This window comes from Myxocyprinus asiaticus, chromosome 31 (assembly GCF_019703515.2).
Source record: "Myxocyprinus asiaticus isolate MX2 ecotype Aquarium Trade chromosome 31, UBuf_Myxa_2, whole genome shotgun sequence".
Taxonomy (NCBI): domain Eukaryota; kingdom Metazoa; phylum Chordata; class Actinopteri; order Cypriniformes; family Catostomidae; genus Myxocyprinus; species Myxocyprinus asiaticus.
Genome location: NC_059374.1, coordinates 14424361 through 14496449, shown reverse-complemented (window position 1 = coordinate 14496449; position 72089 = coordinate 14424361). Strand labels below are relative to the sequence as shown.

General features: G+C 40.7%; 2 protein-coding genes across 2 annotated transcripts; both read right to left on the bottom strand.

The window, feature by feature from the left end:
• Positions 1-36617: 36617 nt before the first annotated feature.
• Positions 36618-44506, bottom strand: LOC127421907 (rho-related GTP-binding protein RhoU-like). Its single transcript, XM_051665120.1, has 3 exons — positions 44098-44506; positions 42403-42461; positions 36618-38930 (listed from the first exon to the last, which is right to left on the bottom strand). Exons 1-3 carry the CDS (start codon positions 44294-44296, stop codon positions 38475-38477), a joined length of 714 nt encoding a protein of 237 aa, XP_051521080.1. The 5' UTR covers positions 44297-44506; the 3' UTR covers positions 36618-38474.
• A 4337-nt stretch (positions 44507-48843) lies between these two features.
• On the bottom strand, positions 48844-70392 carry LOC127421896 (reticulon-2-like). Its single transcript, XM_051665103.1, has 10 exons — positions 70179-70392; positions 66942-66995; positions 65048-65527; positions 63888-64073; positions 57402-57609; positions 54964-55102; positions 53350-53419; positions 52077-52123; positions 51558-51616; positions 48844-51321 (listed from the first exon to the last, which is right to left on the bottom strand). The coding sequence occupies exons 1-10, from the start codon at positions 70207-70209 to the stop codon at positions 51246-51248; spliced, it is 1350 nt and encodes a 449-aa protein (XP_051521063.1). The 5' UTR covers positions 70210-70392; the 3' UTR covers positions 48844-51245.
• Between the last annotated feature and the right edge of the window lie 1697 nt (positions 70393-72089).

Below are 72089 nucleotides of genomic sequence, written 5' to 3'. Positions count from 1 at the left end.
CCCAAAATTCTTCGCTCTCAACTCACTTCTGTTCTGAAATCCGAAGCCTCATCCCTCTCCTCCCATCATTCTCTGCACGAGGGAGGTGCGTGAGGTCAGGATATAGAGCAAGGAGAGTTTGACGATGATTTATTGTGGGATTGGGTCTTGCATCACTCCTCTTCTCCATCTAAAGTGGCTTTGTCTGTCCAATACTGCCGTGATGATCTGCGCTCTGGTGCGCATGATACAGTAATGTTTGGCAGAGATTATGAGAAGGGGAATATATATTTTACAGGCACGCAGTGCAAGTTGAGATTGATTGTGTCCATTGCGAGCGAATGGTCTCTGGGAAACCTTACGCCGGTTCCCTCTCCTCCCTATATCTAGCAAGGACGGGATACAGAGCGTGGAGACTTTGAGGATGAATGTCGCTGGCTTGAGCGTGTTTGACCGGCCATCATCATTTACATATAAATTATGTTGTGGAGGTGAGGGCGTGGTCGAGCGCCCATCTGGGGAGAGAGAAAGCAGTAAGGACGTCCACCTGAGATGAATTGTAACTAATTACCATCTCTATGTTCACAGTGAGAGTCGGGTGAGATAAAAAGACAGCCAGTTTACAGAGAGAGGAGAGAGACAGACAGACCAGAGTCTTCGTGTCTGTTCCCTGAGGGAGAGTCTTGTGTTGGGTGAAGGTGAAAAGCGGACTGTTTATTTGAGTGACGCTGAAAAGTGGACTGTTTATTTGAGTGACACTGAAAAGCCGTCTTATGTTTTAAGTGAATCTGTACAGTGATTGCTGATTATTTGTGAATAAAATGGACTCATATGAACTGTGGAAACTGGTTCCCGCTTCCTCCTTTATCTGCCCAACCTGAACCTTTGTTACATATGTAAATAAGTTGCTTCAAACTATAAGTCACAGCAACTTTCAGATGATGAAAACATTTTGAATTATATTCTGGAAAATACAATACATGCTGGTTAAACCCTCCACATTCTCATTACAGTGATCTCGTGTTCCCCGCCATTGTATGCCAGGAACGAGTATGCGATTCCAGTCTTGAAACTGTTGTAGTGCTATCGACAGCATGCCAGAGGACTGCCATGCCCCAGCAGAAAAACAGACCTTGTTGCATCTGCACAAGGCCCACCAGCTCTTATTGACAAAGTTGTGGCAAGCGCCCCTGGGGGTTGGTGGCACACCTGTGTTGATAGTCACAGAAGAACCCCTGTGCCCAATTTTTTTCAGCTGTGTACTGAGCAGTCGAGCGGCTATGTGCTTCAGGTCACCAGGTGGCTGCCATGCTTAACAGTGTTTGATTCTCCTTTGTACGAAGCAGGACTTGTTTTTTTTTATTTTTACGCTCATAGGTACGATGTTTCTTTGCTAAGACGCAATGGACACAATACCAGTTTGCGAAGCACAGAAAGGCTTCTACAGCCTTTATTTTCTGGGTGCCAAAAAAGACTGTGGGATGTGGCCCATTCTAGACTTGAGACATTTAAGCCAGACACTCACAAGGTCTCCATCTAAGATGGTTACTCAGAGAGAGATTTTGTCTTATGTCTGTCCTCTGGACTGGTTTCTGTCAATCGACCTGAAAGACGTATAATTCCATGTGCAAATAGCCCCTCATCACAGGCCATTCTTGAGATTCGCCTTCAAGGGAACTGTACTTCAACCATGAAGAAACCATTTAAAAATCCTGCTCTTCGGCTTTTCCCCAGCTCCATGGCATTCACGAATTTGTCGATGTGGCACTCACACTGCTAAATGGGGCTCATCTGACACAGATGGACTGTTGCAGCCAGTGCAGGCCAGAGCACCCTAAACAAGGTGAGGACCTATCATATTGCCCGGTGCACACAATGCTTCACTTTTTGCAAGAGCGTTTAGATGCAGGACTCACTCCATCCACCCTCAAATTGTATGTCGCTGCTATAGTGGTGGGCCATGTCCCTTTGGGTGGTTTGTCTGTGGGAAAACACCCATTGGTCGTTTTCAACGTCTTTCAACTACCCTAATAGTTAGTAGGTGTTGCCTTGTGTGTGTAAATCGGTAGCATGGCGCGATGGTACACATTTTCCCTTAGCGTCAGCTTCTGCCGCAGCATTGAAGTGACTACTTGAAAGTGAATGATCTGGTTACGACTGTACGCATGTTGCCACGCATGCCGCACTACTGATTTCTGGCTGTTAAGGAATTGAGAGATGCGCTCTCTTCCCTTCAGTCAAAAAATCTTGATGAAATGGTGCTGTGGTCTGGGACATATGCCCGCAATGATGCGTGCATCAAGGGCGGAGCATTAAGCATCATCTGCAAATTGATTGGCATGATTCTAAAGGGCTTCAGAGATCATCTTTTAGAAGGAGTTTCCCATAGTTCCAGCTACTGACGCAGCATCTCATTCCCTTCTTTCAGGGAAACAGGGTTACAGTCAAAACCAGAAACATTATAATTAAATGAGCTCTAAAAGTGCTTGTACACAGAGACAGGTAGAGCATTTGCTTGGGTTAGGTTAATATAATGTGTTTTCAGATGGAGGGGAATTTAAAGAGTGAAAGAAAGAGTGTCTTCAGAAGGAAGAAGGTTATTTGTACAGATGTCTGGGGGTCTAAATTTGGGGTGTAATGTGAGTGATTTGTGATATTTATGAATGTCAGCAAGGCTTTGTTTGTTTGTTTATCCAAGTGTCTATTCCTATGTGCAGTCTATTTTTCTGTCTGGACTTGCTTCTTGCCCATTAGGGTCAGCTGCATGTCCTCTCATTTCTACCTGTTAGCACATGTGGGTATGTTCACTTGCATACAGTGGCCCTAAATATTGCAGTATTTGGACACTTAAGTCACACTTAAAAATGTATGAATTTTATTGCATTTTATATCAGACTGTCAAATAAAGTGGCAAAGAAAACTAGACCTTTTTTTCAGAACTAACTTCACACAGATGTCCTTGAAAGTCATACGGTTTTGGAACAACATGAGGGTAAGTACATTATGACAGAATTTTCATTTTTGGTGAACTATTCCTTTCACTGAGAAACTGTGGCATCAGAACTGCACAGTACTGTATACTGAACGGGTCAGTGCTGAGAACTGAGAAATATCAAATAAATAGAATATTAAATATAAGTTGTCAAATCTACAGTGGCATCTCACAAGTGCTTTTATTGTAAGGTAATCTATTCTGAGACATAGATACAGCCATGTCAAAAGAAAGAAAAGAGGTTTAAATATAGGCTGTTCCTGATATCAGCACAAGTTAGGCCTATAAACAGTTACTGGGCAAGATCTCTATCTAAATTACACACAAGAGACAAAAGCGGGTCATTGCGTCTTGTCGTATGCAGAATGGAGAAGCGTAAAATATGTTTAAAGGTGTAAAATGTTCTGTTTAGATGTCTTGCGTAATGTTCTGTGCACATAATATTGGGCGTATCATTGATCATAACTTCATATTCTGCAGGTAGATTTGTGTTATGCAACTTTTTATTTTGAAAGAACACCGGGCTTGGATTTGGTAAGACTGCTACACAGGCTGTAACATGCACATGGAAACAAAAAGAGTTATGAGACAATTCACTAGACAGATACAATCCACCAATTACCTACTTCACAAAGTCTTTTTTTTTCTCCATTTTTTTTTTTTCTCATTTGTATTTACTAGCCAAAGAAATAAATCCTTAGATCCAATAAATATTCTGGGATCAAAACAAGTTAATGCAGAAATGTGTCATTTTTGTATCATTAGCACCATCAAACAGAATAAACATTTCTGAATATACCCTTTATCTGCCAATGATTGAGATGACAGATAGTCCCGCCCCAAAGTCACGCCATTGGTTGAGCCAATGTTGCCATGTTGGGCTGGATGGGTCACTTTAAACAAACAGAAGAATGCTGAAAGTGCCACAGAGCTGCAGTGTTGACACATTTCAGGGAAATTAACCTACAGTACAAATTGCTTATTTATTTATTTTTTTATTTTTATTATATCCCCTTTTCTCCCCAATTTGGAATGCCCAATTCCCACAACTTAGTAGGTTCTCGTGGTGGCGTGGTTACAAGTCTCTGTTGCCTCTGTTTCTGAGACAGTCAATCTGTCCATCTTATCATGTGGCTCGCTGTGCATGACACTGCAGAGACTCACAGCATGTGGAGGCTCATGCTACTCTCCGTGATCCACGCACAACTTACCACGCGCCCCATTGAGAGCAAGAACCCCTAATCATGTCCACAAGGATGTTACCCCATGTGACTCCACCCTCCCTAGCAACTGGGCCAATTTTATTGCTTAGGAGACCTGGCTGGGGTCACTCAGCACGCCCAGCATTCGAACTCACGACTCCAGGGGTGGTAGTCGGCGTCAATACTCGATAAGCTACCCAGGCCCCCAAATTGCTTATTTATAATTGTTTCTGCATTTGAAAGGAAAATTTTGGATTCAATACAAGTTAAGCTTAATCGACAGCATTTGTGGCATAATTTGGATTACCACACACAAAAAATGTTACTCTCCCTCCTTTAATTTAAAAAAAGCCAAATTCAAAGTTACAGTGAGGCACTTACAATGGAAGTGAATGGGGCCAATATTTGGAGGGTTTAAAGGCAGAAATGTGAAGCATTTAATTTTTATAAAAGCACTTACATTAATTCTTCTGTTAAAACATATTATTTAAGCTGTAAAGTTGTTTAAATCATAATTTATACAATCATTTTAGGGTTTTAGGGTTTGAAAATACATCATCATGGCAACAAAGCTGTAAAATTGGCTATAACTTTACACAGAAAAGGTTAGTAAGTGATTTTATCACACTAAAATCATGTTAACACACATATTGTTTATGTCTTGTGTCTATACTTTTGAAACAGTGAGTATTTTCATGTTTATGGATTGGCCCCATTCACTTCCATTGTAAGTGCTTCACTGGAACCCAAATGTTTGCTTTTTTAAAGGAAAAGGAGGGGCAAGTCAAAATTTATTTTTGTGGTAATCAATATTATGCCTTAAATGCTGTCAATTGAGCTTAACTTGTATTGAACTCGGAATATTCCTTTAAGCTGCGATAGGTAAATTTCCCATATAAAATACTTGTGACTCTTCCCTTAGTTTGAATACATTTACAGACATGCAGTTTCTTAAAATAAAGTGTTGTATAAGAGGCTAGCTATAATTTGATGCCTGTTTGTTGATTAGTCAAGTCTATGGGAATAAAAGTCGTACAATCTTATGATTTTGCCATCTTGTAAGAATTATTACAAGTTGTCAAGAGACAGAAAAATCTTCCTCCATCCATGATTTTAGCTGATTTAGTTGGCAGAAAGACACAAAGCAGAAGAAAGTGGAAGCGAGAATGGAAGGCGGGGAGCGAATGAAGGACAAAAGTTGGAGCTCTGTTTGTGTATGTCTGGCAGGTCTGTAATCTAAAGAAAAACTAACAGACAGCCACGGACAGCTGGGTGTCTCAACAGCACCAAGAGGAGAAAACAGGCTGCCCTGAATCATTTGAACAGCAGCTGCTGAAGTGACACTGCCATTTTCATTTGCCTTAACGCTGTGTACTTGAAATTTAAAAAGCTCAGATCTCAAAACAGCATGCTGAGTGTCAAATCAATTGTGCTTGGTGGTGACCTGGGATTTTACACTTTTAGGAGGGTGATGAGGTGGACACTTAGGGGCAAATTCACAAAATAGTTGCACCACGCTGTATTTCAACTCAAAACCCGTGTCTAATTCACTAACAACCCGCAATCCAGTTAAACCAGGTGCTAAATGCCCTGAAATAGTGCTGCGCTATATATAAATTAAGTCATCATCATTTGCATTTTATAGCACATTACATGCCCAACCAGAGACAGAAATATACTGGATCACTGCTACACAACAATAAAGGATGCATATCGCTCTGTCCCTAGAGCAGCTTTGGGACTATCTGATCACTGTCTAGTTCAATTTCTTCCAACCTACAGACAGAAATTAAAATCAGCTAAGCCTGTATTAAGGACTGTAAAGAGATGGACCACGAAGCAGAGCTGGAACTACAAGCCTGCTTTGACTTACTGATTGGAGTGTTTTTGAGGCTGCAGACACCAATCTGGACGAGCTCACAGATACTGTTACATCATATATCAGTTTTTGTGAGGATATGTGCATTCCTAAGAGGATGCTTACAGATTTGGGGATAAAGTCTTGTACAATCAGGCCAGGAACACACTAAATAAGGGAATCAGAGTGGCTAAAAAAAGATACTCTGAGAAGCTGAAAAACAAGTTTTCAAGCATGAAACAACTTACGAATTACAGGACTCCTGCCCCCAACCCTGTGGTGGACCAACAACTGGCTGACGACCTGAATGTGTTCTACTGTAGATTTGAAAGGCCCAATCTCACACCCCACACCGACCTTCACGTCACACAAACACCAACACCTCCTGCAACCCCCCTCCTCCTCCCTCCTGCTACTCAACCTGCACTTAAGATCTGTGAAGAAGATGTGAGCTGCGTCTTTCAACAACAAAGGATAAGGAAAGCACAGGGCCCAGATGTTTCACCTGCATGTCTTAGATCCTGTGCTAACCAGCTGGCCCCCATCTTCACACAGATCTTCAATAGATCACTGGAGCAGTGTGAAATCCCATGCTGCGTCAAACGTTCCACTATCATCCCCATCCCAAAGAAACCAAAAATCACAGGACTTAATGACTACAGACCTGTCGCCCTGATGTCTGTGGTCATGAAATCATTTGAGAGACTGGTGTTGGCCCACCTGAAGAACATCACTGGACCCTTTCTAGATCCCCTTAAATTTGCTTATCGAGCAAACAGGTCTGTGGATGATGCAGTCAACATGGGATTGCATCATATCCTGCAACATCTGGACAGACCAGGGACATATGCAAGGATTCTTTTTGTGGACTTCAGTTCAGCTTTCAACACCATCATCCCAGCTATACTCCAGAATAAATTACACCAACTCTCTGTTCCCATGTCTATCTGTCAGTGGATTACCAGCTTTCTGACGGACAGGCAGCAGCTTGTGAGACAGGGGAAACTCACTTCCAGCACCTGTACAATCAGCACTGGTGCCCCCCAGGGATGTGTGCTCTCCCCACTACTCTTCTCCCTCTACACCAATGACTGCATCGCCAAGGACCCCTCTGTCAAGCTCCTGAAGTTTGCAGATGACACCACTGTCATCAGCCTCATCCGAGATGACGATGAGTCTGCATACAAAAGGGGGGTTAAACAGCTGGCTGTCTGGTGCAGTCAAAACAACCTTGAGCTGAACACGCTCAAAACGGTGGAGATGATTGTGGACTTTAGGAAGAACACCCCAACACTGACCCCCCTCACCATTCTAAACAGCACCGTGACAGCAGTGGAGTCATTCAGGTTCCTGGGCACTACCATCTCACAAGACCTGAAGTGGGAGACCCACATTGACTCCATTGTGAAAAAGGCCCAACAGAGGTTGTACTTCCTCGTCAGCTGAGGAAATTCAACCTGCCACAGGTGCTGCTGATACAGTTCTACTCAGCAGTTGAGTCTCTCCTCTGCACTTCAATAACTGTCTGGTTTGGTTCAGCTACAAAATCAGACATCAGAAGACTACAAAGAACAGTTCGGACTGCTGAGAGGATTGCCCCCTGCCCCCCCCCTTCAAGGACTATACACTTCCAGAGTGAGGAAAAAGGCTGGAAAAATCACTCTGGACCCCACTCACCCTGCCAACTACCTTTTTGAACTGTTGCCTTCTGGCCGACGCTTCAGAGCTCTGAGCACCAGAACAGTCAGGCACAGGAACAGTTTATTCCCTCAGACTATCCATCTCATGAACAGTTAAATTGCTCCATTGAGCAATAACTATGTGCAATACACAGTTCCCTATCTGTCACTCACTCGAAGTTGGTGTCGATGTAGTGACACTAGGGGTCACTCTTGGGAGCCCGAGACACCTCTGGTCTTTGATAAAAGGCCAATGAAAATTGGCGAGTGGTATTTGCATGCCACTCCCCCGAACATACGGGTATAAAAGGAGCTGGTATGCAACCACTCATTCAGATTTTCTCTTCGGAGCCGAACGGTCATGCTCATTGAGCTGAATACTACTGTTCATTCACCTGCTGGATCTGACGGCGCATTTCAGCGGCTTCTCCCTCCTCTGCACTGGTGCACTGCAGAGAATGCCCCTGGGCGCTTCGGCAGAAAAACTAGAGAGTATATTTTCTGAAAGAGCATTTTTCCCCTCTAAAAGAGTATATATTTCTCTAAAAGAGCGCACACACGGAACGTCTTTTTAAAGACGCGTCTTTTTAAAGATGCTTTTCCGATTGTGTGTTATTCCTGGTTGTGCTCGTTATCTCTCGCCGTCTAACGGTCACGATCACTGTCTTTCGTGTCTGGGCACTGCTCACGCGGAGACAGCGTTCGTGGATGGTCACATTCTCATTGCGAGAATGTGTCCATGGCAACGTTGCGGTCGCGGCTCGCCTTCGTAAGGAAGCGAGCCACCCCAGAGGCTCCCGCCTCGGTCCTTTTACCCACGGGTTTGAGGCCAGCGCGGCTAGCACTGGGGGCGATTTGGGGACCCCAATGGGACCGCCTCCACCGGGTATCCCCCCGCGGAACTCCCATTCCCCAGCACGCTCGTCTGCCCCGATCGGGCTTCCGGGTGAGTCCGCCGGCTCGTCTCACGGCGAGTTCGACCTCTTATTCGGAGCCCGCGAAAGTGATGAGCTCTCGAGCGCAGCATCGGAGAGCGGGCTCGTCCAGTCGGAAGCCTCGGCTGGGCTCCTCCCTTCGGGGTCGATCGCCCAGTCACAGGCTGACGCGGAGATGACGACATGCTTTCCCGGACAGCCGCGAGCGTCGGTTAGAGTGGATTTCACCGCTCTTCCCTGAACCCTCGCGGCTCTGTGATTGGTTCCTGGGCTCGCGGCGCCGCTCAAAGCCACGCCCCGCCCCGTTCCTTTCTTCCCGGAAGTGCATGAAGAGCTGACAAGATCGCGGGAGGCACCTTTTACTGCCCGGTCCCGATCTTTTCAGCTTCCCCGCTCTCACTACCCTCGATGGTGGGGCGGCCAAGGGTTATTCGGCAATCCCCCGGTGGATAAAGGCGCTCGCGGTGCACCTATGCCCGCAGAGCGCCGCCACCTGGCGTGGGTGCCCAAAGCCCCCGTCCAAGGCCTGTAGGTTTACGTCGTCTCTGACGGTCAAAGCCTACGGCGCTGCTGGACAAGCCGCCTCCGCCCTGCACGCCATGGCTCTCCTGTAAGTCTGCCAAGGCGCTAAAGGAACTGCACGAGGGTAGTTCCGCCCCGGGATTGATGCAGGAACTGCGCTCGACGACCGACCTCGCTCTCCGAGCGACGGAGGTCACGGCACGGTCTCCCGGGCGGACGATGGCCACACTAGTGGTCCAGGAGCGCCACCTTTGGCTCAACCTGGTCGAGATGGGTGAGGCCAACAGGACACGATCCCTTGCTGCCCCCATTTTCCAGGCGGGCCTATTCGGCGACACTGTCGAGGACTTTGCCCAGCAGTTCTCGATGGTAGAGCAGTAGATGGATGCTAGCCGGCTTGTCCTGCCCCGGCATGGCTCAAGATCCCCCCATCTACTCATCGCCGAGGGCGTCCCCCTGCGGTGACTGCACCGGCTCCGCCGCAGCCCGCCCCTCCGGCCCGGCCCCGGCGTGGAGCCCACCGCAGGAAGCCGACGCCACCCGTCTCGCAGCCGGCACCGAAGAACCCACGGAGGTCTTCGAAGCGCCCCTGAGACGGGCGACCCAGGGACAACGAAACCCGCTGCTCTGGAGCTGGTAAGCAGATCTTCTTTTTGTTACCTTTTGCATTTAATTGCGCTGCATGCCCAAGTGGCTGCAGTACTCAAGAGCTCCGCAAGAGTGGTTTCCTTGTTCCCTGGGTCACATATTCGGTGTGTACGGCTGGCATCACGACCACCATCCACCACTCCATTTGGCAGGTTGGCGCTCCAGCGGCGGTCTCCCGCCCTGAGCGCCCAGCTGTGGCACAAATCCGCCCCCGATGTGACAGTCTCCACGGGTCATGAGGACAGGCCTCTTCCTCCCCCGTCCCAGGCTGTTCCGGGGGTGGTCACAAGGAGCCAGGTAAGTGCTTCGATGTCCTCGGACTCAGCACGGCCACGATGGGGTGTGGCACCTCAAGCTCCGCCCCGCCGCGAGGCCCCACCCGCCGGTACATCCGATGACGTTGTCCCTTTGGTCCCCCTTGCGCGGAACTCGGGTGCATGGCTTGCGCTTTCCAGTCCGTCGCGAGGGCTGGTCTGGACCGTCCGACTCGGCTGCACGATTCACTTCGCTGGGCATCCGCCCAGGTCCAGCGGTGTCCACTTCACCTTGGTGAAAGATGGAAACGCTGCTACCTTGCGCGGAGATCGCTACCCTCCTACGGAAGGACGCGATAGAACCTGTCCCTCCAGCCGAGATGAAGAGGGGGTTTTACAGCCCCTACTTCATTGTACCGAAAAAAGGCGGTGGGTTGCGGCCAATCTTGGACCTGCGAGTACTGAACCGGGCCTTACACAGACTCCCGTTCAAGATGCTGACGCAAAGACGCATTCTAGCGAGCGTCCGGCATCAAGATTGGTTCGCGGCGGTAGACCCGAAGGATGCGTACTTTCACGTCTCGATCCTTCCTCGACACAGACCCTTCCTGCGGTTTGCGTTTGAGGGTCAGGCGTATCGGTACAAGTCCTCCCTTTCGGCCTGTCCCTGTCTCCTCGCATCTTTACGAAGATCGCAGAGGCTGCCCTTGCCCCGTTAAGGGAGGTGGGCATTCGCATTCTCAACTATCTCGACGACTGGCTAATCCTAGCTCACTCTCGAGACGGGTTATGCGCACACAGGGACCTGGTGCTCTCACACCTCAGCCGACTAGGGCTTCGGGTCAGCTGGGAAAAGAGCAAGCTCCTCCCGGTTCAGAGCATCTCTTTTCTCGGTTTGGAGTTGGACTCAGTCTCCTTGACGGCGCACCTTATGAACGAGCGCGCCCAGTCGGTGCTGGCCTGTTTGAAGGCGTTCAAACAGAAAACAGCGGTTCCACTGAAACATTTTCAGAGGCTCCTGGGGCATATGGCGTCCTCGGCGGTGGCCACCCCGCTCGGGTTGATGCATATGAGGCCGCTTCAGCACTGGCTCCAGACTCGAGTCCCGAGACGGGCATGGCGCCACGGGACACACCGCGTGGCCATTACGTCGGTCTGTCACCGTCTTTTCAGCCCTTGGACCGACCTCTCATTTCCACGAGCAGGTGTTCCGCTAGAACTGGTCTCCAGGCGAGTCGTGGTCACGACAGACGCCTCCAAAATGGGCTGGGGCGCTGTTGGCAATGGGCACGCAGCTGCCGGCCTCTAGACGGGTCCGCAGCTGCGTTGGCACATCAACTGCCTCGAGTTACTGGCAATTCTGCTCGCCCTGCGGAGGTTCCGGCCGTTGATCCAGGGCAAGCACGTGCTAGTTCGGACAGACAGCACGGCAGCGGTAGCATATGTCAACCGCCAAGGCGGTCTGCGCTCCCGCTGTATGTCATAACTCGCCCGCCGTCTCCTCCAACGGAGTTAGCAGCACCAAGTCGCTGCAAGCCACTCACATCCCGGGCAACCTCAACACTTCAGCGGACGCGCCGTAACAACAGGTTACCCTCAAGGGAGAGTGGAGACTCCACCTTCAGGTGGTCCAGCTGATTTGGAGTCGATTCAGTCAGGCACAGGTGCACCTGTTCGCCTCCCAAGAATCCTCCCACTGCCCGCTCTGGTACGCCCTCACCGAGGCCTTCCTCGGCATAGACGCGCTGGCACAGCTGGTCCCCTGGCATTCGCAAATATGCGTTTTCCCCAGTGAGCCTGCTCGCACAGACCCTGTGCAAGGTCAGGGAGGACGAGGAGAAGGTCGTCCTGGTAAGCACCCTACTGGCCCGCCCAGACGTGGTGCTCGGACCTCACGCTCCTCGTGACAGCTCCCCCCGGGCAAATTCCCCTGAGAAAGGCCCTTCTTTCTCAGGGAAGGGGTACCATCCGGCGCCCGCGCCCAGACCTCTGGAATCTCCATGTCTGGCCCCTGGACGGGACGCGGAAGACCTAAGCCGTCTCCCACCTGCGGTGGTAGACACATTCACTCAGGCTAGGGCTCCCTCTACGAGGCGCCTGTATGCCTTTAAGTGGTGTCTGTTCGCTAAGTGGTGTTCTCCCCATCAGGAAGACCCCCAGAGGTGCGCAGTCAGATCAGTGCTTTCCTTCCTGCAGAGAGGTTGGAAGGGAGGCTGTCCCCTTCCACCTTGAAGGTGTACGTTGCTGCCATAGCAGCACACCATGACGCAGTCGACGGTGAGTCCTTAGGGAAGCATGATCTGATCATCAGGTTCCTAAGAGGCGCCAGGAGGCTGAATCCCTCCAGGCCACGCCTTGTTCCCTCATCGGACCTCTGTAGTTTTTCAGGGTCTACAGAGAGCCCCCTTTGAGTTTTGCAGTCAGCCGGGCTTAAGGCACTCTCCTTGAAGACTGCCCTCCTGACTGCGCTCACTTCCATCAAGAGGGTAGGTGACCTGCAAGCGTTCTCTGTCAGCGAAATGTGCCTGGAGTTCGGTCCGGGCTATTCTCACGTGATCCTGAGACCCCCGACCGGGCTATGTGCCCAAGGTTCCCACCACTCCTTTTAGAGACCAGGTGGTGAACCTGCAAGCGCTGCCCCAGGAGGAGGCAGACCCAGCCCTGGCGTTGCTGTGTCCGGTGCGCGCTTTGCGCATCTATTTGGATCGCACGCAGAGCTTTAGACTCTCTGAGCAGCTCTTTGTCTGCTTCGGTGCACAGCGGAAAGGAAGTGCTGTCTCCAAGCAGAGGATCGCCCACTGGCTCATTGACGCCATAACTATGGCATGTCTCGCCCAAAACATGCCGCCCCCGGTAGGGCTACGAGCCCATTCTACTCGTGGTGTAGCGGCTTCTTGGGCCCTGGCCAGAGGTGCCTCTCTAACAGACATTGCAGAGCAGCGGGCTGGGCAACACCCAACACCTTTGCAAGGTTCTACAACCTCCGGGTGGAACCGGTTTCGTCCCAGGTAGTGGCACGCAACACAAGTGGATAAGCCCGGGATAGCCGGCCGGGTGTATCGCTTGCACATAGCGCCTTCCACCTCCTTTTGAGCTGAAGACGTGCGCTGTTAATTCCCAGTAGTGTTCACAAAGGTTGTTCCCTGGTTGACTTCCTCCGAGCCCTGTGGCAGTCGAGTTTTCGGAGAGACTCGCTGCCGGCCCAGTACACGCGCTAACTAAGAGCCCGGTTCTGGGGTAGGTGCTCCGCATGTGGCGGTTCCCTGTAAGGCTAACCCCATGCGATCTATATCTTCCGCTAGTTCGTTTCCCTACTGACAAACTGCGTCTTCCTTGGGCAGAGCCCCTTAGTCTCCATGTTGTAGTAACTCCTCCCCCATTGGGTAGGATCTACCTTGAAGGCTCTCCACATGGTTGGAAAGACCATGTGATGTATTCTTCCACTTAAATATCCCCCCCTCTCTTGGGGCGAGGTGTGGTCTCCGCGGTGTCCTCCCCTTGGGAGGGACACCCCCCGACTAGACCTGGCGGCCCAGTCGGATAATCCCCCTTCTTTTTTAGGGAGTGGAAAAAGAGAAGGGGAAAGAGGCCATGACTGGGTTAAGCCTGTCTCTATCTCTGGGTAGTCGACTTGTCCCCAAAAAGGGCCGTTCGACACTCATAACTGTGTTGGGGGAGGTTACGTGTCGACCTGGTGTGCTGGCTATGAGGCACACAGCAAGTCTGCCCACCACACACCGCCAGTTCATGTAACACAGTTCAGCCTTGTGGCGTTTTGTATAGGGACCCCTAGTGTCACTACATCGACACCAACGTCGAGTGAGTGACAGATAGGGAACGTCATGGTTACTGGTGTAACCTCCGTTCCCTGATGGAGGGAACGAGACGTTGGTCCCTCCTGCCACAACGCTGAACTACCCGCTGAAATGGCCGGACCTTATATCGGCTCCTCAGCGTAAAACCTGAATGAGTGGTTGCATACCAGCTCCTTTTATACCCGTATGTTCGGGGGAGTGGCATGCAAATACCACTCGCCAATTTTCATTGGCCTTTTATCAAAGACCAGAGGTGTCTCGGGCTCCCAAGAGTGACCCCTAGTGTCACTACATCGACACCAACGTCTCGTTCCCTCCATCAGGGAACGGAGGTTACACTAGTAACCATGACGTTTAGTCTTTCTTATATTTATCCAACACATCCAACCTCTTCTGCCATTTCACTCCTCTGGGGGGGAAAAAAAACATTTGCACTGTACATAACAGATTTGTATTTACACTGTACATAACAGATTGTATTAGATTTGCACTACCCATGTGTATGTGTGTATGTATGTACTGTATGTGTGTGTCTGTACGAATGTGTATAATTATTTTTTATTTTTTATTTTTTATTATTATCTATGTCTTGCTGCTGTTTTTGTATTGTTTTTATATGGTTGTACACTGGAAGCTCCTGTCACCAAGACAAATTCCTTGTATGTGTAAGCATACTTAGCAATAAAGCTCATTCTGATTCTGATTCTAATTTTAACACTGTGCTATTACCACCCACTGCAAGCAGGCGGTAAATAGAATTTTGTTTAAAAGATATGTTTGTGTACATTTTCTATAGATCATAGCAGCAGTAATTCATCATATAATTATCAAATGATGGAGAAGAGTGTTAAAACCAGGAATATATCCATTTGTGCGGTGTAGTCGAGCACACTTTCTGTATTTTAAAGAGTCCATTCTGGTGTCTAGATTGCAAGAGTTTCACCAGGAATTGCGCCATGCAAATTGCATTCAGCATGAAAGTTTCTAAAACAATGCAGACAGCACATGAATTCCCCTCCTAGTAATTGTTTGGTTTGACGTCAGATGAAGTATCAGTGAACCCACATGCATACATCAATTTACGTACAGATACACTCAAGCACACGTGTCGTGAAAGGGGCCAGTTGGTCATCAGAGTGCTCTGGTCGACATTTCAGAGGCCAAGGTCAGTAGACGTGCTTGTATGAGGAAGTTCCACACTAATTAGCGTGATTATCAAGCTGAATGAAGGGATGTGATGAGGAGGAGAGCAGGGCTGGGCCATGAGGACACACGGCCGGCCCTGAATTGGGCTAATCAGCCAGGAAGGAGATAAAGACGAGCTGGAGGCGCCAGTTCGAGAGAGAGAGACGCACGCGGCCACGTTGTGTGTGTCTTTATGTTTTATGTTGTTTTAAGTTCATAAATATCATTAAACTTTATGTTGACTGTCCAGCCGGTTCTCACCTCTTCCTTACCCATCCCTTACCCCATTACAAGGGAGAATATTCCTCTTATGTTCAAGTCTTTTATGTCATGATTTTGTTTCTCCTTCTCCTAAGCATGTTTTAAATACCGCCTGGAAGAGCTCATTAGAAACATTAAACACAAAATGTGTGTTTCTTGTTATTAAACTTGTGTGTTTTGTGCCCAATTTAGAGGCTTTGATGTTAACTTTCAAAATTACTATTATAATCATACATTTTGTGCTTGGATTATATTTTGGGGCGAGAGTTCAAACAAAACATAATTTGGTTTTACAAAGACTTCAAACATCATTATTTGTCATTATCTGCAAGAATCACAATATAAGGTTTTCTTTGAATTTAAGGAATTTAAAGGGATAGTTCTCCCCAAAATGAAAATGATGTCATTATTTACTCACCCTCATATTCCAAAACTGTATGACTTTCTTTCTTCTGTGGAACACAAAAGAAGTTTAGCAGACTGTTGCTGCTGCTCTTTTCCATACAGTGGAAGTGAATGGTGACAGACTTTATAGCTCCAGAAAGCACCACAAAAGTACCATAGAAGTAGTCCATTTCACTTGTGCACTATATTACAACTCTTCAAAAGCCTTATGATAGCTTTTTGTGAGAAACGGTGAAGAGCTTCAAACTTCTGCCGAACATTGGCAGCAAATGGCAAGCTCGTTTGCATGTAAAAATAATCAGAATCAGAATCAGAATGAGCTTTATTGTCAAGTATGCTTACGCACATAAGGAATTGTGTCATGGTGACAGAAGCTTCCAGTGCAAAGAGAATGCAACCATATGTACATACATACAAACATATACATTTAAACATATATACATATAGTGATATATAAATACAAAAAATAAGATATAACTGATAAAAAAAAGAGAAATATACAATGGAGCAATAATGTTGTTGAATATTTTAAATACAGATATACAGTTATGTGCAGGTGATGTAATGTATTGAAGAAGAGGTAGGATATGTTAAAGAATATAAATGAAATATGGATATAAGTAGTAATGGATGGATTGAATATTGCACATGGTTGTACTGACAAAAGGAAAGTTTTTGGGGGCAGTTTTAACTGTTCGTGAGGTAGATGGCCTAAGGGAAAAAAATGTTCCTGTGCCTGGCTGTTCTGGTGCACAGTGCTCTGTAGCGCCAGCCAGAGGGCAACAGTTTGAAAAGGAAGTGTGCTGGGTGAATGGGGTCAAGAGTGATTTTACCAGCCCTTTTCGTCACTCTGGATGTGTACAGTTTAACATGGTGGGTAGGGGAGTGTCAATAATCCTCTCAGCAGTCCGAATTATCCTTTGAAGTCTTCTGATGTCTGACTTGGTAGCTGAACCAAACCAGACAGTTATAGAAGTGCAGAAGACAGACTCAATGACTGCTGAGTAGAACTGTATCAGCAGCGCCTGTGGCAGGTTGAACTTCCTCAGCTGGCGAAGCAAGTACAACCTCTGCTGGGCCTTTTTCAAAATTGAGTCTATGTGGGTCTCCCACTTCAGGTCCTGTGAGATGGTAGTGCCCAGGAACCTGAATGACTCCACTGCTGCCACAGTGCTGTTCAGAATGGTGAGTGGGGTCAGTGTTGGGGTGTTCCTCCTAAAGTCCACTCTCATCTCCACTGTTCTGAGCGTGTTCAGCTCCAGGTTGTTTTGACTGCACCAGATGGCCAGCTGTTCAACCTCCCTTCTGTATGCAGGGTTGATAGTGTTAAAAGCCGATCTGAAGTCTGTCTAGATGTTGAAGTATGTAATGCAGTCCCATATTGACACCAGTCTCTCAAATGACTTCATGACCACAGATGTCAGAGTGATGGGTCTGTAGTCATTAAGTCATGTGATTTTGGGTTTCTTTGGGATGTGGATGATTGTGGAGCATTTGAAGCAGCAGAAAACTTCACACTGCTCCAATGATCTGTTGAAGATCTGTGTGAAGATGGGGGCCAGCTGGTCAACACAGGATTTTAGACAAATGGGTGAAACACCATCTGGGCCCTGTGCTTTTCTTGTCTTCTGTTTATGGAAGACTTGGCACACACCCTCTTCACAGATTTTAAGTGCAGGTTGAATAGCAGGAGAGGGGAGGAGGGTGGTTGTAGGAGGTGTAAATGTTTGTGTGCGTTAAGGTCGGAGTGGGTGTGTGACTGGGCTTTTCAAATCTACAGTAAAACACATTCAGGCCGTCAGTCAGTTGTTGATTCCCTACAGTTCTTGGGGATGGTGTTTTGTAGTTGGTAAAGTCTTTCAGGCCTCTCCACACTGATGCAGGGTTGTTAGCTGAAAACTGGTATTTCAGCTTTTCAGAATAGTTTCTTTTAGCCACTCTAATCTCTTTTGTCAGACTGTTTTTGGCCTGATTGTACAAGGTTTTATCCCCAATTCAGTAAGCATCCTCTTTGGCCTGACGAAGCTGCCTCAGTTCTGCTGTAAACCATTGTTGTATGTTAAATAAGTCCTAGTAGGAATACACATATCCTCACAGAAACTTATATATGATGTCACAGTATCTGTGAGCTCATCCAGGTCTGTGGCTGCAGCCTCAAAAACACTCCAATCTGTGCAGTCAAAACAGGCTTGTATTTCCAGCTCTGCTTCATTGGTCCATCTCTTTACAGTCCTTACAACAGGTTTAGCTGATTTTAGTGTCTGCCTGTAGATCAGAAGAAGATGAACCAGACAGTGATCAGAGAGTCTCAAGGCTGCACGAGGGACAGAGCGATATGCATCCTTTATTGTTGTGTAGCAACTATCAGTGTATTTCTATCTCTGGTGGGGCATGTAATGTGCTGTCTGTATTTTGGCAGTTCACAAGTGAGGTTGGCTCTGTTAAAATCTCCAAGAATAATAATAAGTGAGTCCGGGTATTGTTGTTCTGTGTCTGTGATGTGATCAGCCAGCTGTTGCAGCGCTGGGTTCACACACGCTTGTGGAGGAATATAAACACTCACCAGAATAAACGAGGAAAACTCCCACAACGAGTAGAAAGGCTTACAGTCGATAAAGAGCACTTCCAAATTAGGACAGCACACCTTCTTCAGCGTTGTTACATCTGTACACCAACATTTGTTGATGTAAAAACACGTTCCACTGCCTCTCATTTCCCTGTTAACTCTGCGGTGCGATCCACTCTAAACAGCTGGAAGCCTGGTAGATGTAATGCACTGTCCAGAATCGCTTCACTCATCCAGGTTTCCGTGAAGCACAATGCAGCAGAATTGGCAAAGTATTTATTTTTGCGGGTGAGGAGAAGTAATTTGTCCGTTTTGTTAGGAAGAGGGCAGAGATTCGCTAGATGGATCCTTGGCAGCATGGTTCGAAAGCCGCATTGTCAGAGCTTGACCAGTGTGCCGGCTCACTTCCCACGTTTGTGTCTTTTAACGCGCTTGTACGTCTGAATAATAAAAAAACGGTAAAAGATTGTCTGGTGTGTGCTGCCGAATATTCAGCAACTCGTCTCTGGTAAAACTGATTGGAAATAAATTACTAAACACAGGACATACAAACAAAAACAGCAAAAGAACTGTAGAGCTCCATACCGAGGCGGCCATCCATGGCACAATCTTAGTAATGTAGTAATGAGAGAACTCTAGATTTTTTGTAAGGTTGGACTACTTTTATGGTACTTTTTGTGATTTTTGGAGGTCGACAGCCTCTGTCCCCATTCACTTTCATTTTATCGAGAAGAGCAGCGTGAACAGTCTGCCTAAAAACTCCTTTTGATTTCACAGCAGAAAGAAAGTCATGGAAGGACATGAGGGTAAGAACATGATGACACAATTTAAATTTTTGGGTGAACTATTCCAAGTAAGATACCTCAGAAAGAGTAAAGCATTACTCTGCTGCAAATATTGGCTTTTCTATGCTTCACTGGCTGAACTCTGTCTCCCTCCCCCTCTACCTCTCTGTAGTGCTTATCCTCTTCTGACCCCAGGCATGACCTGTGTGACCCCCTGATCGTTATTCTGTGCATAAAGTAGACAGGAGGGTAATCCTCCAAAAGAGACCAGCCTAACACCATTAGTTAGGCTAATGCTTAGAGAGAAACTCTACTCCAAATTGACAAAACAACAACAGAATCTTAAAATCTTGAAGTAAATGGCCTCCTTTGTGTATTTTGTCTGATTTGTAGTGAATTTGTCCTCTTTTTGATTAACTCTTGATCATTTGTTACTGCTCAATGGATTCATCAATGACACATAGTTATGATGTTTATTGATTGCAAGTTTAATCATTATATTTCTTATTTTTATTTAATTACATTTAAGTTAATTACATTTAAAACTAAGTTGCAAAAATGGCACATTTTAAAATCCTTGGAAAAGTCCTCTAAACACAAAAGTCAAGGTGTTTCTTCAATTCTGGCACTTTTAGCACTGTGGACTTCTAGAAAGTAAAGCCTTGTAAAAAAAATAAAAATAAATAAAACAAATACTTTCAAGTCCAGATCAATATTTAAGTCCTATTTTTACTATCAATCTCCACTTTCACTTTCACTTTCATATTCTTCTCCTTTTTTCTGTAATTCGTATTCGTTGTGCACATCGCCACCTACTGGGTATAGAGGAGAATTTATAGTAAAAAAGGCCTTAAATATTGATCTGTTTCTCATTCACACCTATCATATTGCTTCTGAAGATTTGGATTTAACCACTGGAGTCATCTGCATACTTTTATACTGCCTTTTTGGAGCTTCAAAGTTGTGGCCACAATTCACCTGCATTGTATGGACCTACAAAGCTGAAATATTCTTCTAAAAATCTTTGTTTGTGTTCTGCAGAAGAAAGAAAGTCAAACACATCTTAGATTGAGTGTGAGTAAATGATGAGGGAATTTTTATTTTTGGGTGAACTATCCCTTTAAAGAATGCTCTTTGTGCAAAATAGCATACAAATTGAACATATAATAAAACAAAAAGAACATTTAAAGCACTGAATACAAAGACGTTTAGAGCTCTTTGATGTAAATACACATGCCCACTCTTTGAATGGAAAAGCTCTCTCTCTCTGTTCTAATTTCCCTGTCAACAGTCAGAGAAGAGAGCAGTTAAAAGCAAATGAATTATATGGATTCAGATCGACCAGTTACATAATGGACAAACAAATAGAACAAGGGATTTTGTTCATACGCTCAGTACTGACAATGACTAGCAGCATTCAAAGACCGAAACTGAACGTGGGAGGGTCAAGGAGTTGGGAGGACATTGAGTGTGTTTAGTGGGACTAGGAACAGTAGCACAATAATACAAACTTTGTTCATCTGCTTTGCGCACACTGAACAGAAACTAACAGACATCAGGGACCAACAAGCGTCAGTCAGAGTGTCAATGTGAAAAATTACTGCAGTTATATTATATTTAATCAAATGTGCTGTACTGTCATTGTCCTAAAATAAATCTTATTAGCCGATGTGCTAGTTTTTAATGCAGAGATGTGATTGTTGACAAAACCTCCCTTAATCATAAAGGGATAGTTCACCCAAAAATGAAAATTCTGTCATCATTTACTCACCCTTATGTTGTTCCAAACCCATAATATTTCCTTTCTTATGCAGAAAACAAAAAAGATGTTTTGAAAAATGTCTAAGTAGCCTTTTTCCATACCATGAAAGTTAACTGAGACTGTTTTACCTCTAAAATCTCATTTGCGTTCACGTACATTCAGTGCAAAAAATGTATTACGTAAATATTTGTCTTTATCGGTGCTAAGGTTGCATTTGTTAACATTAGTTAACAACAGTAGTTAACATGAACTATCAATGAACAATACTGTGGTGATGTGGGCGTGGCCGAGCAACGTCTGTGGAGAGCGAGGCCGGGAGAGGAACGGCAAGGATTGACACCTGTGGGAAATTATCTCTAACATCTGTTCTGTGTTACAGTGAGAGCTGAAGAGGGATAAGAGGCCAGTCCAGACTGCCGGAAGTGGGGAGAGAGAGCAACACACAAAGCTGTGTGTGTGCACGTGTTTATGTTGAGCTGAAAAACTAACAGTTTGTGTTATACTGAAAAGTACTGTGAATAAAGAGATTTACGTTGGATTATTTATCTGGCTCCCAGTTCCTCCTTTGAAGAGAGTTAGTGATCTGTCACAAATACTTTTATAGCATTATTAATATTGATTAATGTGAATTTCAACACATAGTAATACATTTTTAAAATCAAAAGTTGTAAATGTTAACATTAGGTAATGCACTATGAACTAACATTCAGATAAAGTACAACAGTTTAATTAATTATATTTAGTTATTTGAACTAAACAGGTCAAGTCCACATTACTTAAATCAAATGGTTTTGTCAACTGTTTGATCTGTTGTCTCAACAAGACTTTAAGTTGAAAAACTGATATTTATATATCAATGTAACTTGAGTCAAAGCAGAAAGATAACACAACTAATTTAAGTTGAGTCAACGCAAATTCTTTACCTCAGAAAACTTTTTTAGGACAACGAGTTTCCACAAAATTAAAGTTAAATGAACTTGTTAGGGCTTACAGTGCATGAACTAATAATGAACAACTGAACAAGATTAATAAATGCTGTAAAAATATATATCTTTCATTGTTAGTTCATAATACCAAATGCATTAACTAATGTTAATGAATGGAAACTTATTTTAAAGTGTTACTGTGTTTTTTTTATTATTATTTTTTTATTTATGTTTTTGACAGCCCTTGTTCTCATTCACTTTAATTGTATGGAAAACAGAACCTGCCTAACATTTCTTTTTGCATTCCACAAAAGAAAGAAAAACATACAGGTTTGAAACAAAATAATGGTTAGTATATTACAATAGAATGAGACCCTACCCTCCTGAAACATGAATACTAGTAGACTAGGGGTGGGAGAAAAAATCAATTCTCCAATGCATCGTGATTCTTTCTCCATCGATTCTGAATTTATTCTCAAAACTTCAGAATCGATTCTGAGTTAAATTTTAAATCAGGCAGTGTAGTGGCGCTTATGTGCGCACCAGACACAGTTAGGGTGCTTACACACTCGGGAAATTTGACACATGGGAATGGGAAAGACATGTACCCAAGGGAAGAGATGGTACAGTTTGAAAACAAGCAGCAATCCACTGGTGATCACTGATAGAGATGGCTATCTAAAATATATAATTTCAACAATGTACCAGTAAACATTTCTCCAACAAAATTTTCCAGACTCTCTCTCTCTGCAATTACTATCTTTTTAGCCTGGTAGGAAAAATTAATAAAGGACAGGAAATGAACACACCGCATGTATGAAATTGTTGGCCATGCTTTTTTTCAATTTCACAGTGCGGCTAGTCCTGTCTTTCCGAGATTCTCATTGGTCAACGCATGCCTATTTCAGAGTGTGTTGTAGAAAAGGTTGAAATGCTCTCAACTTTTGAGTGTCCCCATTGCAAACCCTTGTGTTTTTCCTCTCCATCGCACCATCCCCATTGAAATCTATGCATTCGCAGCGTTCTCTGAAGCAGCGTAAACTCTAGTGTGTAAGCGCCCTGAGATGCTAGAAACAAATGGTCAGACACGCATATACTAAAGCCAAGCACACATTACAGAACTGATCGAAAACTGGATGTATCAACCACACAACCATCGTCCCCGAATAAAACTATGATCCTGTCATTCATTCAAGCACATAGCAACGGGAGAGTTTATTCAACAAACATTATGAAAGCCGGGCTCGCACCCATTGTTGAACTGATTTGCACAGAGTGGGGGAAAAAAAGCTGAAGATGATGTGGATGATGTTTTTATTTTGGAATTATTTTTGTCTCCTGCTTCCCAATGCCTTTCTCTCCTCTTGCGTTCTCTATTTCGACCCTTTGAATCGTAATCGAATCTTGAGGCAAGTGAAGATTCACACCTCAATGGTGGACCCCCTTTAACCTCACACTGTCTTATCTTCATCCTAGCAGGTTTATGAATCTAAACATAAACACCTTTTCTAAACTCCAAACTGTCCCTTTTCCTCACAGTTTTTGTGCTTAAAGCAGAAATGTCTGGTCTGGACAGTGTCTCCGTCCAAGGGCCTCTAACCTCGCTACCGGTGAGGGCACATCCTGTCCAGGAGCAGGGAGGTGGGAGGTGAGGCAGGCAGGTCAAAGGTTTGCACCCCTCTCTCTTAAATTTTTAAAGGCAAGGACACTAGTTATAGTCCTCGGTCACTTACTGTTGTCTCCTAGTGAGGGCTGCAGAGCCTCAAGCAGACAGGCCTAATGGTTTCCACAGTTATAAAGGACTCAAAGTGGAAACGATTAGCTAGCTCATTTGAAGGGGGCCAGTGTGTGCTGTGGTAATCATAACAATCAGGATTGCCAACAGTCCTGTATAATATGGAAACCTGTATTTAAAGGAATAGTTGACCCAAAAAAATGAAAATTCTGTCATTATTTACAAACCCTCACGTCATTCTACATGACTTTCTTTCTTATGCGGGACACAAAAAAGAAATGTTTTAATGAATATCACAATCTTTTTCAATCCAATGGCAGTTGATAAAGACTCACTTTTAAGCTTAAAAAAGTACATAAAAGTATAAAAAAAACTTTAACTCATATTCTCAGTCTTCTGAAGGTATTCAATAGGTTTTGGCGAGAAACAACCTGATATACGTAATTTTACAGTGAAAATCTTGAGGTAAATTTCATGTTCATGAGCACTACGAGAGAAGTTTGTTTTCAGTGGCTTGTTTTTAGCCCCTAAACAATGCAAGTTCCCGTTTTTATTTTTTATTTTAAAAATAATTTTACTCTGCTGCAGTTGGCAACCTGAATAACAACATTATGGGCAGCAGTATCAAGGATGGTTATTGAGAAGATTAAAGACATCACACACACACACACACACACACACACACACACATATTAGAAGCACAATTGGACTTCCATTGGTTGGGCACTTAATCGATCACCACCACAGTTCACCTATATGAGTAAACAAGGCATTTGTGTGAGTTTACTACATACCTGAGCTCCAGGCTACAGAAAATTAGTCCTTACAGAGTGATATGCCCTTTAGCATAAAAAGTGAGGATGAGACAAGAAAGGAGCTTTGTATAAGGTTTGTTTACTTGATTGTTTTTATTATAATGTGTGATTTATTACAAGTAGAATTCAAAAGTTACTGTGACAGGGTTGAAATAATGTAGCGCTTTATGGTTAGACATAAAGGTGCACTCATTACAGTATCAGATAAACTTTTAAAGAGGAAGACATACTAATAGTAGAAGAATATTTTTGGAAACAAAATATGTTTAAATTGATTACATGAGTACATGTACATGAGATGAAGACTCTATTTGTGTCAAATAATACTTTAATCATGGCTGACTGCGAATAGCGTTTTTCTACAATGACATCGGTGACTATGAACTGTTCTTGTGTGATCTTTTGTTGCATCTATGCCGCTAGGTGTCAGTGCAACAGTTGTTAGATAAATAACTATTGGTACTTGGCAAGGCTAGGCTGTACAACATATTTTGGATTGGGGTTATAGTTTAAAGATCGTCCATTCAAAAATGGACATCCTAAGATATTGCTGCTGCACAATTAGACATACATTGCCTGAAAGCAGATCTAGACCAGTGGTGCTGGGGAGGAGGAGGAGGGTTTTTGTGAGAAAACTATAGTAGTGTGCTGCAGTGAAACCAGCTTGCCTGCAAAGATCTGATGCAAATTAAATGCTAGACAAAAACAAAGTACACTAGTTGATAGCCTAACAGAATACACAAAAATGCAACAGTAATCTTGTCAAATAAATATTTTCTAAAAAAATTAAAAGAAAACAAAAGTTACATTTTCCTTAACATTTTGGGCACAAATGGCACAGTTTCCTGAGAATGAACTATAATGTTATTGTTATAAATAAAGAATATGTTGCTAAGCTGCTGTGTGGTTTAATTCACAAATACGCTAGAACACATTTACAAAGTAGTGAGCATAAATGGCAAGGAGCTCACTAGGGAATGACCTCCAAAAGTTACAAGTTGGTACTCGTTGTTGGTACCAACAATTTTCTTGTTGCGATGTGTAGTGTTAAGACAAGAAGTTCTACAGGTGTTATCTCAGACAAAGATAAAACCCAGTTACTCAAAACAGCAGGAAGAGCCACACATGGGGTGAGAGACACACTTACAGTTATGTAACTTAAAGTCCATAAGAGCTACTCTAGTCTATATTTGTCATAAATATATACATTTTACGATTAATAGCGACCTTCATTTGAACGATCCAGGTATTGATTCCTAAAATCCCAAGATCACCCTTACAAAAAATCTAGAGTGGCAAACTAGCCAAAAACTTGCCATAAATTTGCCACTCATTATTTCCACATGCAAATGGGCTTATGATTCGCCGCAAATGTTTGCCAGAGGTTTGCAGCTCTTCACCGGTAGTGGTGAACCTGCAGCAAAACTTTGGCAACAATGGATAATTTGCTGCAAAGCTAATTTGCATGTGAAAATGATTAGTGTTGAATTTGCGGCAAGTTTGCAGAAAATTTGCCATGAACTTTTACTTTAAAGTTTCCTAAAGTTTTGGTTGTGTTCATTGTTATATCTGTAAAATAAATAGCAATTGATCTGCATAGTTTGGGCCCTGTTATTAATTTAAAAAATATTATATTTTTGCAATTTACCAAGTTAGAAGGTTCCCTGTATAATTTACAGCATCAGTCGCGAGAGAAAATCTTTCATATGTAAACAAAATGAACATTATAACTGAAATATCCTCAAATGAATCAGAAATTAATCAAATCACATCAAAATCTAAATTTAAACAAATCAGTAAATCTTTATCAATACCCAAAGCTAATTTATTTAATATCTCAAAGACAGCAATGAGATTAAATGGAGAGCAAATGGAGACTTTTGGGTGGCTGTCAGGGTGTTGCTATGTGGTTGCTAAGGTATTCTGAGTGTTTTAGTGCATTGCTATTGTAGGGCTTTACTGGTTGTTTAGATCAGTGTTACTATCAGAAATAATTAATAATTATTTCTTTAGTTATTAATTAATATTTAAATTAATTAATTGAATCTAACTCATTAAAACCTCATATGGGGCTCCAGTAAATGTAGTGCGCTACGTTTAGGAGCAGGTTTGGTTATTAGCAATAACTAATAGTTATCAAAGATAATTATTAATTATTAAAATCAATAGAACATTAATGAGAATCAATGTTAGCTTTTTTAATCCTTTAAGATAATCGTTAATTGTTAACATCGATGAAACATTAATTAAAATTAACACTAGCTTATTGATCATTCAAATTCAACAATCATCAAAGATAATTATCAATTATCAAAAATCAACAGAATATTAATAAGGATTAACATTGACGGGGCACCACCCTGGAATCAGGGACTAATAACCAGATAAGTCTCAATATTAGATTGTTTTCTTAGGAAAATCGACATCCGAAGAATATCGATTTTTGGAAAAAAAAAAAAAAGAATGAAGGCTTGAATCCGAGCACTGACATCCCGTCAGCATGACACAGGCATATGTAAAACAAACAAAACACTTCTCTTTGTAATATAAACAAAGTTTATTTGTGCAGTAATATCAATTAATAATTAATACAATGCAGTCAATAAACTTCCGAATTACAACTACAAACTAAACAGTGATATGATTAGATATGGAAATCAAAATAATCCTATAACACATGAGGGTGTGTGTGTGAGAGCGAGTGTGTGTGTGTGTGTGTGTGTGTGTAAGGAGGGACGTGCACAAAATGGTGGACGTGACTCTCGTGGAGAGTATGTCACGTGAGACTTCCGGCCAGGGAATATGGCCGCGAATGTGGGCGGAGAGAAACCAGTCAATGGCATCTACCAGTTACCACGTGTATCTGCTTGTATAATAGCTTAGGGACAAAGCTGAGCTTTAGCACGAAGCTATCTACGAGCCAAAAATGTGTGCCAGAATGTTTGTGAGGGGTCGCGCGTGTGTGTGTGTGTGTGTGTGTGTGTGTGTGTGGTTAGTACGAGAGAGAGAGAGAGAATTAAGTGACGGCCCCAAAGGCGATTTCATGATCGTGGGAGAGAAAGCAGCTGTTAGTTTATCACTCAGAGGCACGGTGGATGGCTCGTAAACAGTCCCGCGGACTTTGATTCTTTAATGGATAAACTCAGTTTGCCGGTCTCACCCGCGATGGCGGAAATGCACAACAACCCACTGTGGTTGGACCACAATACAGCATATCAAATTCGTGATAATTAATACCCTGAGTATTAATAATGAGCGGACATGGTGGTCCATAAACTGTACAAGCAAAAACCTTGAAACACAAGAATAACACACTATAATATTCTATCTCTGCCCAGACGTAAACCTCTTACTTGAATCGCATGAGGATGCAGAATGTGTGTTCATCCGTCCTTCAACTCAGACTCGGTTCCTCGAGGCTCGGGTGATGACGGGAGGCCGTTTCCTCGCTCTGTCGGCGGGCGGTACAGCTGCTGATTCTCGGCGGGCTGGCGGAGAAATCAGAAATGTCGACTTGATTGAAGATGGAAGAGAAATCTTTAATCTCTTCACTTCTGCAGGCAAACGGATGAAGATGCGGATTGCTCGGCGGTCTCCTTTGGATCCGTTAAAGTGTTCAGTTGAACACAGAGTAATCTCAACTCGTCCAGCGAGATGGAGATTGTATGGCCACAGTTTCAAGTCGGACGTTACTTCCTTGTGCCACGAGGCTGCACCTGAGAGCAGCGATGAGCCGCGTCTACACACGGCAAGCAAAGTTGCTGGAAGCAAATTCCAGAAGCATTTCAGAGGTATTTCTACTCCTGATGATGTCATGGTTGAGGGATGTTCTGTTGTGTGCCTCATCCAATAGGAATTGAGAGTTCGATCCTTTAGTGAGCAAGGCTTCATGGGATTTGTAGTCTGTTTTGGACTCCCTTTGTTTGATTTTGGCGCGGTTTTTATCAATAAGATTTATGACTTGGTATGTGGGGGCTGAGTTAGGTTTTATGACTGTGTTAGGCCTGCCTTTGTCTTCTATCTGAATACATGAAGCCCAACACTATGCGGTTGCAAGGGTGTTCTGTGTGGTTGCTAAGGTGTTGCTATGTGGCTGCTTGCATGTTCTGGATGGTTAGGATGTTCTGGGACAGTAAGTAATAATGAGTAGTTTCGTTCAAACCTTTGAATTTCCCTGCTAAAAAAACAGATACACCATCGTGCAATTCCCATGCTGGTCTAGGCTGGTCATGTTGGTTAGTGCTTGTTTTGTTGCTGGTCTAGCTGTAAGACCAGCATTACCATTCTTTTCACCAGCAAAACCTAGCTGGTAAAGCTGGTTGACTAGCATGGTCTTTTACTGATGAAGCTGGTTAAGCTAGTTTAAAAGCCTGGTCGAGACACTAGCACACCAGCATCCAATGTTGGGGAACCAGCACCCAAAACACACCATAAGCCGGTGACCAGCAATGCTGGTCTTTTCAGCAGGGAAGTAGTGTATGTTTAAGATTATGCTTGGCAATCAACTTGCAGTGTATTTGTTCTGTTAAGTATAGAGCTTTCAACATTTATTCATTCAAAACCTGGATGATCCCCAATGATTCATTGAAGCCACAAATCCTGAGTAACTCTTTCAACAGGTTTGCTTGGCACATATGTTTTTGTGAATGAACCAGCACAGCACACTTTGGGTGAAAGGGGCATGATAAAGAATTGACTACTGGCTGACCAATGTTTAGCTTGTGTGTTTTAGAATACACCAACCCATGATCAATGCTTTGGTTTGTGCAACAGAGGCCATCCTTAGCCGATATTTGGCTAAGATGATGCTGCGGATGGCCGCCTCGGTATGGAGCTCTCCAGTTCTTTTGCTGTTTTTGTTTCTTTGTCCTGTGTTTAGAAATTTATTTCCGATCTGTTTTACCAGAGACGAGCTGCTGAATATTTGGCAGCACACGCCAGACAATCTTTTACCGGTTTTTGATTATTTGGACGTTCTGTTGGACATTTTAATCAGAGGAGCAGCGGTGCTGTACAAGTGCGTTAAAAAGATGCAAACATGGGAAGTGAGCTGGCGCGCTGGTCAAGCTCTCTCTAGCAAATCTCCACCCTCTTCCTAACAAAACAGACAAATTACTTCTCACCAGCAAAAATAAGGACATTGCAAATTCTGCTGCATTGTGATTCACAGAAACCTGGCTGAGTGAAGCCATTCCGGACAGCGTATTACATCTACCGGGCTTCCAACTGTTCAGAGTGGATCACACTGCGGAGTTAACGGGGAAAACAAGAGTCTGTGGAACGTGCTTTTAGGTCAACAAATGTTGGTGTTCAGATGTAATAATGCTGAAGATGATGTGCTGTCCTAATTTAGAGGCGCTCTTCATAAACTGTAAACCTTTCTACCTTCCACGGGAGTTTTCCTCATGTATTCTTGTGAGTCTTTATATTCCTCCATATGCATGTGTGAACGCAGCGCTGCAACGGCTGGCTGATCAGATCACAGACACAGAACAACAATACCCGGACTCATTATTATTCTTGGAGATTTTAACAAGGACAATCTCACACGTGAACTGCCTAAACACAGACAGCACATTACATGCCCCGCCAGAGACAGAAATACACTGGATCATTGCTACACAACAATAAAGGATGCATATCACTCTGTCTCTCGAGCAGCTTTGGGACTCTCTGATCAATGTCTGGTTCATCTTCTTCCAATATACAGGCAGAAACTAAAATTAGCTAAACCCGTAGTAAGGACTGTAAAGAGCTGGACAACTGGCTGATGACCTGAATGTATTTAACTGTAGATTTGAAAATCCCAGTCACACACCCCACACCCGCTCCGACCTTCACAACACACAAACATTTACACCTCCTGCAACCACCCTCCTCCCCTCTCCTGCACTTAAGATCTGTGAAGAGGATGTGCCGGGTTTTCCGGAAACAGAAGACAAGAAAAGTACAGGGCCCAGATGGTGTTTCACCCACTTGTCTAAAATCCTGTGCTGGCCAGCTGGCCCCCATCTTCAGACAGATCTTCAACAGATCACTGGAGCAGTGTGAAGTTCCCTGCTGCTTCAAACGCTCCACAATAATCCCCGTCCAAAAGAGACCCATAATCACAAGACTTTATGACAACAGACCTGTCGCTCTGACGTCTGTGGTCATGAAATCATTTGAGATACTGGTGTTGGCCCACCTAAAGGACATCACTGAACCCTTCCTGGATCCCCTGCAGTTTGCCTATCGAGCAAACAGTAGTGTGGATGATGCAGTCAAATGGGACTGCATTACATACTCCAACATCTATACAGACCAGGGACTTATGCAAGGATACTATTTGTTGACATCAGTTCAGCTTTTAACACCATCAACCCCACTCTCCTATGGACTAAATTAACCCAGCTCTTTATTCCTGCCTCTATCTGTCAGTGGATCACCAGCTTTCTGACGGACAGGCAGCAACTAGTGAGAATGGGGAAATTCACCTCCAGTACATGTACAATCAGCACTGGTGCCCCCCCAGGGATGTGTGCTCTCCCCACTACTCTTCTCCCTGTACACAAATGACTGCACTGCCAAGGACCCCTCTGTCAAGCTCCTGAAGTTTGCAGATGACATACAGTCATCGGCCTCATCCAAGATGGGAAGTTGAACAGCTGGCCGTCTGGTGCAGTCAAAACAACCTGGAGCTAAACACGCTCAAAACAGTGGAGATGATAGTGGGCTTTAACCCGCTCACCATTCTGAACAGCACTGTGGCAGCAGTGGAGTCATTCAGGTTCCTGGGCACTACCATCTCACATGACCTGAAGTGGGAGACCCACATAGACTCAGACATAGGAAGATCAACCTGCCACAGGTGCTGGAGATACAGTTCTACTCAGCAGTCATTGAGTCTGTCCTCTGCACTTCTATAACTGTCTGGGTTGGTTCAGCTACCAAGTCAGACATCAGAAGACTTCAAAAGATAGTTTGGACTGCTGAGAGGATTATTGGCGCTCCCCAACCCACCTTGCTAGAACTGTACACATCCAGACTGATGAAAAGGGCTGGCATAATCACTCTTGACCCCATTCACCCAGCACACTTCCTTTTCAAACTGTTGCCCTCTGGCCAGTGCTACATAGCACTGAGCATCAGAACAGCCAGGCACAGGAATAGTTTTCTTCCCTCAGGCCATCCACCTCATGAACAGTTAAATCTGCCCCCAAATACTTTCTTTTTGTCAATACAACCATATGCAATATTCAATACATCCATTCCTACTTATATCCATATTTCATTTATTTTCTTTAACATAACCCACCTCTTCTTCAATACATTACATCACCTGCACATAACTGTATATCTGTATATAAAATATTCAAACAACATTATTGCTCTATTGTATATTTCTCTTTGTTATCTGTTATATCATATTTTTGGTATTTTTATGTCACTATATGTCTATATGTTTAAATGTATATGTTTGTATGTATGTATATATGGTTGCATTCTCTTTGCACTGGAAGCTTCTGTCACCATGTCTAATTCCTTGTGTGTGTAAGCATACTTGGCAATAAAGCTCATTCTGATTCTGATTCTTATCCTTAGCCTGACTATCTGATTTACAAACAGATGAAAATATCTGGAGGGCATGAGGAACTGTGCAGGGGCTGAGGTGCTATCAGTCATCATGTGGGAGATAAAAGAGCAGCCAAGCGACTGTCAAACAATGGAGGAGAAAAATTAACAAAACAGACTGAGGGTGAAAGGGAGGAAAAGAAGAGATGTGTGTGTGTGTGTGTGTGTGTGTGTGAGAGAGAGAGAGAGAGAGAGAGATCAAAACAATGTCTCAAACTGTGCTCAGATTTGCCAAGATGCCAACGTTTGCAACCAAAAATCAAAAGAGGGACCCTAGGCATTTCTAGGAACCAGGATATTAAAGACTTGGGGGTGGGCTCTTTTAACTTTAGCTTGTAAACAACCACATAGCAAATACCCAGAAGCCTTATCAACCACCTGTCAATGCCAGCAACCACCCAGAACACCCTAGCTTCCTAGCAGCTACTTTTGCAATGGCAAGTGCCACTTAAAAAACATCCCACTGCGAGAAATGTCATTGAGGTTTCCTCAGTGTAAGTTCTGTGTTGACCATTTTAATATGCAATTTGAATATGGCACTTCCTCTGGCCGCGTTGACAAGAGAGAGGGAAAAAGCAAACAGCAGCCGCATGTGAAACAGAAAAACATTGTGCCTGCATGAGTGAATGTGTGTGCTGAGGACTGATGGGCTTTTATGGCCTCTTGCACGGCAGGAAGTCAAATGTGAAGAAAGAGCAAAGCTCTTGCCAAGCTTAGTGAAGCTAGGGAGAAATATATCAGTAGTTATCAAACAATCATATCAGCATTAAGTCACTAAACAAATGCTCAAATCTGGCTCTGTTCACAAAGCCTCTCAAAAGTGATGACAGAATGTAGATCATAACAAAATGTGTACATTTTCTGAAGTTGTGAGTTATGCTTGCCTGTACAAAATGTGTTGCTATGATGCTAGCATGTTTGGGTGGTTGCCAGCATTTGCTATGTGGTTGCTAAGGTGTTCTTAGTGTTTTAATGCATTGCCATGTGGTTGCTAGAGTGTTGTAGCTATGTGGTTGCTAAGGTGTTCTGAGTGTTCTAAGTACATTGTTATGTGGTTGCTGGGTGTTTTGGGTGGTTGTGATGGTATTGCAATGTGGTTGCTAAGGTTTTCAGAGGGTTTTAGTACATTGCTAGGTGGTTTCTTAGGTGTTCTTGGTGGATGATAGGGTGTGGCTAGGGTGTTCTGTGTGGTTGTTAGGTGCTTGCTTACTGGCCCATGTCAAAATAACAGATTTGTGAATGGTGCTTGACTGTGCAAAACTTGTCACTGTGAGGCTAGGGTGTTGTGGGTGGTTGCCAGGGTGTTGTTATGTGGTTGTGAAGGCACTCTGAGTGTTTTTAGGCCCTGGAAGGTGGTTGCTAGGGTGTTCTGGGTGGTTGCTAAGGTGCTACAAGGTGGTTGCTTATTGGTCCAGGTCAAAAGATTAGATATGCGAGTGGTGCTTGCCAGTGCAAAACTTATTTCTGTGATGCTAGGGTGTTTTGGGTGGTTGCCAGGGTTTGTGGTTGCTAAGATGTTCTTAATGTTTTTAATGCATTGCCATGTGGTTGCTAGAGTGTTCTGGGTGGTTGCTACGGTGTTGCTACGTGGTTGCTAAGGTATTCTGAGTTTTTTAATTGCATTGTTATGTGGTTGACAGAGTCTTGCTATGTGGTTGCTAAGATGGCCTGAGTGTTTTAGTCCGTTGCTATGGTTCTGGGGTGTCCTGATTGGTGTCAAGGGATGTAGAAAGGAAGTCCCACCTTACAGGTAAAAGAGCCAATCCCTTTTTAGATACAGACATTGCCTGTCAATCAATTTGACCAAGTCAGCAGTGGTAAGTATCTACCGACAGTGGTCCAAGGAGTGACAAACCACAAACCGGCGCCCAAAGCTCATCAATGAGGGCAACGAATGCTATCCCATCTGGTCCGAACCGACCGAAGGTCTACTGTGGCACAAGTCACATAAAATTTTAATGATGGTTATGGGAGGAATGTGTCACAACACAGTGCATCACACCCTGCTGCATATAGGGCTGCGTAGCAGCAGATCTGTTAGAGTGCCTATGATGACCCCTGTCCACTGTTGAAAGTGTCTACAATAGGCACGCAAGCAGTGGAACTGGACCTTGGAGCAATGTAAAAAGATTGCGTGGATGGGCATGTACATGTGCGTCATTTACCTGGGAAGTAATGGCACCAGGATACACTATGGGAAGACGATAAGCCGGTGGAGGGAGTGTGACACTCTAGGCAATGTTCTGCTGGGAAACCCTGGATCTGGCCATTCATGTGGACGTCAATTTGACATGTGCCAACTACCTAAACATCATTGAAGACCAGGCACACCCATTCATGGTAATGGTATTCCCTGATGGCAGTGGCTTCTTTCAGCAGGATAATGCGCCCTGCCACACTGCACACATTGTTCAGGAATGGTTTGAGGAACATGATGAAGGGTTCAAGGTGTTGCCTTGGCCTCCAAATTCCCCAGATCTCAATCCAATTGAGCATCTGAGGAAATATGCTGGACCAACAAGTCCGATCCATGGCTGCTCCACCTCGCAACTTACAGAATTTGAAGGATCTGCTGTTAATGTCTTGGTGCCAGATACCACAGGACACCTTCAGGGGTCTATTAGAGTCCACGCCTCGGCGGGTCGGCGTTGTTTTGTTGGCAAACAGAGGACCAACAGCACTTTAGGCACCTGGTCATAATGTTTTGGCTCATCAGTGTATGCTCTTTGATCATAATCTTGATCAACTGTTTTGGAGATTTAAGTGTTTCTCCATTCAAGTACATAGGAGCTGCACTTGTATGCCACTTATTTACATAGAAAAATAGCTGCCCAGAAGCATACCAAAGATGTCGCCGAGTGGACTGACTTGCTAAAAAGATTTTGAAATGGCGCAGGACTAGCACTGAAGTTTAATGCTTATAACTAGGGGTTTGTTCAAATACCTAATTCTAATTATGAGCAATAATAATAGTGAAGGTTGCCTTAGCAAACACCACTATTTATGGCAGGAAATGGTTTGGCCGACAAAAACCACAGTTGTGGTATTTAGAAACCGTTACTATGTGTGTAAAAGGATTTCATTTATCTAAAGCAATATGCCCTCCAGCCTTCAGACATACATTAAAAGCAGATTTGTGTCGGGTACAATGCTCCAAATGAGCCCACACTACTGTTGGATTTAATCCTATTAGCCATCCCACTAGGGGCCTCTGACACATTGCATCACACAAACATTACAAGAGACTTAAATCTGTACAAAGTTCTATACATCTTCAAAAGCAAATCACATTGACAGAAAGGACTTTCGCCAATATGCTGTTAAATTCTAATCCTGTCAAATCTGAGACCAGGTTACTCTAATAGTTGCCATTAAACTGGGACAGAATCTATGCCTGATGTCAAGTCATCACAGCTCATTATCAAAGTCTATTTCAGGTTGTTTAAGGTTCAGGCACCGTTACCTATGTAAACGCTCTCAGGAATTACATTAGAAGAGTAAAATGGGTTTAAAACACATCTAATGAATGTGAAAGAGACAACTGACCTGGCATTGTCACGCCAAGGTCACATGATGTGTGGTCAGGCCCGCTATTGTTCAATTTCAGTGTCTTACGAAAATCGTCTCTTGGTTTGGCCAATTTCAACCACATCAGGAAGTTCCACTCAACATCCATTATTAAAAAAAATGTATGGCCACACTCAATGTGGACTTTTTAGATTGTTGAAAATGATATCTTTTAACCACAGAATCGTCTAAGCACTCCATATCAAACCGGCTATCTTGTATTCAAAAGTGCACATTATGGTTTGAGAGTTACTGTTGTTTGTTTTTAAGTGAAAAGGTTAATATGCTAAACTGAGCACTGTTAAACTGTCATCTATGCTTTTCTGTGAGACTAAAATAAAAGCCTCTAAATTACTAGGTACTTTGAGCCTGTTGCAGACATAATTATAATCAGAATACTGTACATTTGGCCTTCTCACATTCCCATTTAAAATCTTTTTTTCTCCTGTCTGGAAAATTCAGACAATGTACAGGCTAAGTGGCCCAATAACATGCATTTTATGCTAGCATGTGTACGTTGCAAAGATGTTGATGTTTACATTTTCATCTGAAACACAGAATAAAATCTTTTAAAGATGTTTTTACGACACTTTAAATCTGACTACGTCTTTTACAGACATCAGAAGTATGTGTGCTAACTGGGTATAGCGTATGCTAGGCTAATGCTATCATTGAGCATGTTTACATGTACAATATTAGACTGATTATGTTTAATAAGCCACCAACGTGTAAAGTCATGTAAATGCCTTGAACGGCATTCCTTTATCAGGGTCATAAATGGTCTTACTGTCATATCCAATGTGCAAAAGTGTTGTGTACTGCCTGTTTACATTTTGAAGTCAAAAGCAGAGAATAATCCAATGATTTTAAATCTCAGGTGGCTGTGAGTGGTGGTGGCGTAGTGGACTAAAGCACTGAACTGGTAAGCAGAAGGCTGATGGTTTGATCCCCACAGCCACCACCATTGTGTCCTTGAGTAAGGCACTTGACTCCAGGGTGATTGTCCCTGTAGTAAGGGCACTGAAGTCACTTTGGATAAAAGCATCTGCCCAATGTAAATGTGAGTTTCTTATGTTGTCATGTTTTTTTTTAATACAAAACATATATTCGGCTTTCAGTTAAAATGTCACATTTATTTTCCATGAAAATCATGGATAGCAGTCAGCAATCAAAACACTCATACACCAAAATTTACCATTTACAGGAGTGTTTGTAGAGTAAGAGAGACAATTAAATGCAATCATATAAAATGTACAAATCTAAATTAGATTACCCTGATAATGTTATCGCTGTGTCAATAAAGTACATATTGAACAGAAGCCACTTCCTGATGTGTGACTGTATGGAGTGCAACAGGGACAGTGCCCACTGTTCAAGCAGCTTTGGTTTTGGAAGTATTTTCCCCCATTCATTTTCTACATAGGCAGTTATGATCCTTGAACCAAACCAACCAGCTCAGAAATGAATCACAACATTACAACATTGATTTGAAGCAAAAAAGTGGTGGAAATAGAAGACAAAAAGTACAAGACTATGTACTTCATTTATAATGGAATAAACTACTAATCTCATGAAGCATTGCAAATGACATAATTGAATCAGCAATGTCGGTACAATATGAAACTACTGACTCTGTAGGGAGTGTAGTGTAGGATGACTTAACATTCATTTTAACGAACTGGTTCACAACTCACTAGTGCTCCAAGAAGACCCTGGACTGTACAGGTTATGTTGTTAAATAAATATTTGGTTAAATGTGGGTGGATTGTGGGTAACGTAGTACTTTTAAAAGTTGAAATCACATTGAGTTATGGCATCTACAGAGGCAAATCCCATCACTTATCCTCACCGCTTAACCCATGGTATTTCAATCTTAAAAAGTTTATACATTAATTGATAAAAATTAATCTCTCAATGGAGAAAATGAATGGGATTTTACTTCCGGAACCCTTTTGTTGCTCTCTATTGTTTGTGGCTGAAGTCTGACTGAATGACACTTATTGGGCTTCTGAATAATGAGAAGCAAATTCAAAAAATCTTATTGGCTGCTCATTCATATTACCACTGGTTAAAAAGGAGGACACTTAGCCAAAGAACTTTCTATAACAGTTTGCTTAAAACATGGCACATTAGAGAAGATCAAGTCAAGTGAAAAGACTGAACTATGAAAAACAGTTCAACGAAAGAGAATTGGTGTTGACAAGTAATCACAAGTGCAATGCATTATATGGCATATAAAGGTAATGGATTATGCATGATATGATACATCAAAAGACTCCTAGACATCCAGAATTAATTTAACCCCATCACATTGCAAAGGCAAAGTTGAGTTTCAATTACACTCAAGCTGGGACAAAAAGTCTTAACCATTAAAGATCAAAACGATTACGAGCAGATTCAGTTACAGACTGTCCACTGATGCTTTGGGATATGAGTATCGCTTAGAGTGGACATATATTACTGGCGGCCTCTGGACTGCTTTAAAACTGGCTTTGTGATCTCAGATGTAGAGGTTTAATAAGCAAAATCTTTATAATCATGTGGTCACCCAAATGTTCATACATGCATTTATCAGGAAGAAGACATGGGTTAATTAATAGAAACTGTGACACTATATTTGGTTATAAAAACAAAAAAACAGTAGATGATATTTCAATCCATAATCAGAGATTATTTGGCTTTAAAATAGCCCAACAGAGTTCTTCAATTTCCAGTTGGGCTGTTGGGGAGTAGTACAGTGCTCACACTGGCTTGGGTACAGAGAAGTTGGCTGCTGTACCATACATAGCCATGTAGTAATATCATATCTCCTTTCTCATCATCCTTTCCTCAGTACCTTCCCTTAAAGCAGCATCACTACCCTTTGTTGATTCTTATCAACAGTCTGTTATCCACTTGAGGATGGTGAAGTATGCCAAACAAGAGTCTATCACATTGTTTATGCCTCAATGAAAGATCTTCGATTGTTGCTACTGTACGCAGATGTATTTCTTCCACCATGACTTTGAAAGCATTTTCATTTTATCTGCAGTACTGTGGACCTTACGTTCCCGCTTGGCTCTCCTGTCGGAATGTCGGAGCCCTACAGAGATGGCGGCGTCAAACACCTCTTTCAGGTTTTTCTGAGTGAGGGCAGAGCATTCCACGTAGGCTACCGCGCCAACTTTGTCCGCCAAAGCGTGGGCGTCCTCCTCCGGTACAGGTTGCTCATGGCAGTGTGCCAGTTCGATGAGGACCTTGACGTCTTGCCGAAGGTCGCACTGGGTGCCCACCAGCAGCACGGGTGTGAGTGGACAACGGCGGCAAACCTCTGGGACCCATTTTTCACCAATGTTTTGGAAGGATGCTGGGCTGACTACACTGAAGCACAGCAGGAGGACGTCGGTTCGCGTATAGCAGAAGTGACGCAACTTATCGAATTCGTCCTGAGGTAGACAGAGAGAGAAAGAGAGATGGAAGGTAAATGTGATGCACATACATCAAGGTACATTGCATCAAGGTACAACTAATCACATTAAACAGGTGCACAGTACCCATTATAACTGGGAAATAATCAAATATTTAAAGTTTCTTTTGCTTGGCTGTGGTGCAAAGAAAGAAATTGCAGCAGCTGCAAGTAGTAAATGGTAACCCTTAATTTGCGGTTTACCTTTGCAAATATCGCTGGCAAGTAAGGCATGGTTCACCAAACTTTGACCCCACGTGAAATTCATGTCGGGAAATTCTTTGCCAATGGAATTCCATCAGACGGAATTCCTTATTGCAAGGATTCCCATCAAGATGACAATATTTCATGCAAATGTAAATGTGACCGTGCCTTTATGGCTAGTGCCCACTCACTTTCAGCAAATCAGTAAGGATTAGTGATAGACAGATATTGGCCATGCTGATTAACCAGACAATATTTGCCTGTTTTTATAAAATTATCATCGGCCAATCAAGCTGCTGCTTGGCTAATTTAAAGAATTTTGGACTTCAGAGTACACATTCTGTTTTCAAAATTTTAGAATGAATTTTGAGTAAATATGTTTGTTTAATTTTAATTTTGTGTTTCGAAATTACTGACATTTAGAAGGTTTCATGATGCCTTTGTAAGCCTTCTAAAAATCATTTGTAGGATTCCAAATTGTTATTCCAAACAAAATCTTTTTACAAGCTCTGGAGTGTTTTTTTATTCCCTGAAGCAATTAAATGAAATTATGGGTTGGTGCAGTGCACGCTTTAATCTTTTAAACTCAACCAATGTTTTAGACTCTTGCACACCCTATCCCATTTATACTGTACAAAATCAAACAAAAGCATAAATCTGCAGAGCTTTTGGAGAGCATGGCCTCCCAAATCTTTGACACCCAATTTAAGCTTGACAGATGAGAGCACTAAACCCTTTCAATGCCTTTGCTGCATCTACTTTTTATTATGCAATCATATCATGAACTCATATCTGTCTTCAAATACTGACTCAGCACTTAATGGAGCGTAGATGACAATATATTGACGCACAGGCATCGCCTGTTTGAGTTTATCATTATCAAAGAACTACTGTTTTATTTTGTTGACATGGACACCTGCAAAACATAATGGAACTAGCCTATATCCAAGACGGCTGATGACACAAAGTGATAGATGTTTGTGATACTGGCATTTGTTTTTCCACTTTTGACACAGTACATGCAACCTTTGAAAACTATATAAAAGCCTGCCGTATATCCTCTTATAACTGGAAAGAGAATTATAGGGATTTAATGGTTATGTACTCAGAGGGCAGAGTTGTGTATTTGTTAACCAGGGTAATGCATGATAAAAAGGAATGTCAGTTTCTGAAGTTCAAAGGCTAGAACAAAACCCTTGTTTGAAAAAATATAATGTTCCATGCACTGTGTTCCCACAGTGGACTTTTGAATGAATGCAGAAACAGGGGTCTTTCCAATCCTTATATGCTGCGCTAGGCATGGAATTGTTTTCAGTGATATGTGAAAGAGGTAGTTACACAACTGCTGCTCTTAAACAAAACTTTGGCATTAGAAACATTGCTTGGAGGCACAACCAGCGGTTACATGGTACACTGTCCAAGCCTGCATGAGTTCCAATAACTGAAGTGCCAATAGCTTGAGGATTGTTCTTCCCACCATCTTTATGGTTTCCTCACAGTAGGCCATCACCACAGAACTTTTCTAATTGCTAGACTATGCTGCTCAATAGCGTTTCCACTACTGGGCCAAATGAGGGTGTGCTAGTGCATGCCAGGGACAGTTGCGTTCCCTCTGTCACTTCCAGGTCTTCATCGTGCCTTCTCAGGGCTTTCTCAGGGCCAATGGCATTTGGCCCGCTGATTACCCTTGGGCCAAAGAAGGCCAACTGGTGATTGAGGCGGGGTCAATGTCAAAGGCGGAGTTCCGCTGAGTTAGGTCAGAGGTTGCAGCACCAAGTTACTCATTCCCCAATTTTTCATATCTAGCTACCAGCTTACCTCAACAGATCATTGGAGAATGGAGAATCATCAGTACTGGTCAATAGACAAATCAGGGCTCTTCTGAATATTTAGGCTGATAAAAATGTGCAACGTGAGATCGACGTGGCGTCTGCTGAACGAAGACGTGATTAACTATATTGTCGTCAAACTTGTCAAGTTGTGTATCCAGTGCACAATGGTACAGGTTTGGGAAAAAATTTAAAAAATTGCAGGAAAAGTACAAATTAATTTTGATGGCTAGCTAGTCTTCAGAGTCTGATACCTTGTGGGGCTATTCGGCCGATGATAGGAATGCAGATTGATTTTGGTCTTGCGGCTCGAGGTCCGAGGCTATTGGCCCCGACTGACCAGTTGATAGCCCTGGCTCACACTGGCCCAATAGTGGAAAAGAGTAAAAATGACTTCCAATTCCAAAATTCTCTTTTCAGAGAGAAAATTAAAAGATCAACTTAAGACCAGTTCACACTGACATCTGTTTTATTGCTGGAAGTCACTGTACTGTTGGTCAATATTAGGTGGGATGCACAACTTGCCATAGCTTTTGAAAATCTGATCACAAAAATATGTTAAAATATGGTGTCAATCTACTTTGACAAGGAATCAAGTTATCTTGCTGCTAAAATAAATTTTGCAGGGGAAAGTGCAAATATTTACATCGTATCTATTTATGAATCAAACTCGTTCACAATGCTGGCAATTTCTGATTGGCTTTCCACATATAATTCTTTTTTTTATTTATTTATTAAATGCCTGTATATAGGATTCAGGTTCCATTTTCACTGAAAAATTACATTTTTGCTCCACTGACGGTCAGGTTTAGGGTTAGCGCTTGGGTTAGGGGTAAAGTTAATAAAATGTGCATTCCTGTTGACTATTACATCCTTTCAACTGAATCTAAAATCTCACAAGTGCTCATAAGTTCAACAACACTTCCAGCTTCAACCACTGGGGGCCATATTTCAAATTTCAGTTAGCACAGACTGATTTCAGCAGCAGAACTTTCCACCTACTGTTGACAAATTCACAGTTTGATTAGTCTGATGTGGGCAGAGACAAATCGAAAATAGAACAAATAAAAAAGTGACTACTTTGCATATAGTTAAATTTGCTGGACATGCACACATTGCGTAGCCAATGGCGTTTTTGTGTAGCAGAAAAACATCAACTCTCATTGAAAATGAAATGCATACAGTAATTTTGTTGCTGCATGTCATTGACAGGCCGAACAGGGCTTTAGGTGGAAAATACTGATGTTCCTTTTTGAAGTATATTCAAATTGAATGGAAATCAACATGACATCAGCTTCCTTCAATGTGGGCCACACAAAGAGTGCTTGCAAGCTATAGATGGTGAGTTTCTATTATTACTGTTGTTTGAACATCTGACCGGGATGGGTCACTGTACAGGTGGTGCATTGACGTTCTTACCTGTCCAGCAGTATCACAAAGCTGCAGTCTCACTGGCTGACCATCCACCTGTACGACCGCTGGAGAAAAAGAGAATGAGTCAAAGAAGCATAGAAATTTTACTGCCAACATACACACCTGTTTCCATTTAGTCACCTGACAATGTAAAAAAACAAACCTTTGCTGAACCTCAAGGATCAAACACTATACAGTGGGCTATTATGGATCAAACACCATGTCGTATGAACAACTTTTACGGTGCTTTTGTATCCATTTTTAACTTTTCACTTTGAGATGAACTTTTCCTTTAAGGCAGTATAGCTTGTTTGTGTCTGTGTTAGAAACTGCAAATATAACTTGGGTGCCTGTAGCTTAGAAACAATTATTAATTACAGCCTTAGTCTGTTTGAAGGACTGCACAGGCTGTTAACTTTGTGGGAATGTTCAATCCAACATGGCACAGCAAAGTGATCTTATAAAAACCAGTAACACTGAGATCCTGGTGATGGTTTGTCACTTCAAAGTGTTCTTTCCTTCAAGCGCCCATTGTGTAATTGTCTTCAAATCCCTGTCATATAATCTGTCTTTAATTTAGCCCCTTTCCCCCCAAAGTGCCACCTGTTGAATTGCGTAACTACTCTGAAATCAGTTTACAAATGTCAGATCTGGTTCCAAGAGCTTGAGTATGACATCACCGCTGGGCTCCGGTGTACAATATCTGTCCAGAGATTTCGCAACAAGTGGACCCAATGGATTTTATGGGCCAGATTTTTAGGTCAGGCGTAATTGCATAAGGGCTTTATAATAACAAAGACATGCTTGTGGGCATTTACTGGGGATTTGACCAGAGCCATTCTGGCATTCTGACATGAGTAATTCACAAATTCACTATTTAAGGCCAAATAAAAGTACTTTGAATGAAAGCAACAGTAAGTTAGTTACAATATTATTACCCCAAAATTATCATTAATTTATAGTGAAACACATATGACTTTATTTCTTCTGTGGAACACAAAAGGGGACATTTTGAGGAATGCTGACACTGCTCTTTTTTCTATGCAATAGAAAGTAAATGGTGACTGAGGCTAACATTGTGCCTATCTTCATTTATGCTCCAGGGAAGAAAGTCATAAAGGTTTGAAACAAAATGAATGTCTGAATAATTTATGCCAAAATTACAATTTTTGGGGGGAACTATCCCTTTAAAGCACTGTACTAGGATTAATTTTGAAATGTAAGGGACTGTACGTGAGTTGTTATGTTTGCTTAAAACCAGAGGCAGTCAATTTTGTGCATAAAATCATCTGATCATTGCCAAATTTAATGATAGTTTCAAACTTTGGACTGGTGGAGGTTTGGTTTGGAAATCTGGTGCACCTACGAATGACATGTCAAGCACTGACTGCAGTTATGACCTCATATTGACTGAGATAACATACACTTTTAAAAATGCATTTGTCACACTGCAGGGCTTTTTAAATGAACAAAACCCTTAAAGGTGCCCTTGTCCTTTTACATCTGTTACATTTAAATCCAGAGGTAAATAAAGTTAATGTCCATGTTATTTGTCAACAACTCATAGACTTGTCTAATGCATAAACCCCCTTGTAAATGCAGAATAAGAAAAAGGCGACACTCGTTGTCTATTTCGCAACACTTCAAGTAAATACACTCTGAAGCGCAGCGATGGCACCCTTTACGCATTATGGGACTTACCTGAGAAATCGTCGAACGCTGTCGGAACGTATTTTGTAGGGTATCCGTTGGTTGTGTAGCTGACAATAAGGCTGGTTTTCCCCACAGCTCCGTCTCCGAGAAACACACACTTTAACAGCCGCCCCTGAGAGTGCCCAGGCCGGGGGGATTTGGGTTTGTGGGGAGGCACTGGAGGTGCCATCATGTTACTGTAATCCATTTGGGTTCAGACGCGCAGCTCGACTGGACCGCAGGTGGATAGCACACTCCTAAAGGAGTGACCCGAGGAAAAACCATTAATAAGAGAACTTTATGAACCAGTGGATTGGCTATGATCACTGTGTAAATGCGCTTGTTCCATGTAAAGCAAGTTTAGATGTCACACAGGATCTGTATGTCCAGGGAAGACAACACTCTCCACACGCGCAGCACGTATTGGTGACTGAAACAGCTGAGTGAGTGAAGAGATTTTATTGTCAGCCTACATTTGACTAGCTCCTCCCCTTTCTACAGGCTTTTGAAAAGATGCGCGGATCACATTTATGACGCTAATGCTTTTGCCACTGAACACACTAAAGCAAATGTCTGGTGAAAACACTTGTGAATTCTATGGAAGCCTATTTCTGCCACATTAAATAAAGTGCATTGGTAAATTAAAATCATGAGATACAAAGTCATATGAGATTAAAAGTCAAAATTATGAGCCGCTAAGTCATAAATGAGTTTACAAATCATAATTATGAAATACTAAATCAAAATTTTGAAGTGACTTTTTATTTAATACATTTTTTTTTTCATCTAAAATGTTTGACTTTTCAATCTCATAATTATGAATTAGTATCTCATAATTTTGACTTTTTATCTCATAATGACTTTTTATCTCAAAATTTTGACTTTATAATCTCATAATTAGGATTTAGCATCTCATAAATATGACTTTATCTCACATTTAAGTCTTTTTATCTCATCATTTTGACTTTATTTCAACATAATGACTTTTTATCTCATAATTATGACTTTTTATCTCATAATGATTACTTTTTTGTTATAATTATGATTTTTTTATCTCATAATTATGACTTTTATCTCATAATGATTACTTTTTTGTTATAATTATGATTTGTTTATCTCATAATTATGACTTTGTATCTCATTATTATGATTTTTATTTCAACATAGACTTTTTATATCATCATTTTGACTTTTATCTCATACTTATGATTTAGCATCTCATAATTATCACTTTATCTCATAATTTTGACTCTTTATTTCAACATAATGAGATTTTATCTCATAATTTAAACTTTTATCTCATACTTATGACTTAGCATCTCATAATTATCACTTTATCTCATAATTTTGATTTATCTCATAATTATGATTTTTAAAATCTCATTATGACTTTTTATCTCATAATTTTGACTTTTTTCAACATAATGAGATTTTATCTCATAATTTTGACTTATCTCATAATTATGACTTTTTATCTTAAAACTATGACTTTGTATCTCATTATTATGATTTTTATTTCAACATAAATGCCTTTTATCTCATAATGAGATTTTACCTCGTAATTTTGATTTATCTCATAATTTTGACTTTTATCTCATAATTATGACTTTTTATTTCATAATTATTACTTTTTATCTCATAATTTCGACTTTTATCTCATAATTTTGACTTTTTATTTCAACATAATGACTTTTTATCTCATAATTATGACTTTTATCTCATAATGATTACTTTTTTGTTATAATTATGATTTTTTATCTCATAATTATGACTTTGTATCTCATTATTATGATTTTTATTTCAACATAGACTTTTTATATCATCATTTTGACTTATCTCATAATTATGGTTTTTAAAATCTCATTATGACTTTTTATCTTAAAATTATGATTTTGTTTCTCATAATTTTGATTTACCAAAGCGCATTTTTTTCAGTGTGGCAGAATGGGCTTCCATAGAATTCTGTGGAATTGTATAAGAAACAATTCTGCAGTTTTTTTTTTTAAACGTTGTATTTACAGTATGCAAGATTGTTTTGGGACAATTTGTAATCTTCTGTTGAGTAAAAATTGTGATGCTCCTACTAATGTGTGTATTTGAGATGATATTTTATTTTTTAAATAATATTTTGAAATGCAAAGAAGCAAATATTGTACAGTTATTTATTATACTGGGTAAATACTGTATTCACAAGAAAATAAATGTCTGTCAATAACATCGAATCATTTAAACCTTTTAGAAATGCAATGTCGTAATGGAACTGCAATTTATGTTAAAAAAATACAAATAATAATTTTGGCAATGTACAAATACCTCTTTTGTATGTTCCAATGGCACTGAATATTACAAAAAAAAAAAAAAAAAAAGTATGATAAAGAGCAAACTCAAGTGATTATGATGGCACTGGCTCCTTCTTCTGCTATTATGGCATGGCGTCTTAAAAATATTGCAAGCAGAACAGAATTACACAACATTTAGAAGATCAGAGCAAAGCTTGTTGGCTGGTCTTAGCTGATCTCCCAGCCTGGTCTTGCTGGTCTGTTGGCTGTTTTAGAGGGGTTTTGGGCACTTTTAATCTGGTCAGGCTGGGAGACCATCTTAAACCAGCAAACCACTTTAGGCTGGTTTAGTTGTTTATTTCAGCAGGGATAACTGACATTCACAGTAAACCACAAAGACTTTGATGCACTTCTGCTCAGTGTTATGGTATGTTACTCTCAATGGACAATAGGATTTCTCTAATACACTTTTATTTGCCTACATTTTCTTGGCAACCTTATAATGTGTATTTGTTGTCCTGGGGATCTACCCCCCTTCACTGACCGCATTTGTTGACAGAGATTAAATAGATCTTTGCTGCCACCTGGTGGTCAACATTCAAAGCTTTCACACTAAGCTATTTTGTAGATAAGTATTGAGGAGACCAGGGCTAGTTGTCACTTTATACTCAAGTGAATATTTCTCAGGGTAGATTTATTTTTGAAAGTCCATTTCTGTGTAGCAACATACCTTAAAGGAATTGTTCACCCAAAAATGAAAATTCTCTCATCATTTACTCCATCCCAGATGTGTATGTCTTTCTTTCTTCTGCAGAACACAAATAAGGATTTTTAGAAGAATATCTCTGCTCTTTAGGTCCATAATATGCAAGTGAATGGTGACCAGAACTCAAAAAGCTCCAAAAAGGAGATAAAGTCAGTATAAAAGTAATCCATAAGACTCCAGTTGTTTAATCAAAGTCTTCTGAAGTGATCCAGTTGAGGTTTGGGTGAGAACAGACCAAAATGTAACTCCTTTTTCACTGTACATCTTGTCATTGCAGTCTCTAGGCACGATGATGATTTCAAACTCTATTATACTTCATTTTTGGGAGAACTAATACTTTAAAGTCTTGGCTACCGAAAGCTACTGAACATATTCACCGTTATTGCCCAAGAAAATAGTTCATTGATCACATGTTGACCTTTTGTGACAGCATGCCCCATTAGTGGTATAACCGTTGTTTTGGCCAACAAATATTGTGATTGATAAATTGTATACAATTATGACAATTTAAACACATGTGACAACTTACATACAAAAGTACAAAACCACTTTTTGAACACACAATTGTGTAATTGAAGGCTTGGCTAAAAACGCATAGTGACTGAGATGTAGCCCTACTGACAACTAACCCATCTCCCCTATTATTTAGACTCACAAATAATAAAGATATCACTCATAGGATAATGCATGTTTACAACATATATTATGAAGCAAAGTGATCCCAAATCTGTTTCTCACCCACACCTATCATATTGCTTCTCAAGATATGGAATTAACCACTGGAGTCTTATTGATACATTTTTTGCTGCCTTTATCTGCTTTTTGGACCTTTAAAGTTCCACCATTCACTTGCATTATATGGACCAACAGAGCAAAGATATTTTTTGTTTGTGTTCAGCAGAAGAAAGAAAGTCATACACATACATTTTTGGGTGAATTATCTCATTAACATAAAAGGCACAAGTGATTGCAATATGCATAACTTGATATGTGATGGGAAAAAACAGTGTTATTATACATTTATTGAGTGTACAAATAAGTCAATTGAGTGCGGCAATTAAACTGACCACATTAGATTTTTTTTAATAAGCTGATTTCAGGTGGTTATCAGCATATTGGTGTGCATGTAAGTGCGCTTATTGTTACATTTACACAAGGGGCTTAGTTTTGTATTATCAAAGTGGGTGATAAAGAAAGATTACGCTGTAAAGATCTGTCTTTGGAAATCACCTTTATGTATGATAAGGTAGGTTTGATAAGGCATGCAGGTCTGAAAGTACTATTATAACAGCAGGTCTTACTGCAGCATATGCGTAAAACAAGGATGACTCATAAAATTTGAAGGAGTTTACACCATGTTTAAAGTGCTGTCTTGTCCTTGCATTGGGTAAAGCCACATTTTACACAGGCCTAATCCCAAACCACAATCGTGAATAGTGAAACTAGAACAATGACCTCAGATATGCATAAGAAAGGAAGTACCATCAACACCCACTCAGGCCTGTGATTCCAACCATTTAAGGTTTAAATGCTTCCTAATGTTATCTAGAAAGGAGGGGGAGAAAGGGGCATTATGTGGCCGACCCTCATTGTATAAAATGCAATTGCTCCATTGCTTAGTTGCACATAGAAGTATTCTTGCATTCACACCCTTTGAGTACTCTGTAATTGCTAAACTACTGTAGCAAACCAATTAGCAGTCATACAACAGAGAGTTCTCCAATTCCTTTATTAAGACTACCAGACAATAATAATGTTTCCACTGTCCCAACTTTTATACATAACCTTATTAAATGTAATGTAAATACTATAGATTTTTACATTTTCTGATGAAAATGTCAATGGTGCCTGTGCAAAAGTTGCCACCACAATGTTATGGTGTTCTGGGTGGTTGCTAGTGCATTGCTAGGTGGTTGCTATTATGTTCTGGCTGGTTGCTAGGTGGTTACTTACTGGTCCAAGTAAAATGAGCCCACCCCCAAGTGTCTATGATATTCTGGTCCCTAGATATAACTCGGGTCCTTCTTTCAATGTAAGTCCATGGGATTTTTCAGCCATTTAATCATCCGATCACAGGCAATAGTTGCAAGTCTGATTGTTTTGAAAAGTATTTGTTCACCTCTTCTCAAGAAACAGCACGATTTGAGGTATCTTTCTTGTCCGTTACACAAACAGTACACTGTAAGTAACATGTCAAAGTTACTTAGGCTTAGTTTGAATCCCTAACCATATGGTAATAGTGATGCTTGCCTCAGCAAACACCACAAATAGTCAAGAACAAATGTGTTTGAAATACTGTTGTATTTATACTTCAAAAAGTCTCCAATTCGCATTTGACTGGTTCAGTTGGCAAGAAAAGCTAACTTAGCCTTTGTGATAAGCCCTGTTAATAGTCAGTGTTTTTGTAAAAGGTCAGCAGTCAGATATGTGTTGCAGTCATCAATGCAAATCAGATACGGTTTCATAATGCTGACTCATCAGTTTTGGTAAAGCCTGGGTACTGGGTAGAGGGATTTGCTTTGACAGGAGATCAACTTTCTTTTCTCTAGTTGCAGTTACTGAACACTCAAATAACACCAAGGAAACAAAACATTGGAAAAGAAAAAAACATAGTCGTTTTAATAGCTCTCGGGTACTGTAACAGGCATAAAGAGATAAAATCACTGAAAAAACTCACTCACACTTATGTTGTTTAAAAGCCGTATGACTTTCTTTCTACCATGGAACACAAAAGGACATATTAGCCTCTGTGACCATTTACTTTCATAGCTTTTTTTTCATATAATAAAAGTGAATGGTGAGGCCTAACATCACTTTTTGTGTTAGACAGTCATACAGGTTTGGAACAACATGAGCGTGAGAAAATTATGACAGAATTGTCATTTTTGGGTGAACTATCCCTTTAAACTGCCCACACACACACAGATTATTTTGAGACTGTCAGATGTAAAAGGTTGATCCGGAAACTGGTCCTGCATTAGTGTTTTTGGCAGGCAAATTGAAGTCAACGTGGATTAAAAAAAACTCAGTGTTTACATTTCTTTTACTTCACTGAAGTTATCCAGTGTTGGTTTGTTCAGATTACTCTCAAAAGGCTGTTATAGTACTGGCAGCTCATGTATTTAAAGCTACATCATTTACTCACTTTCATGCCACCCCAGATGTGTTTGACTTTCTTTCTTCTGCAGAACATAAACAATTTTTTTAGAAGAATATATCAGCTCTGTAGGTCCATACAATGCAAGTGAATGGTGACTAAAACTTTGAAGCTCCAAAAAACACACAAAGGCAGCATGAAAGTAATCCATAATACTCCAGTGGTTTAATTAATGTCTTCTGAAGCTATCTAATCTGGTTTGGGTGAGAACAGACCAAAATATAACTCCTTTTTCACTGTTCACCTTACCATTGCAGTCTGTAGGCACAATCATGATTTCAAGCTCAATTACACTTTCTAGTGCTTGATGCATGCGCCGAGCACTAGATGGCGCTAGGAAGTGTAATCAAGCTTGAAATCATGACTGCCAAGGAGACTGCAGATGTCAAGATTTATAGTGAATTTATTTTAATATTTTGGTCTGTTCTTTCCAAAAACCGATTGGACTGCTTCAGAAGACATTGATTAAACCACTTTTATGCTGCTTTTATGTGCTTTTTGGAGCTTCAACAATTTTCTCACAATTCACTTGCATTGTGTGGATCTACAGAGCTGAAATATTCTTCTAAACATCTTCATTTGTGTTCTGCAGTGGAAAGAAAGTCATACACATCTAGAGGGTGAGTGAATGATTAGAGAAATTTCATATTTTGGTGAACTATCCCTTTAGACTAGCATCAGTCCAGCCGAGTCACTTCCATACACCCATACTAATATTTAAATGTGGAAATGAAAACAGCGTGTCTTCAATGAAAATAACTTCTCAGAATTCCAAAACCTTTCAATTTCATCCAAGATTGTTCTTTGCATGGTCCTCCCTTACATCCATATTCCCTCCCTTATTAGGCCCTGCCTCATTAACCATCTGCGGAGGCGGGACTCTGAGCACTAACTGCTAATTAAGACATTTTTGAGTGACAGTGTGTTGCTCCTTCCCTCTCCTCTGTCAGATGTCTCAATGGGCTTTGGGTTTAGCTCCACCAGGCGTGGGGTCAGGTGGTGGGCCGCCACCCTGAGTCAGGCGATGAAGGCTGCACAACGGACAAAAAACAAATGTAAAATTAGTTTGAATTGTAATATTATTTCAGTTCACTCAAAAAGTCAAAGTCAAATTATCATTGGTTGATGGAGACTAAGATTAGCTGACAAACTATTATGATCACAAATATCATGATTCATACAAGTCCTCATATAAGGTATAAGGATGATACAAATTATTCTGTGGAAAGTGTGCTTCACTGTTTGTAGTGGGGGGCGCAATACTCACAAGTTCTTTATGTTGTCAATACGGGCTTGTACTGCTACAAAACAGTTGTCTACCTTATCCTGTAATAGAAGAGAATGTATGAAGTTGCAACATAAAGGGTCCATAATTAACACTCTAAAGTAGCAAATGTGAGACAAAATTAGTAACTAAAATTTCTGATTTTTATAAAAAAGCTTGCTTTTACTGTGGATCTACAGTAAAGGCTCTCGTTCTAAAAATATGTGAGTCTTTTGTACAATTATAATTAATAAATCGAAGTTCTCCTACTCTACAGTTGATAGTACATTTATATTTGCATAGTATATAACATTTTTACCATTATGTTTGCATAACAAATACCATTACTAGGCTACTTATAATGACTTTGACAGCATGGGGGCCCCCTGGCGATTCGGGGCCCTACGCAACTTGCGTAGTTTGCATATAGGAAGGGCTGACATTGGGAAGTATACAGAGAAATATGTAGAGAATACACATGTGATGACACTGTTATTGTAGACCAACAAGTTTTTACATTACCTGGTGGCGTCTGTAGAACAAAGGGACAGAGAACACAGCAATCACACCTAAACATCACATGATAACAAGAGCAAAACTAGTTAGAAAAGTATTTAACATTATGCTGCACCTAAAGCACCATACTAATAAAGTCCTACAGTGTACAGCTCACATTCCAAATTACATGACCAAGGATATATACTGCACATGTAATTATGTTGCAGAATTGTATATTAGGGTATAGAACCTTGACCACACCGCTAATTCCCCTATTGCTTTGATTGCTTATTTAAATACGTAATATATTGTATAGTATTTGTTATATTGTCAATATGATTGTAATAAATTGTAATAACTTCATCCTTCTTCCAACTGCAAGATACAGTGCATAAAAATAAAAAAAGTCTTAAAGACCTAATATAAACTCCAACATAACAGAAACTCTTCTAAATCTCAACATAACAAAACATTAAACACTAACAGATCTCCCCATTTATATGTATATCGCACAAAAAAGCATAAAATAACACTTAATTTTAACACTTAATTTTAACGTTTACTCTCCCTATCGAGTCCCATGCAAAGCATGCTGGGAAATGGAAATCACTAGCCCAGTTTCATCATTGCTACATTAACACCACAAAAAGTATTAATGTAGTCCCAACTCAAATGGATTAAGTAAACTTCCATTTGACAAATTTAAATGGATAGAACCCAGTGATTTCAAGTTGTTATAAAATGTTCTAGAATTGTGCTGCTTTAGTTCATTTTATTTAAGTAAATTGAACAAGCAGCAAAAATCCTTTTTTTTAATGGAGGGTGCTATTGGGGGAGGGGAATTCTCATTCTAGAGGGCATTTTTTGGACAACAGTCTGTGTAGTGAAGGATTAATCATCAATGTTTTCGATGTTTTTTGGTCTGTTTTCCCCTAAAGATAAAATGTAAATGTATATTTACCCTAAAAAAAAATAATTAATTAATATATTTATTTAGCCTATTTTTAAGATTTACGCATTTCCATTTTATAACAAAATTCCATCAAATTAATCTATGTAATGTTAATAATATAAACGTATATATAATTTATTTATTCAGTTTTATTGTTTATTTATATGAAATTGAAATGCGTAATTCTTAAAATATTTTTTTCGTGTATAAGTGCTATCATAAACATAGCTTTAAAGCTGACAGAAATGTACTAAAAGACACAAAACTCCATTTTTTTTTTAATTGAGGTCTTTAATTCAGTTACTTGCTTTTTGACTGGTAAAGTTTTATAAAGGGACATCATACCAATAACAAGCAGGGTAAGGCCATTGCAGAGGTTTCCCAGGAATGTCACCAGGTACATCAGCAAAAAGAACTGAGAAAAACAACACACATTTCATTAACTCACTTCCCAGAATTTTTACATATACAAAACAATATATACAAAACCCAAATCTGATCCCACAAGAAACTTACTATAGTAAACCACAGTCCACAGCCAGATAAGATGAGCAGTATATGATGATTGTGAGTTTTACTGATAGGAGATTGTTATCTAACACTGTGGTGTCACCCCTTAGATAAAATGTTTCCCATTATATCTCTCAGTGTGGAGTTTCTAGTCTGAAACTAGAAACCAGGCACTCAGGGTCAGACAAGACCCTCTTGTATATTCCCGCCGTCTCGTACTACACACGACCACATGTATCCTATGTCACATACCACACAGGTCATAGTGTGACTCTGTAAGCCTTGGACACTCTCAGACTTAAGGACTATTAAGAGTCTAAGACGAAGACTCAATGTCTCTACACTTGGCTGAATTAATCAGTTTAGAAGTGTCTAAAAGAACAAACAGAGTTTGGGTCACTTTTAAATGACTTCCAAAATGTGCCGAATCATCCATTATGTTTAAATGCTAATGAAAGACATCAAGGAATATGGAAAAATTTGAGAGCCAGATATAGTATATCTTGAGATTTTCATCAAAGGAAATTTTCAAAAAAAAAAAAAAATCTCTTATGGACCACCCAAGTCTGACAATACATTCCAAAAACACTTGTAGAAGTATTTCTTGTGGTGAGTCAGTAGTGTAATTATCACGACAGCTGTGAGCTATGGTGCTTTGCTGTATTTTAAGTAAACAGCTGATCCACAGGCCTGAATTAATGATGAAATGTTTGGAGGAGGGAAGGAGAGAGCAGAAACTAAAGCCACTTTCACGCACAGAATATACTGAATAAGCGAGGAGAACAAAAAAGAGAGAGAATTTAAGAATTTAATAAATAGAGGAGTACAAGAGAAGTAGAAATGAAAAGAATCGCTTATGACAGAGCATGAAATTGGAAAGGTGAATGAGCATTACAAGTGTGATATGTTCTGAAAGAGAGACATTGTAAGAAATCAAACGTAATTATTCAGGGTATATATTGTATATTTTTATGTTTGTGAGTTCAGTTCCGCGAATCAGTTCAAACAGTCCATTTAAATTAGACATTTCAAAATTCAAAATCACTGATTTGTCTGTATCGTCTCTCAAGAATATTTATGGAAACCCTGTGTTTTGTATGCTTTAAAATGATTTAGTGAAAATATATGTAGATTTATTACTATATTTGGTTATATTGGTGTGTATATACAGTAAATGAAAATGTAAAATAAAATAAAAATTTTCTTTATGTTCATTCAGTGAAAAACAGTGTAGAAAACATGCCTATATTGTTCTATTTTTTACTGTAATTTACTTCTTGGTGGTTCCTCTGAATAATAATAAAAAAAAAAAACATTTAAGCCATTTCAGAACAATACATTACAAATTGAATATTGTCAAAAGGCTGTATTTTTAGCTGTATATATATTTAACAGCCCTAGTGAGAAAATAATTATTTTTCTAGAGGACCTTCAATTTACATGCCTTACCTTGAGTGAGTTAAACAGGTTGCCAACAAAGAACAGGTTCCTCATTGTGTCCACAGCAGAGCAAATGAGCACAATGACTCTCTGCATGTATTGTTGAGCCTCTTCTCCACTTAAACCGATGTCCAAGTCTATATATGACCTACAGAACATGAACACAAAGATAGACACACAATGCACCAACAGATATTGACAATTCATTTGGTTTCTTATCATTTGGAGAAGATACATGTATCCAAAGTGACTCATTTTAGTTGTTGTTGGCACAATGTGGACAAAAAGGTCAAGCTTAATTTTGATTAAAAACAATTCTAAAGAAAAAAGTTAGTATTTTTTCAATATTCTGTATTGGTTATATACATACAGGTGATATACATACAGTATATTTAGATTTAGGTGGACAATGTATTATTTAAGACTTGAAGTGGTGCCCTCTGGTTTTCTGCCAACCCTGTTAAGGTCTTAACTGCGAGAGGAGAGAAAAGGAGACTAGAGGAAAGGAGACAATAATAGAGGAGATGAGAGGAGACAAGAGGACAGTAGATGAGAGGATGAGACAAGAGGACAGGAAATGAGAGGAGATGAGAGTAAAGGAGAGGAGAGGAGACAAGACGAGACGAGACGAGATGAGTGGACAGGGGATGAGAGGAGAGGAGACAAGAGGACAGGAAATGAGAGAAGACAAGAGGACAGGAGATGAGAGGAAGAGTTGAGGAGATGAGATGAAACAAGAGGCGACAAGAGGACAGGAGATGAGAGGACAGGAGAGGAGATGAAAGGAAAGGAGATGAGACAAGAGTACATGATATGATATGAGAAAAGAGGACAGGAAATAAGAGGAGACGAGAGGACTTGAGATGAAAGGAGAGGAGATTAGAGGAGAGGACAGGAGATGAGATGAGACAAGAGGACAGGAAATGAAAGGAGATGAGATGAGACAAGAGGACAGGAAATGAGAGAAGACGAGAGTACAGGAGATGAGAGGACAGGAGAGGAGACAAAAGGAAAGGAGATGAGACAAGAGTACATGATATGATATGAGAAATGAGGATGGGAAATGAGAGTAGACGAGAGGACAGGAGATGAAAGGAGAGGAGAGGAGACCAGCGGAGAGGAGAGGACAGGAGAAGAGGTGAGACGAGAGGACAGGAGATGAGATGAAATGAGACAAGAGGAAATGAGAAGACAGGAGATGAGAGGAAAGGAGAGGAGATGAGAGGAGATAAGAGGACAGGAGATGAGAGGAAAGGAGATGAAAGGAAAGGAAAGGAGAGGAGACAAGAGTAGAGGAGAAGTGAGGAGATGAGATGAGACTAGAGGACAGGAGATGAGAGGAAATGAGAGGAGATGAGATTAGATGAGAGTACATGAGATGATACCAGAAAAAAGGACAGGAAAAGAGAGGAGTCAAGACGACAGAAGATGAAAGGAGAGGAGACCAAAGGAGAGGACAGGAGATGGGATGAGATGTGAAAAGAGGACAGGAAATGAGAGGAGATGAGAGGAAAGGAGGGGAAACAAGAGTAGAGGAGAGGTGAGGAGATAAGACGAGACTAGAGGACAGGAGATGAGAGGAAAGGAGAGGAGACAAAAAGAGAGAAGATGAGATGAGACAAGCGTACATGAGATGATAGGAGAAAAGAGGACAGGAAAAGAGAGGAGATGAGAGGACAGGAGATGAGAGGAGACCAGTGGACAGGAGAGGACAGGAGATGAAAGGAGAGGAGATGTGATGGGATGGGATGAGAGGACAGGAGATGAGAGAAAAGGAGAGTAAAGGAGAGGAGACAAGAGTAGTGGAGAGGTGAGGAGATGAGACGAGACTAGAGGACACAAGATCAGAGGAAAGGAGAGAAGACGAGAGGTGATGAAATTAGAGGACAAGAGATTTAAGGAGAGGAGACAAGAGTAGAGGAGAGGTGAGGAGATGAGACAAGACAAGACTAGAGGACAGGAGATGAGATGACGCAAGAGGAGATGAGAGGACAGGAGATGAGAGGAGAGGAGAGAAGAGGAGAGTAGGACAAGGGTAGAGGAGATAAGATGAGACAATAGGAAAGCAGATGAGATGAGATAAGAGGAGACAAAAGGACAGGAGATGAGAGGAAAGGAGAAGAAATGAGAGGAGAAGAAACAAGAGAACAGGAGATTAGAGGAGACGAGGCAAGACAAGAGCAGACGAAAAAACATGAGATGAGTGGAAATGAGAGGAGACAAGACAAGAGGAGAGGAGACAAGATGAGACAAGAGGACAGGAGAACAGACTAGATCAGAGGACAGGAGAAGAGACGAGAGGTAAGGGGAGAAGAAGACACAAGACAAGAGGACAGGAGAGGAGATCAGACAAGTGGACAGTAAATGAGAGGAGATGAGAGGACAGGAGAGGAGAGGACAGGAGAAGAGATGAGAGGAGAATAGAGGAGCAAACAGCCATCACTCACTGGAAGGGGTGTGCTCCGTCTCCCAGCTGGAGTGCATGCAGCAGTTTGTAATAGATTCTAACTGAGATGGTAAAGCACATGATGGCCAGGGAGAGAGTAGACACCACAGTAATGATGCTCAGCTGGAACAGAGACAGTAGGCCCACTACCAGCCCTGTGAACACCATGCCTGTCCGCTCCATGTCCTTCCAGTAGATCAAGTCCATTACTGCATCAACAGAGAAAGAGAGAAGCGCAAGTACTGAGATTTGAAACTTCAGGTGTGGAGGTGATTTTGTTCTGGTACAGGGCACCCACATGAAACATAATAAATAAAATGGTTGAACAGCTTTTCAATATATATAAAACACTAACAATTCATACAATTAATGTATGTTCTTACAATGGACAAAGTCTATATGAACATTGTTATATGTTTGTCCCATAGACTTCCACTGTAAAATCATTTTCTGTGGTAATCAACAATATGCCACAGATTTTTTCTATGTATTATATGTATTAAAAGTCAACCTGCATCCCAATCCACTAGTCTCAAAGCTTCAGGCACAATACAACTTACTCTCCTAGAGACTCAGTGATGGGAACGGAAGTTTTATTAATTGGGAAAAACTTTAAACTCAAATTATTTTCCAAAAACCTAGTGAGCTGTGCCTATGGATCTTTGTCTTATATCTGTGAGATGCATAGATTCGGTGTATAAGCACTTTCTCAACCCTTGAAGCATGACATTGCGGCCACTGGAGGGTGAGTTTTAGCAGTTCTAAGCAGTCGCAAATTTAAACTTTCAGACATGCTGTTATTCAGATGAATATGTCGGTTTGTTTTATGTGAATAATAAGGTGCCCAGGAAAAAGTACGTATGTACGTAAAAGCCTATTAAACAAAAAATAAACATGCAAACACAAATCTGAGTATACATGATGCAAGGTGAGTTTTGCGATCTCTCTGTGTCCATCAAACACGCGTGCTCTCAATCTCTCATCAGTCACTCATCCCAGCACTATTTTGTGAGAACCCAGATTTTAATCAGATGTTGCTGCAAAACCACTATGGTAATAACAGCAATAACAGTTTAACCTTCAATAATGGCACCACATCTTCACCCAGTTGCTTATTAATTAGTGATTTGCATTACAACATAGATACTAATGATTTTTCACTAAAGCAGTTATAGAGCTTGTAATGGATATTGTCTCTCTTATTTTTGAATTTATCTCATCTGTGTGTAATGCTCTCATGGTGTTTACTGTTTGCTAGTAGATCTTTTACAGTGACAACAGAACTATTTATAACTGTTTTCTATTTAAATAAATGTTAGCAATTTACAATTAATGTAAACTGAATGTAATTTTACAGTGTGTGTCATTAACATATACACTCATTGAGCACTTTATTAGGTACACCTGTAAACCTACTTAACCTATTATATGCGGGTACCTAATCAGCCAATTGTGTGGCAGCAGTGCAATGCATAAAATCATGCAGATATGGGTCAGGAGCTTCAGCTAATGTTCACATTAACCATCAGAATGGGGAAATGATCTCAGTGATTTTGACCATGGCATGATTATTGGTGCCAAATGGGCCGGTTTGAGTATTTCTGTAACTGCTGATCTCCTGGGATTTTCACGCATAACAGTCTCTAGAGTTTACACAGAAGGGTGCCAAAAACAAAAAACATCCAGTGAGCAGAAGTTCTCTGGACAGAAACGCCTTGTTGATGAGAGAGGTCAACGGAGAATGTCCAGACTGGTTCAAACTGACAGAAAGGCTACGGTAACTCAGATAACCACTCTGTACAATTGAATTGAACAGAATAGCATCTCAGAATGCACAACACATCGAACCTTGAGGCGGATGGGCTACAACAGCAGAAGACCACGTGGGGCACTTCATTAGGACCATAGTGTTCCTAATAAAGTGCTCAGTGAGTGTAATTGCAGCTTATAACTTGCAAAAATGTGACATAGGGCACTTATAAAAGAAGTAGTGATGATTGGATTGATATCAGCTGATCACAGTATTAAATTATCAGTGATAGTAATCTGCCTCAAATTTCCTGATTGGTGCACCACTACAAGGCTTTGTAACCCAGCCTCAATTTCCCCTGTCTAAAGAGGCTTGTAAGAGCTAGGCAACAGCTCACACTAATACTGAAGCTAATCCATTCAGAATTACCTCAACACTAATGCCATTCATGCCAGCAGTTCGGCCCTAAATGGCTGGACCAACAGTAGAAGCAGGTGGATAGACTATTTATAAACTCAATGTAACGTATAAAAGGACACCGGCTTTGAACATGCCTGTCTATTGTTCTGGCAGGTGGCCCATCAGACTTATTTCATGTGGTTAACTTTAGCAAGCACATGTTGGAAACACTCACCTCAGGCAATATGTATATGCATATTAAACAATTGCAAAGCTGCATTAAAATACTCTTGTGCATCTGAGATAAGAAAAGGTACAGTTTTAAAGCTTTAATCATGTCAGTCACACAATAACTTATGTTTGTATGTATGTTGTTATATGTAATGGACAATGTACAGTCAGACAATCATTATCACAATATGAACCCTGATTTATTTTGTTTTATTTTATAATGACCGGCTGATTGTACAATATGACTGTACAAATATTGATTTGAGGTGAAGAAACAGACCACAGAGTAGTACGACATGGAATATAGTATAGCTGTGTAGGAAATCAGTTGCCAGGGACAACGGTCAACAGTTTAGTGGTTATTATCCAAAATATTTGACTGCTAAATGCTGTGATTGATCAATCAGAGTGAAGTATTCCAGAGAGCAATGTAATAAATATAAATGCAAATAAAATCTCCCAAAGACACGCACTGATTAATACCACCAAAGCACACATGCACATACAGAATCGCTTATACATACACCATCTTGAGTATGTATATTGACACAACTGCAATCTCATCTTTAGACATCACACTAATCTTTCACTCGCGGAACAAAAGAACAATAGTATAAACCCTGGTTCCCTACCCTAAACTCATAACTTTTTGCAATGTGGTACAGACAGGCAGAAATCAACCTAACCCATGCAAGTCTGTAGCACTAACCCTACTCAGCTCAAATTACCCTCTATGCCAACATAACCACTCAAAAAGCACCAGTTTTTGTATATTTCCTGGCTCCTCACCTTTACTGGTCATTTTGGAGTCTTCATGGGCTGATTCCTCTCTCACCTGTGTCTATGTCCCTGATCTACTCAAAACCCCCTCAAGCTGTTTTGGCTGATGTTGCCCTGTCAGCAGCCCCCTAGCACAGTGACCCAAAAATAAAACTGCACAGTTGTGGCTGCCCCATTACAGAAGACAGAAAGAGGCAGTCAGGGTTAGACTGAAATGAGGGGGCAGTACACATATACTCACAATCACAATCGACATCTACAGTACATGCAGTCTGTAATATGTCTGTGGTATGTAAACTTATGATCACAAAAAGTAACATCCTGCAAGCACATAACTTCACAGGGGGAAAAAATGGTCCTGCCACTGTTTACTAACTATTTACTATGGGCCATACTGAATGCCTTGGTTCTCTTAGCTTTCATTTGTATGGCCTCATGATCAGAATAACTTGTATATGTATACTCTATGTGTCATTGAAAAATAAGGTTGTCCGAGGTGATAAAACTTTGAAATCTTTTAAAAGTCTAGTTTAAAGCACATGTGTCATGTTCATAGAAATGTAATCTTTGTTTGCATGTTGGTTTCATACATTTTTGCTAGGCGGTTGCTAGGGTGGTATTGGTGGCTGTAGGGTGTTGCTAGATCATTGCTAGGGTGTTATTGCTGGCTTCTTAAAATCTTCACACACAGTCATGAGGCTCTAGGTTTTTTGGCACATGAGAAAACAATGGATATTTGCATGTTGGTTACACCACCTGACATTTTTATATACAGTATATATATTAAGGCTGTCGATTTAATATGTTAATTCAGTGTGATTAATTATATAACAAATAAGCATTAAAAAATAAAGCAATTAATCTTGTCTCCGGACCGTAATGAGGAATATTCCAACTATCCGAGCAATTTAAGCTTTTCTCCAGGGGGCAGTAAGCACAGCTTATACAGAGAACAGTAAACCACACTTACCGACAGCAGACAGCACAAGATAAGAACATGTTATGGAATGCAAATCTGAACTTATGGATCAAGACGTGTTTTTCGAAGTATTAAACTATTTTTAACTTGACAACGACATAAAAATGTTATTTTTATGACACGACGCAACAAATGTGAGACCATCCAAAAGCCTCTGTCTGGTGCAGGTGTACATTGGTGTGTCCTTAGACAAGCCCTCATAATAAATCTCGGACTGATTGACAAATTCAGTTGCAAAATGGATTGCTGTGAACTCTAGGCCAATGTTTGCCGTATGTTCAGTAGTATGGAAATAAACAATATATTGGATTCTAAAGACAATTTTTGTATTATCTTATCAATTCTTTACTCGTCTGCCACAATAAAGTAATGCATTATTAAAAGTATTATATTTTTTTATAATATATATATTTTATCCATAATAATTTAAATATAACTATATACACGCCCTGGCGCACTAGCGAACTAGGGAACTCCAGGGGTGGTAGCTAGCGTCTTTTACCACTGAGCAACCCAGGCCCCTCCATAGTTCCATTTATGTTATTCTATAGTTTTGATGACTTTACTATTATTCTAATATGTGAAGAAAAAAATGATAATAAAGAATGAGTGTTTCAAAACTTTTGACCGGAAGTGTATAATTATTTAATCATTATTGAATTATTGTTATTTGAGAGGATTTCTCAGCGAATATTTATATATGCGATTAATTTGATTAAAAATTTGAATCAATTGACAGCCCTATATATATATATATATATATATATATATATATATATATATATATATATATATATATATATATATATATATATATATATATATATATATATATATATATATATATATATATATATAAACAAAATTATTTCACTGCTTATTTTTAAAATAAATAATAATAAAAGATTATTGCAAACAACTTAAGAATTTCACTTTGTTGGGGGCCTGGGTAGCTCAGTGGTAAAAGACACTGGCTACCACCCCTGGAGTTCTTTAGTTCGCTAGTTCAAATCCCAGGGCGTGCTGAGTGACTCCAGCCAGGTCTCCTAAGCAACCAAACTGGCCCGGTTTCTAGGGAGGGTAGAGTCACATGGGGTAACCTCCATAATGTGGTTCGTTTTCAGTGGGGTACATGGTGAGTTGAGCGTGGATGCCGTGGTGGATGGCGTGAAGCCTCCACACATGCTGTGTCTCCATGGCAACATGCTCAACAAGCCACATGATAAGATGCGTGGGTTGACGGTCTCAGATGCGGAGGCAGCTGGGATTCATCCTCCACCACCTGGATTGAGGCAAATCACTACGCGACCACGAGGACTTAAAAGCGCATTGGGAATTGGGCATTCCAAATTGGGTGAAAAAGGGGAAAAATTCAAAAAGAAAAAAATTTCACTTTGTCTCTGGATGGTTACATCACCTATCATATACACTACCGGTCAAAAGTTTTGAAACACTTGACCAAAATGCTTCTCATGATCTTAAAAATCTTTTGATTTGAAGGCGTATGCTGAAATGTTTGAAATTAGTTTTGTAGACAAAAATATAATTGTGCCACCATATTAATTTATTTAATTATAAATGTAAAATTTAATTAAAAAAAAAAAAAAGATTTTGAAATTGATGACTTGGACCAAATAATATAGAAAAGCAGCCAATAAGTGCCCAACACTGATGGGAACTCCTTTAATACTGTTTAAAAAGCATCCCAGGGTGATACCTCAAGAAGTTGGTTGAGAAAACTTCAAGAGTACATTTCTGCAAATTCTAGGCAAAGGGTGACTACTTTGAAGATGCTAAAATATAACACAGTTTTGCTTTATTTTGGATTTTGTTTAGTCACAACATAATTCCCATTGTTCCATTTATGTTATTCCATAGTTTTAAAGACTACTATTATTCTAAAATGTAAAAAAAAAAAAAAAAAAATTTAATCAATAATGGACCTAGCCTGTAACGCACATGCAGACATCATGACTTGTCTTGTATTCGTTTGGGTGGATAATGAAGACAGACTGGCCAGGAATGCACTCAATGGCATCAGCCCATTATGGCAACATCCCGTAGCCGTAGAGTCTGTTACCATGGAGATGGACATTGTATTCTCCAATAAAACAGGAGCATATGTGCTAACATGTGGGAAGCCTGTGCTTATTGTGAGCAAGAGAAACCCTATCCCTAGTTTCTGTTTCATATATTGACATATTGACTGACAAAGTGCTTTCAGAAGAAAAATTTCATATGAAAAATTAAAGCTGTTTCAGGGAAATCAAATACAGAGACTAGATTGATTGATATAGGGACTAGATTGAGAATTTATTTCATTCCATACTGAGATAAAGTTGCCTAACCTGCAATTTTGATGCAAATTGTTGGCCCCTCTGATAAGTTGAGAGTAGAGTACCACTGCTCACAGATCTGTTCTTCCTGAGTGATTCGACCAATGGCAGGAGGTGTTGTATGTGATGCGTCCACCATCTGCAGAGTGACTGTGGTTTCCATGGCAACAGAAGTGTCTGACCCATGAAGCTGTGGTGCTGCCAATATAATCAACATTTAATCCTCATTATATGACCTAGATTGTTTACATTTATTGAAGAAAATGTAAGTGGTGATTGCACATGCAAAATGCCACTACGATGCTAGGGTGCTGTGAGTGTTTGCTAGGGTGTTACTATACGGTTGCTATAAGGTATTCTGAGTGGTTTTTAGCACATTGTTATGTGGTTGCTAGCGTGTTCTGGTTGGCTGCTAGGGTGTTTCTAGGTGATTGCTACAGTAGGGTGTTATGGGTGGCTGCTAGGGTGTTCCCAGGTGGTTTTTAGAGAGTTATGGGAGACTGCTAGGGTATTATGAGTGTTGCTAGTTTGTTGCTAGGTGATGACTATGGTATTAAGGTTGGCTGGTAGGGTGTTGCTTGTGTGTTGTGAGTAGCTGTTAGAGAGTTGCTAGGTGGTTGCTCGGGTGTTATGGCTGGCCGCTTGGGTGTTGCTAGGTGGTTGCTAGGGTGTTATGGGTGACTTCTAGGCTGTTGCTAGGTGGTTACAAGGGTGTTATGGGTGGCTGCTAGGGTGTTGCTTTGTGGTTGCTAGGGTTATGGTTGGCTGCAAGAGTGTTGCTAGGTGGTTGCTATGCTATTATGGGTGGCTGCTAGGGTGTTATGGGTGGATGTTAGAGTGTTTCTAGGTGGTTGCTAGGGTGTTTTGGGTGGCTGCTTAGTTGTCTATTTCAAAAGAGGTATTCTATGGTATTTGGTCCTTCTTTCTATGCAAATCTAAAGGATTTTTTCCAGATTTTCGTCCGCCTGGCAAAAATCATATGTCTGATCTCTGATTAAAGTAGCACAGCTCTGCATGCTGAACAAGCTGCATGATGTCCCCAGCACAAATCTAAGTATTAAGGGTATTAATAAGTATTAATACTAAGGGTTAGGGATTTGATCAGCAACAGCATGTCTAAAATGTGTACACATGTGTATGCGTCATGCACACAATAGTAACTTCATGAACACCTGTTATTTGCTCATCTTCATGACTGCATGTTAAGCTGTGTGTTTGGATGCCTGAGATCTCCTCAATTGGTTCCCATGTCCCTGTGTCTTTATCCTGAAATTCCTCAACACTTTTCTGAGAAGAGGGCTCCAGAGTCCGCTGCAGGGTCTCCTCTTCCACTTCCACAGGCAGGAAGGCATGGGCGTCCCACTCCACAGCAGGGGAGTCTATGGATAACTGGCTTTCCACAGTGTCCATGCGGTTCAGTGAACCACGGCTGCCCCTCCCCCCTGCCCTGCGGCGCCCTGAGTCTCTCCGTGATGAGCTGTCAGTCTCAGAGAAGGCAATGTAGGAGAAGGTGAGCTCAGAGGAGTTCTGACGTGGCGTGCTCCATACGGATGAGCTGCTGAGACATGTGTCATCATCCTCAAGGCCTTCTTCATCATCAGACCACTCCCTGGCTGTCTGCAGTTCCGGGAAGTCGGACTCCTCATTTCCACCTGAGCAAAAATAAGAACGATTTTTAGAAAGTCAGGATCTAAGAGTATTAACCACTTTCTCAAATGCTAAGCAAAATTGCTTACCTCCTAACACAAATGTTACTTAAGCAATAAAAATCATTTACAGTATATTATGGTGGAACTATCTGTTTGACAAGCAATGGCAGACGGGGGGTTCTGAAAACCTGTTTGAAAAAAATCATTATTTTTGCAATTCTGTCTAATGATGCTAGCAGTGGCGGGCCGTGCGTTTAAAGTCTAGGACTTCAATGTGATTCATGCCATTAAGAAAACACAGTTTCACAATGAATAAGACACCCTATGCCTTTGGGCATCATACATTATGTCACAGCTAACTAATAATACCAATTGACATTTTAAAAACATGTCCACGCACGAAAGCCAGAACTTGAAACGACACTTAATGTTCAAGCAAGCCTAATTTTAACTGCAGCATGACTGTTTTGTGAAATGAACTTCTCCCGAACAGACGTTCAAAAATCATAATTTTTCATATGAATCTACCAAGGAGGTCTATAATACCTGGAAAAATCTATCTAATAATATTTGCAATTTAAATGTTGCTTGCAATAAATTTCGTTTCGTCAGGGTACACGGTTATGCTGCGTTCCATTCAAGTTGGATGAGGGATATTCCTACTTGATATCTCCGACCATAAATGCATTCCATTCCCTGATATTCGGAACTGCAACACTCCCGTTAGCTTAGCAGGGGTTTGACTCTCATTAGAGATGTCTCTTAGCAACCCAACTGATAAACAATGCTGCAGCGCTAGCATTTGTGCTTCAGGTGTACAATTATCAAAAGAGATTATAATTTACCATGTTTTATACTGTTTCTGCAGGCGTTTGTTGAACAAGCTTTAATATCATGTAATGTGGAAACAAACTCATTTATTGATATTACTTAATAAAGTGAATGTTTATCACTTACTTTGTATATCTCTCTGAGTGTCGACATGTTTGTGTGACATCGTTAAAAGTGGTAATCAACATTATGCAACAAATGCTGTCGATTGAGCTTAACTTGTATTGAACCCGGAATATTCCTTTAACACACACTGTATACAGTATACTGTATATCATGTTTAATCAGCATCCAGGCGAGAAAGTATTACTTTTATAATTTATAACATAACTTTACCAGTAAGGATCATGTATTCAGAATGTGTTTCATCTAATTCAGAGGGGACAGACATCAGGACAACCTAAGATGGTTTTTACTTTGTAATCACAAAACAAATCCATATGTACTGTGTATATAAGCATTCCAGTTCACAAGGATCATCAGAACTATTATAAATATGGATATCAGGAAACATGCAAAGATAAATGAAGAACTCATATTTTTGAATATATTTAGATATACTGTATGTATATGAAAATGTCCTTACCATCTGAGCAAGGAGGGGTGGAGTCAGGTGTTGAGTTCACTGTTCCAAATTCCTCTGAAATGAGAGAACGGAAGGCGATATGACAAACGCAGACTCTTGAAATATCAAGCTTCTCAGGTCTGGAGTGCTGCAGTAGGACCTGCTACTTTGACAATGTTCAGTATAAACAGAGATGAAATGTATCAATAATGAACACCCCTATTATGAAGTATATAATATAATGATTTTAACACTATAGGAACATTTACACACTTTCTAATTTCAGGATTAGTTTAGTAACTAAGAAGTCAGTTAGCAGGAGATTTTATCGAAAGCAACTCACAGTAAATTGTTACAGGGGAGAAAGTAACCTGGCATTGTTCAAGGGCACAATGGCTAGTTCACAGCAGGGATTGAACCAGTAACCTGCTGGTTGCTAAACCCTAAGCTTTAACTATTATGCCACCATCAAGCATTAAGCACCGCCTGGTCTCAGTCTCACACTGACTATCTGATGCAAACAAAAATGTTCGTCAGTTTCAGTATTGGCTGGTGGAAGTAGTAGAAGTCGAGGTGTTTTTGAGGATTTTTTTTTTTAAATTTTCCTAAAACATCCAAGTTAATGACATCAAACCTTTGAAAGTTTTTTGTAGTTTTGTTTAAGGCAATTAGTAGCAAGTAAACTTGATTTCTACAAATCTGCTTTGTTGTCTGTTTGTGAAATAGTTTAAGGAATATTTAGTACAATACAAATTAAGCTCAATAGACAGCATTTGTGGCATAATATTGATAATTACTTACACACACACACACACACACACACACACACACACAAAAACTCATCCCTCCTTTTCTTTAAAAAAAGCTAATATTGAGGTTACCTACAAAGGAAGTGAATGGGGCCAATTTTTGGAGGGTTTAAAGGCAGAAATGTGAAGCTTATAATTTTATAAAAGCACTTACATTAATTCTTCTGTTAAAACCTGTGTATTATTTGAGCTGTAAAATTGTTTAAATCGTTGTTTTTAGGGTATTCGTCGTCGCATAACATCATGGCAGTGAAGCTGTAAAATTGGATATAACTAAAAAGTTAGTAAGCAATTTTATCACACTAAAATCATGATACCATGCATATTGTTTACATACTGTGGCTATAGTTTTGAAACGGTGAGTATTTTAAAGTTTACAGATTGACTGCATTCACTTCCATTGTAAGCCTCACTTTCCTCACTGCAGATTTTTTCTTTTATGAAAAGCAGGGACGAGTCAAAACTAATATTAATGGTAATCAATATTATGCCACATTTGCTGTCGATTGAACCCGGAATATTCCTTTAATAGCTACCGTTTTTGGATGGACAATTCAGTGAAATTGATTGCAAAGTCTAAATGCGTGTCTACTGATTTCTTTCGTGCTTTCTGCACAGCTGGTTGCAAAATTACATTGGATGTGTTTTTTTCATGCCAGTCTATTTTTGTGGTATCAATTCCAGATAAAGCCACATCGAAAGAGCGTGTAAAACAAAACGAACAGTGGTTGGTCACTTTGCATGTTGGTCAGACAGGCCTTTCCTCTCTTAAGGCCCCAATATGCTTGATATGAAATCGAACAGGTGTGACATCATTTAGAAAGTTTTTGAGTTCGTTTTGGTGGTTCGTAACATCTCGCCGGGGCAAACTTTTAGGAAAACTTCTAACTGGCTGCTAAACACCTTACTGCCATTAGTTCACGTCATAGGTATGTGTGACCTGGAGCTCTGCCTACTTTGAGGCTGACAGCTAATTCCCGTTCAGTCAGTCAGTTTCAATCAGTCAACATGAACACACCAGCATGCAGAGTTATTAGCAAGCTGGTATAAATATACCTACATCTGTACGATCGTTTGCGTAGAGACATTTTCCAAGACCATGTCATTAGATTTTTTTGTTTTGTTTAATTAGTCTACAAAAGGAATCAAATCTACTCAAATACTCTCAAGTTCCCATTCACTCATGTCCCATCTGTAGCCGAAAGCTATTCACACATCTGCCCAAAGTAAGATATGCCTCTATCACCATTCTTTTGTCTATATTTTACCCGTTAACATTCTTTTATACACCCATCTTTGCAGTAGTGTCAGTGTCATCATAAATTACAATAAAAGATTGCAATCGGTCCGTATTATGGCTGCGTATAGCGTGTTAGCACATTAACGCCATTAATTCTGTATGTAAACAAGACAAGTTAAACATTATCTACTGCATATATATTACTTTAAATCATCTTCGAGTGCTTAAAACTACTACTTTTACTGATTTTTTGTTAATTTTTCTCATAGAATCATAGAATACTCATGAGGCGTCCTCATATTTAAATGTACTTCTAAATGCCTCCCACAGCGGTGTGGCAGTTGTCTTAATGTTTGCAAACAGTATACTGTTGCTCAGCTGTTTTGAACATCTTTTTACCCCTGAACGAAGAAGAACTTTGGAAGTATATCAGGGCCTTTACTGAGTGCTGCTTGGCCATAAACTGCGAAGTAGGCCAGACTTGGCCAGCTCATGTCCATTTGAATATTATGGACAACCATAAAAGAAACATGATAATAAAAGCCATTGCTCCACAATAACTGTGAGCTCCAGAGCTGGAACCACCATTTTATACACTCAATGTAATGAATGAAACTTACCAAATGTACTTGTATGTAACGTGTGCTTTAAGTGATAAAGAACATATATCCAAGATTTAAGGACATTATCAACAACAGTTCCCACTGAATATCCCCAAGATGAATAGATGTTATACAGAACGACAGAATCTAGAGATATAAATATAAAGCAGTTTTTAACTGGGTGTAACTAGTTTATAAATTGCTATAATCAGCAGGACTGGACGTTTATACTCACATAGGACAAACTAGACAAAAACAATCCAATTGGAACTGTTACACCAACCAATACCAGTTGATTCCATCCCTAACAACAACACAAACACAAAAACACAAGGTCCCACTCCATTTTGTATTATTATTATTGATCATCCCTAAAATACATGTAAACACACCACAAGTCATCTTTACAGTTGCTGCAGCTAGTCCACACTGCAACATCAGCAAAATCCAGCAAAAGAGGTTGGTCAATGGATGCTGTAGTCAGTATATGACAGAGAAAGATGCATGAGGGAGGATGCAAGAGAATACGAACACAAGAGAATATGATCAGCTACATAGAGAGAGAAACTGATCAGTTGCAAGCAGAGGAAACAAAGGAAGCACTCACTGCAGTGGGAGAACCCTAGAACCTGACCCATGCTCCATCAAGACACCGCTGGGCCCATCCAGTCTGGAGTCCCCCTCTCTCCTCCGCGCTATGGCACTCCTCCGATGGATTGCTCCCTCGCTTTCCGGCTCATTCTTCCACATCCACCCCTCCCTTCTTTAGTGCAATGCTGTTTCTCTCTCACTCCCTCTTTTACTTCTCTTTATCAGCCGGCCCCTCCCAGACTGCCTCTTTCTCTCTTTCTCTCTCTCTCTCTTTTCTCTCTGCTGCAGCCAATTGAGGGAAGATGGAGAGAGACTACTAGGGACCTGACTCAGAATGCCACTGTGTTTGCGTGTGTGTGTGTGTGTTGTCAGTATGAGTGCATCCATGACTGTGTGAATAGCTCATCTCTGCCTGCTTTTTGCCATCTCAAATAAACATCCTCTTTATGTCTGTCTGCATAAATATAACAAGGATGAATGTGTAGCACCCTTGAAACAACCCATCTCTTTCCTCATTGAAAAATGTTAACCTCTAAAAAATGAATAATAGATTTTAAAAATCTACTGACATGAGAGACTCTGGTTATATCAGTTCAGTTGCCTAATAAAAGCAGTTTTATTTTACTGTACATGAGCTTGGCTGTCTAATTGGGGCCCCCGTGTTGAGATCACATGACTAGTCGAATACTACTTTAAAAAAAAATACTATTTTATCACAGTTGTGGGCCCTTATTATCAGACAAATTAATTGGACAGAATAAATGTATCATGACTAACTGCGAATTGCACAAATTTACAATGGCATTTCAGCTATCAATGCTGCATCCACACCTCTAGGTGTCAGTAAAAGTCCAAGATGATGGCCATATTGGCTATCGCAAAATAAATAAACATAAAAGAGTTTTGACAAAGAAACAGTTATAAAATCAATGTTAGAACAATAAATAAACAGCACTTACACACCATAATGGTTTCAGGAAGGTGCATTGGACACAAGATACCAAGAAAGATATCCAAAATTTTCTGAGATAGCACCCTTTCAGTTATGCAAAAGCAGAGAATAACACATCGGCAAATTTAAAGTGAAGAATGGCCAATCAGAGATTTTTTGCTAACACTTTACATTGATGTTCCCTTTGTTAAGGATGAAAGAGTTCATTAATGATTTACAAATACATTATAAATTATTTATATGCGGTTATAACAGCATGCATAAAAAGACTTTCATGCCATATGACTTGTCCCTACTATTCTTTATAAACAAAAACAAAATCTGGGTTATAGTGATGCAATTACAATGGAAGTGAATGAGGCCAATCTGTAAACATTGAAATTCTCACTATTTCAAAAGTATAGCCACAAGACGTAAACATTATGTTATAACATGATTTTAGTTTGATAAAATCGCTCATTAGCCTTTTCTGTCGTAGCCAATTTTGCAACTTCATTGACATAATGACTTAACTCTGTAAACCCTGTAATCCTAGTAAATGACAATTTAAACAGATTTACAGCTCCAATAATACACAAGTTATAACATAAGCATTTATGTATGTGCTTTTATAAAATTATGAGCTTCACATTTCTACTTTTAAAACCTCCAAAAATTGGTCCCATTCACTTCCATTGTAAGTGCCTCACTGTAACTTCAGTTCTTGCTTTTTTTTTTTTAAGAAGAGGATGGATGCATTGAAAGAAAAATGGCATAATCCCTTCTTTTAATCTCACTATAATAGTCTATTTTTGCTGTAATGTGACATAAAGCATGTATTATTGCATTGAGTGTTTTTGATTAATTACAGTATGAATAAGTGTATTAATAAAGCATTTATAACATGTAAGTTAAAATGCACACTATCTGGCAAGTATTGGATAAAAGTTGCCTTTTTATGCATGTTGCTGTAACTGTATATAAATGCTTTTTAAT

What these genes read in the sequence shown, in the direction of transcription:
- LOC127421907 (XM_051665120.1), bottom strand. Translation starts at nt 44,296, where the DNA reads ATGGATTACAGTAACATGATGGCACCTCCAGTGCCTCCCCACAAACCC. An exon ending in AGCGTTCGACGATTTCTCAG is followed by an intron (nt 42,462 to 44,097) that starts GTAAGTCCCATA and finishes CTTTTTCTCCAG; the next exon opens with CGGTCGTACAGGTGGATGGT. An exon ending in TTTGTGATACTGCTGGACAG is followed by an intron (nt 38,931 to 42,402) that starts GTAAGAACGTCA and finishes TGTCTACCTCAG; the next exon opens with GACGAATTCGATAAGTTGCG.
- LOC127421896 (XM_051665103.1), bottom strand. Translation starts at nt 70,209, where the DNA reads ATGGGTCAGGTTCTAGGGTTCTCCCACTGCA. An exon ending in GACGGAGCACACCCCTTCCA is followed by an intron (nt 55,103 to 57,401) that starts GTGAGTGATGGC and finishes CATGTTCTGTAG; the next exon opens with GTCATATATAGACTTGGACA. An exon ending in CCTTACCCTGCTTGTTATTG is followed by an intron (nt 52,124 to 53,349) that starts GTATGATGTCCC and finishes TGTGATGTTTAG; the next exon opens with GTGTGATTGCTGTGTTCTCT.